The sequence below is a fragment of the Abrus precatorius genome, unplaced genomic scaffold (genome assembly GCF_003935025.1).
Source record: "Abrus precatorius isolate BTA unplaced genomic scaffold, Abrus_2018 Scaffold6, whole genome shotgun sequence".
Classification (NCBI taxonomy): domain Eukaryota; kingdom Viridiplantae; phylum Streptophyta; class Magnoliopsida; order Fabales; family Fabaceae; genus Abrus; species Abrus precatorius.
The window spans coordinates 8,557,793-8,629,881 of NW_020874406.1; the positions used below are offsets into that span (position 1 = coordinate 8,557,793).

Here is a 72,089-nt window from a genome sequence, read left to right on the forward strand (position 1 = left end):
ACCTAATCCCCCATTACCATCTCTAAAATAATCACCAGTACAAATGTCATTCACATCAAACTGATATTATTAACCACAATATCAAGCTTCTCGCTGTTGAAAAACCATCTTATGGACACAGAAAAATGCACATAAATGTTAAAAAAACAAAATACAGCTTTGGTACAACAAAGATGACCCAGAACTTCCTATTAAGCTTAAATGGCAACGGTATGACCGTGCATAACGGTACCCTTTCTTAAAGTCTAGAGTGGACCAAATCCTGGATGTGGCAAAGAAAGCCTCGCGCATTCAATAGTTACAAAAGCTATTCTGCAACGAGTACAACCTTTACCTGGTTCAGCCATCATTCCTGGACGTTTAATCAACCCATTCTAGGGGGATGCAATCATCCATGCCTGATAATGACTTATTCAAGTGCATATATGCGATCACAGACTGTTTCAGGCAACTAGACAAGCAGTAAGTGGTAGGCAATCTATCCTCAAACATCATGATCTAGAGTTGGCTTAGTAACCGGATTAACCAAGCAAGTCACTGAACAAGTTGGGATTCTGATTTGAGTGGTTCACGCCCATTTGCCTCACTAATGCATCCTTCTCCAAAGAATCTTTAGCATTTGGACCCTTCGTAGGTTGAGACAAAGTCGTCACAATTATTTCTTCACTAGTACCTCTTACAGCTGCATTTGACAACTCAGATAAAAGATTTACATTATCTCCACTCACAGGGATAGAATAAACACCACCACTGTCACTCTGCCCACTTGTAGTAGTATGCGCATAGAGTTCCATAATATCAGGCGCATTTGTAGCTACACCTACATTATGATTTGTTGCAGAATTAATGCCCGGGTCAAGAAGACCTTCCAATTGCTTGAATGGATCCACAAGGGGAGGAGCTGTAGTGACAACTGGTTCACCCAAGTCGAGCAAATCAGGAGGTGTTGGTTGATGGATTGTTTTCTCCACAGCTACTTCGCTGTGAACAACTGCAGCCTTTGATCCCTGAGATCCTTCTGCAGCACTTGCACTAGCTTTTGGAACCTTATGACTAGTGGATGATCTTTTCTCAGGTTTAGTTGAACCACCAAACAATGAAGCAGCAAGCTTCTGCTTTTCTGGAGAAATCTCAACCTGTGTCTTTCTTGAATCATAACTATCACGTACTTTTGAATTGACAGCTGAAGCACCATCCACCTGAGTTGCCCCATTTGTTGGTTTTTGGGAAGTAGAATACGAGGTAGAGGCAGATGTGCTTGGAGATGAATAATAAGTTGGTCTACCCCACTTCTTCTGAACACCGTCAAGCCGTAGCTTAAGCTCCAAAGATCCAGCCTCTGATACTGATCCCACTGATGAGATATGCTGGTTCTCCCTAGAAGACAATGCCTCAGGTACTGGAACAATGTCTACTCGGGATGCAGATGAAACTGGAGCAACTTTCGATTGCATTGGAGGCTTTGGAAGTTCATATGCCTCAAATTTCAGACCATGCTGCAGAGATTCGCGTTGATCTTGACTTCTGAAGTTGCTCATATTTCCCAATCCAGTGCGCTGATCCTCAAGAATGTAGGGTTGAGCACCCCTTTCTAGAGACTGCTGGACATAACCATTGAGGAAAGAAAGATTCTTATCGATCTGCATAATACAGTCAAATGTCAATAGTCTTGCAGCAGAAAAAGAAGAACAATATGCATTATTCCCAAGCACAAACAGTGCTTCCATTTAGGGAAATGAATGTGACAAATAGAAAACCAGATTACTATGCAGTGCGTACACAAAAAAAAAAAAAAAAATGGTTGTGTTTTAGACACAACCTAATCGAGATGCATTATTCCCAAGCACAAACAGTGCTTCCATTTAGGGAAATGAATGTGAAAAATAGAAAATCAGATTGCTATACAGTGCGTACACAAAAAAAAAATGGTTGAGTTTTAGACACAACAATGGAGAGACCAAGGTCCTAACACAACCCTTCTCCTTCACCCAGGCTTGGGACCAACTATTGGACCATAGGTAGTGTTGTAATGACCAACAAATAATAAATTAATAAAGATCTGGGAGAACCGATGCTAAAAGATGAGTTTTCGTTAGAAGGAAATAAAAATTGCAGTTTGTGTTTGTTGACGAGACAAACAACACTAAGCAAATGAAACAGCTATTAGAAATTTGCACAACAATGTATTTCACTCCCAACAACATGCATTCCATCTGCCCAAAATAAAATATTTTGGATAATCAAGTATGGGTTGTTTTAATTTAGTAAGCATTTTGATTTCCTATCAGTAATTATGCAAACATAAAGAGATCTAACCATCAATACCATACTTCTCCCTGAAAGAAAAAGGAAATTCTGTCATATTATGAGAATGAGATTAAAAAAAAGTATACAAATTACCTAAATAATTACATGGAAGAAAAAATATGTGATTGCAAGGCTGATTTCTAAAATTAAACTTCAGATCAGGCATTAATGATGTTATCTGTGTAAATTAGGATCTGTCCTACAGACATTGATTAATTAAGACAGATAAATGAGAACACATTGGAAATGACCAAGACATTAAGAAAATGAGAGCAATTCAGACACTCTTCCAGAAACTTAAGTGTTGGGTTGTAGGACTAGGAGCCTACCTTAGTTTAAACTAAAATTTGTATTAGAAACTTGATTGGCTTTTCTTAGGATGTTCCTAGATGGGCAGTGTGGTTCAATTATCGAGTTAAGAACAATCTAGGTGTTTTCAAATCTTATAGGAAGCTGCAACGCCTTTCAATTATAGAATAGTCATAAATTGTGGGAGTTGTTGCAGCTATTGAAAAACATGATTTGTAGAAAAATGCAAGAAAATCTTATCGAGCACTACACTGATGGATGCTGAAATTTGGTTAATATAAAAGGCTTTTCTTTCATGCACTAAACACCAAAAATATTATTATCTTAAAAATGAACACAGATAAAATGTTATTATCTTAAACGGATCTAAGTAGATTCTATATTAGCAATAACCTCAATGTCTTCACAACTCGCATCTCGTGGTATTATTATTTCAACTGCTCGTGCATCCAAACCTATAAGGGCTTGCAATTCATATGCACGTTGCTGCAAATCTGTAGAGTGGGATGCCAATAATTCTTCAATCAAAGATTGACACTGCAAGTAGACAAGAAAGAGTTACTCCTCTTGCCATTAAGGGTATCAGTCAAATTTCAGCATAAACTTGTAGCAAACTATAACAGAATTTTATTCTTTATAAACAGCCTACCCATATTAAAAATTATATTTGAAACTAAACTATCAATTACAACAATGAAAAATATTAGATTGAAATCGGGTGTAATAAGATGATACAAAATGCTGACTCAGTGGTCCTATTTATAATAATAATTTGGTCAAGTACTAGTGTATCATTACTACTACTAACCCAGAATAATTAAGGAAACAAACGACAAAATATAATAAATTAAGAAATAACTCTAAGATTGCTTCCCTAATTAGACAGTTACTTGATTCCACAATACACTTTAAACATATTCAAATAATTCAGAAGATATTCTAAAATATTTCAAGATACCCTGGGATATTCCAGCATTTTTAATAAGAGAGAGTTAAGCCCGAGCATCTCAATGTCACTGGCTATATTTATTATAGAAAAACATCCGGGGAATTCATAAACATATATAAATATAACTCAAGAAAAAAATGTTTACAGAGAATTAATAGAAAAGTAAATCTTAATCTCTAATATTCATGTTCCTCAGTGTCAACTTTACTATATTAGATTATCAACCAAAGAAATAAACTTCTGAATCAAATTAGATATGTAAACAGGAAAATCATTCATGCAATGAACAACACCATTAGCACAATTTGAAAACACCTAAAAAAGACTTCTAGAAGATTTTCATCATTGGGGTGAGATTCTTTTGTACGAGGACAAAGATGGGGAATTATAACATACTTATAAGGGATAGTAGTATATCCCTCAAAATTAAATCATATATTGCCATTATAAAAAGCCTGTGAAGTAGAAAAGATACATATTTTTGACCTAAAGTCTTTCAGCATATACCTCAGGCAGGATATTATCCACTTTCCTCCCAGTTGCTACTTCGAATGCATAAATTTTCATCAATGCTGAAATTCCATAAGCCTTCACAAGAGCAATAAATTAGACTCAATTCAAAATTGTGCAAGCAAACAGATTGAAATTAGGTCCAGACATACGATGGATGCAATAGAACTAACAAGATTAACAAAAATAGTTGAACGATATAACAAAGTTTATGCAGAAAACATATCATCATCAACATATACACTACTGCCAGAAACATAACAATAAAACACCTAGCATATATAATCCATGAAATTAAAATAATTCTCATGTAAGTGAGCATGCCCATGGCAAAATTTATCACATCCTCACCTAACGCATTCAATCAAGAATGTAATGTAATGGAACATAATACTTGTATATCTGTGTATTTTGAAATGTTAAATAATTAAGCCAAACATCGCACTATTTATTAACACAAAGCATATGTAGGTTTGGACAGGCAAGTATGTAAAGTATCAAAGAAGTACAGTAAAAGTGTACTTGATTATTGATAATGTAAATTAGTTGGAAGAGAGAGAGAGAAGATCTAGGGTTGAAGTAGGGCAAACAAAAGAGAAAAGGACTAACAACCTCAACATAATTAGGCAAATTTCTCAATTATTATTTTTTTAAATAGAAAATAAAGTTATATCAAGCCTTAAACAGAAATAGATTTATTATGCGTAATTTCATATTGATAACATGTTAATGATGTCAGTATTAAAAGCAATCATGAAATACCACAAAATAGAAAGAAGATATCCATTGATAATCAAAGTATCCCGAAATAAAATGTGTTTCAACTTTTTAACCCTTCCCCATAGCTAAGGGTTGGCTTTCAACAAATACCTTAACATTTTCATCATTAGAATATGCCTCTGCAATGTCACATAACTTCCCACTAATATAGGAAGCAGAATACTTTCCATCAGCTGTGCCATATTCCCCCAGAATCCAACAGATGAACTGCAATCAGAACTTAAAATTATGCTACAAACAGATTATATTTTTCACAAAGAAAAACAAGAGGGAAAATCCAAAACAAAGGTGGGATAGGAAGTACCTGAAGAAACACAGATGGAAGCTTTGGCTCTCCAATAATGCGCAAATATGATTCAACCTACATGAAGCAGCTTCCATTCAGCACCAAATTTATGCACACGTTCAATTCATGGTGGACATATCAAATAAACTAGTGTAATTATCAAAATAACATACAGCAGATGATCTCAACTGACTATCTGCAGCATCATCGTCCTCTCCAAATCCTTCAGCAATCAACCGCATCAAATTATGTGCAACCTTGATATTCACAAGATCTCCAGCATGCTCAAAAACTTTATTCATGGTCTGCATAATCAAAATACCAGATATTAGTAGTTATCATGAATGTATGCAAAAATAAAAAATGTAAAATCAATAATGTTGCGGCAACTATTTCAATTACCTGTATAAACCAATGATTACTTGGTGCAAATTGCTCGGCAAGTTCCACACATCGAGATGCTATATAAGTCTTATAATGATCATCACTAATGCTAATCATGTAATCAATCATACGGTCAACAATCACTTCTACATTGGAGGACTTGGTCATTTTGTATAGCAGTTCAAAAGTTTTTCGCTTCAGAGTATCATCAGGGTCCTGCATCACATTCATCATATTTTTATCAAAATTCCAAATCCAAGTATGACCATAAGAAACTATGAAAGAGAGAAATATAACTATGTGAACAAAAGGGAGCACTGTGATTTTGTGTGATAAACATGATCAGGGTGCTTATGCACAATTGTATGGAGAAAGAATATTAAATATTGTGTCTTTCCAACAAAATCTTAATCTTACAGAAATGAATAACTCACCAATATGTCCCATTCCAAATACCAATTGTAATAAATTACTGATTATCAAAATATCAGTTCTAACTGCAAGTTTATATAAACTGACACATCAAATTCTGGCTGGGTACGTACATTGGTGAGCCAAAAAATTTTGACGTCTGCCTTACACAAAATCACGGCTAATGACTAGTGAGTAAACAATGGGTGGAGCTATTCAACGGATTTGTAAGTGATATACCATTACACTACATCAACCAGCAATTGAACTTATAAAAATACCAACAGCTGTACATTGACAAAACAAAAATTTAGACTTTCTGAAAGAGGAAACTTTGATTGAAATTAAATTGTGAGACCATACTTTATACTCCATGTTACTGTACATATAACAACTTGTGTAAGAGTCATAATAGCCTTATGGGTTAATTTACTTTTCTTATGGACTGACAGACCCAATTCTATCCTGTTACTTTAATTTGTTGGCAACTCTTCACTAGAAATTTCTACAACGGTACTGAACACCAACATGAAAATAAGATAAATTCAGCAGCATTGATCATCATTTGATTTGCACTTGCAGACTAAATATGAAAATATGAAGTGAAACAAGCATTGAATGATCAACAGATTCAACACCAAACCTATTTATCAAACACTCATAAAAGGTTCTCATCTTAAATCATAAGCATTTACAAGGAATATCCCTCACCTCTAAGCAGTCAATGACAGCCAGTTGGTGTTGTTCTGCAACATGCGGACTTAACTTTATCAACCGACCAAGAGCATCAATTCCCATGTACTTGAGATTGTGACTATCACTCTGCCAACACAATAACAAAACACACAACAGCTGAATCCACGAACACGCATCACATTGCATAAACTCGAAACACACCACCAAAAAAAAAAAAAAAAACACCAAACCTTCAAAAATTTCGCAATAACATCGGCAGCAGCCTCTAATAGCTTAGGATTGGGATATATGGAAGCAACACAGCATATGCACTCATAGAGAACAGCATTCCCTATATTAGTCACCGAATCACTCTTCCTAATTATATCACCGAGCACAGTGTACATGTTCCCACTGGCTTGCTTGTCACCACTTCCCAACAATGCAAGCATTTTCAGTAACTTAATCTGCAAGCTCGAACACAACAAGTACTAAAATCTAAGCAAATGAACGATTAACAGAAGCGAAAAACAAAAAGCGAGATTAAATGGAACCTGAATGAACGGCGCAGGCATTTGATGATAATCATAGGTCTTAGGCAACCTGTGTTCTGCAATTTGCTTAAGAACGCTAACGAAGCCAGCGACGAGGTCCTTGTGAGAATCAGCCTCGTCGGAAATGAGATGAAAAAGAGGGCAAAGAGAAGCGTTCATTACCCCAGGGTCGTTATCACAGAGTCTCTTGCGGAAATTCGATAGCAAGTGAGAAACGGAAGATGGAGATTTCTGGTGAAAACGGTGAAGCGCCATAACGGCCTTTTTCCTAACGGTGTCCTTGGGGTGGTTGAGAAGGTCGACGACACGTGGAAGCACGGCGGGGATGGTTTCCTCGTTGATGAGTCTGCAAACGGCGTTAAGCGCGGCGCAGACGACGAGGTAGTTGTCGGAAGCGAGGTCTTTCTGGATGGTGTTAACGATGAGGATAATGAGGTCGTGGTCGTCGCTGAGGAAGAGCGTAACGGCGAGGTAACCGGTGCGTTTGAGGAGGAGATTGTCGTGGTGAGTCATCTTGACGGCGTGAATGTAACCGAAGGAAGCGTCGTGACCGAGCATCTCGACGTAGAGGAGGCGAATGATGTACTCCTTCATCTTGCGTTTGGGGATGTCGGCGTCGTTGATGCGGCGTTTTAGGGTTTCGATCTCGCGGATGACGATGCGGTCCTCTTCGGCTTTGGATCGGGCCTCGCCGATGGACTTGATGAAATCGAGAAACTCCTTGGATTGGCCCTGGGAGCCCATGGATAGCTCCCTACCGATCGTCTTCAACTGCTCCACCTTTGATTCTTCTTCTTCTGCTTCTGCTTTTGCGAAAAAATACAAATCCTCGTGAGAGAGAGAGTGAAGAGTGAACACTGACCAACACTACACACGCCGTGCTTAGGAGCTGCCGGGTGTCGGAGAAGGAGGGAGTAATTTACACGGTGTCAGTTATGGTGAATATTACCATGGGTCCCCACTGGTTTAAACGGGTCGGGTCAGATCGGGTCGTATCGAGCTTGCCTTCCTCACTCGCAAGAGTAAACTACTTCTAACCTTTTTAATTTTAATTCAATTAATTCAAAATTATTTTTTTTTATTTTTTTGGGTTTTTATTATATTGAAAACGCACTTTGTTATGACAATGTTAATGTTTCATTATGATAGTTTAAAACAACGATGGTAACCAGATAATTAAATTAAAACTCCACAATAGCGCTGATACTGTTTTGGTGTATTAGAACTCAGTTAATTAAATTAGTGCGGGCTTAAGTCAATTTATGTATATAAATTAATCACTTAGCATTTATAGTTTAGTAAAATAATTCTTTTAATAATCGTTTCTACAATATAAACTGAAAGAAAGATGACTGATAATTCAATTGATATGGGTAAATTCTTTTAAATTGATGTAGTAAAAAAAAATCTATTTTATACTTGGATGAAATAGAAAATGAGTAAAAATAAATAAATAATAATGATAATAATAAATTTCTAACGTCTTAGAAATCTACTTGTACTAGATAAAGACCAACTCGGTTCTACTTGTAGTGAAAGGAAACTGAATACCTATTTAACCTAGGTGGCCGGATACCCACTGTCAGGATTATAAGTTAATTACTCCAATTAGGGGTAATAATCAAGATATTATTTACTTTAAATAAACCTAAAATGAAGACTGGCTTGACAAGCCCACTGGCCCATTACAGTGCCTATATAAGGAAGGTAAAGGGTTGACTTTTCAATATTAAATAGTATTTATTGCTCAGAACCGAATCCTGACTTCAACATCGGAGTGTCTTTTGCAGGTACCCTCCCACATTAGCAACAGTTAGAGAAACGTCAGTACGTCAGAATAGAGACTTGAAGACCTATGTTATCTTAACAGGAACATTTTGGCGCCCACTGTGGGGCACGATTAGACTCATTTTTCAGAATTAAAAATGGTACTAACGAGAAGCCAGCAGGAAGGACATGTTCAACAGGGAGGAACCTCTCGGCAACAGTTGGAGAATGTTACACCAGATGAACCGACACCTGAAGTATTGATGCAAGGAGGGATCGATGAGAGCCTTTTAGCTGTACTAAGACAACTCAAAGCAGAAATGGCAGAGATGAAAAGGGAGAGAGAGAAGGATGCATTAGAGCTCTCGGCTCTGAGAAGAGAAAATGCTAGCTTGAGAGGAGAGATCAGAACACACATCCCTTCCAAAATACACCTATCATCCAGGATCAGGGGGAATCCTCGGCGCTGCAAGAGAAATCAAAGCAGGTTTATCAATCTGAAGCTAAAAATGACCGAGACGATCTCGTAAGCTGAAGCCCATTTGTTCACCATATACTGGAGGCTAAGCTGCTTGATAATTGGAGAGGCTTAACAATAGATAAATATGATGGCACATCGGACCCTGGGGAACATTTGGATGTCTTTACAACCCAAGTCGGTCTGTACATCGAGAATGATTCTTTATGGTGTAGGATTTTTCCCACCTCACTCCAAGGGCCTGCACTTAGTTGGTTCATCCGACTCCCCCCTTCATCCATCGACTCTTTTGCAACACTTGCAAGACGGTTCAACTTGCAGTTCGCCACAAGCCGACCTCATCCCTTAACATCCTTGGTGCTGGTCAACATTCGTCAAGAAAAGGGAGAGTCACTTAGAGCGTTCATTGAACACTTTGGCAAAGTGACCCTTTTGATCCATAATTTAGAGCCAGCAGTGGCCATGCACCACCTCACAACGGCCTTAAAGCCAGGACCTTTTGTTAATAGCATATGTAAAAAACCACATGTCGACCTAGACAAGTTAAGAAGTCGGGCCGCAAAGTATATGCAGATGAAAGAATTGTCCGAATACCGAAACCAGGTACGGATGGACCAAGGGTCCAATTCAAAAAATACAGACAGAAAAGAAGCTTTCAAGGCTAGGCAGGGAAATGAAAGAAGAAATGAACTTGAAAGGCTGCCCCAGGGACCTAAGTATCCTTCCTACACTACGTTCAACACTAATCGGTCCAGAGTACTTGATCAGGCATTGGCCACAGAAATATTGAGAATACCTAGACGCGCCAATACCCCTCCTCAGGCAGATAAAAGCAAGTTTTGCCGATATCATCAGAACAGGGGTTACACCACCAAGGAGTGCACAGCGCTGAAAGATAAAATTGAAGAATTAATCAAGGAAGGACATTTAAAAGATTTTGTACAGACAAATCCTATAGGGCAACCTAACAAAGGAAGAGACCGTTACCCTGAACCACCGAGGAGATCTGATGACAAAATATTTGAACGACATAGGAGTAGGTCCAGGGAACCCCCAACTAGAAGATATGATGAACGAGAGAAGTATCCCAAAAGGGTCATTAACACCATAGCTGGAGGGTTTGCCGGTGGAAGACCTACCCATTCTGCCAGAAAGAGGCATCTCAGGCATGTCCGTTCTATTAATAATGTTTCATTGGGCAGCAGAATTCGGATCTCACCTATTATGTTCACTAACGATGACTTTCAAGGAGTCGATCCAGTGCAGGATGATCACATGGTCATTAGTGTAGACATTCTTAATTGCACTGTTTGCAAAACACTAATTGACCAAGGGAGCTCGGCTGACATCCTGTATTGGAATACATTTAAGTAATTAGGCATCCCTGAAGAAGAGCTCAGAGAATATCACGAACCGTTGGTTGGTTTTTCTAGGGAACGAGTGGAGACTAGGGGTTGTATTGACTTGTATACCTTGTTTGGATCAAAGCATGAGGAAAAACGTATAAAAGTCAGTTATCTTGTGGTACATGCGAACACCTCCTATAATATACTACTCGGCAGACCATCCCTGAATAAATTGAAGGCCATAGTGTCTACTTCGCACTTGGCCATGAAGTTTCCATCTGAAAAGAGGCCGAATCGTTACAGTCTATGCTGACCAGAAAACAGTCAGGGAATGCTACTTTGCAAGCTTACGTCTTAGACCCTTTCATGGGAATAGCCGAGATGTCAATATTGTATCCCCTCGGTTGGGAGAGGAATTAAATGTTGAACTTGATCCTAGAATGGATGAGGGATATTGGGTTGAGCCTAATGAAAACAAGTAATCTTTCCAACTTGGATCAAAGCCAGAACAAGTTACTTATTTGGGGGTCGGTCTAAATGCACAAGAAAAGCAAATTTTTCAAGAAATGTTGCTGAATAACACCGATTTGTTTGCTTGGTCAGCCTTGGACATGCCTAGCATCGATCCGACATTTCTTTGTCACCACTTATCGGTTTATAAAGGGCCAAACCGATAACTCAGAAGAAGAGGAAAATTGGTGGCGATAGAGCAAAGGCAGTAGAAGAAGAAACCGATAAGCTACTACAGGCTGGCTTTATCCGAGAAGTAAGGTATTCAACGTGGTTAGCCAACGTCGTCATGGTTAAAAAAGCCAATGGTAAATGGCGAATGTGCACGGACTTCATGGACCTCAACAAAGCATGCCTAAAGGACGCGTACCCCCTACCAAACATTGATACCCTGGTCGATGGTGCAGCTAGTAACAGGATACTGAGCTTTTTGGATGCTTATTCTGGATATAATCAAATACGAATGTATCCCCCAGATAAGGAGAAAACGGCATTCATCACAAATTCAGCAAATTTTTGTTACCAAGTGATGCCATTCGATTTGAAGAATGCAGGGGTGACATACCAACGACTCATGAATAAAATTTTTGAGAAGCAAGTGGGTAAATGCTTGGAGGTGTATGTGGATGACATGGTGGTTAAGTCCACTGTATTGAAGCAACATCTTACTCATTTGGAAGAGGTATTCGAGGATGCTAGGAAGCATGGTATGAGGTTTAACCCCGAGAAGTGCACATTTGGGGTAGCCGGGGGCAAGTTTCTTGGATTTATGTTATCTGAAAGGGGAATCCAGGCTAACCCTGACAAATGCCAAGCCATCATCGAAATGGTTAGCCCTCGGAATGTTATGGAAGTTCAGAGACTGGCCGGTCGAATTGCAGCCCTCGCTCGATTTCTACCAATAATGGCAGAAAGGTCTCGGCCTTTCATCGAACTGCTCAAAAAATCTAAAAAATTTGCTTAGTCCAACGAGTGTGAGGCCGCCTTCGTTCAATTCAAGCATATGCTATCAACGCCGCCTGTGCTAACAAAACTGAATCTTGAACAAGAGATGATTGTCTATTTGGCCGTATCTGATAACGCCATCAGCTCGGTTCTACTGCAAGAAACACCTGAATTAACCCTTGTGTATTTCGTTAGTCGAACACTTCAAGGCCCTGAATCCCGCTACCAGTTGATGGAGAAGGTAGTACTAGCTTTACTTCATACAGCTCGTTGGTTAAGACACTATTTTCAAAGTCATCAGGTACTCGTACGTACAGATTGTCCAATGGCCAAAATTTTGAGGAAACCAGAGTTGGCTGGTCGACTGGTAGCATGGACAATTGAACTATCTCAATTCGACATTCATTTTGAGAACTGACGCCCCCTTAAAGCTCAGGTGTTAGCCGACTTCGTCAATGAATTCACTGTACAACGACAAACTACTTCAGACATGTGGAATCTGCACGTTGACGGATCATCAAACCGACTAGGTAGTGGAGCTGGGGTCATACTTGAAGGGCTGAACGCATTTGCTATTGAACAATCCATTCGGTTTGGATTCAAAGCATCCAACAATCAAGCCGAATATGAGGCTTTACTTGCTGGTCTCAGATTAGCAAAGGAGATGGGAGTTAAACGCATTACTGGTTGGAGTGATTCAAAAATTGTGGCCGAACAGGTTAATGATACATATCAGGTTAGGGACTCAGTTATGCTTAAATATTACCAAGAATTCAAGAAAATAAAAGATGAATTTGATGAGGTATGTGTTCGGCACACGCCAAGAAACATGAACGAGCGAGCCGACAGGCTTGCTAGGCTGGCTAGCCAAAGAAAACCGGGGCAATTGCAAAGCATGGTTCATCAAGAAATCCTCCAACCCAGCATCACCAAACAAGAATGCATGGATATAGAAAATTCATCTCATAATTGGATGACCCCAATCATCCGGTACCTCATCAATGACAGCTTACCAGAGGATCCAGCTTCAGCTAAGAAAATAAAAATGCATGCAGCTAAGTACCTTCTTCTCAGCAAAGACTTGTACAGAAGAGAAATTCCAACACTTATGCTTAAATGCCTAGACGACGACCAAGCTAGCTACGTCATAAAGAAAATCCATGAAGGTATTTGTGGTACCCATTCGGGCGGACGAACTATGGCAGCGAAAATACTCATAGCCGGACACTATTGACCGACACTCACTCAAGATTGCCACTTGTTTGTGAAGAAATGCATTCCCTGTCAACAACACGGTTCTCACCTCCACCAACATGCCGATACCCTTCGCCCTATTAGCTCTCCTTGGCCTTTTGCCATTTGGGGAATGGACCTCCTCGGTCCTTTTCCTTTAGCAAAAGGACAATGTAAATTTCTCCTTGTCGTTGTGGACTACTTCACCAAATGGATTGAAGCCGAACCCCTTGCCACTATCACGGCCAACAATGTACAAAAATTCACTTGGAAAAACATCATTACACGTTTCGGCCTCCCTCATGCATTAATTACAGATAATGGGTTTCAATTTACAGATCGGTGCACTCTTTTCCTCCCCCAGGTTTTGTCCTCTTAAAATAAAGTGAAAAGGGATTTTCCTGGGAAGGTTTTTAACGATGCACCTAATCAATAAAATACTTCTTCTTCACTATCCAATTTTTAATGCATCAGTATTTCTTTCAAGCACCTAGTTGAATTAATCAATCCCTCCCGAGTACCCCTACTCGGTTAAGGTTGAATCATTATTAAAATTCTCTCCGAAGTATTTTTACTTGGCTAAGGTCGAATTAATTTAATCCCTCCCGAGTACCCTTACTCGGCTAAGGTTGAATCATTATTAAAATTCCCTCCCAAGTATTTTTACTTGGCTAAGATCGAATTAATTTAATCCCTCATGAGTACCCTTACTCGGTTAAGGTTGAATCATTATTAAAATTCCCTCCCAGGTATTTTTACTTGGCTAAGGTCGAATTAATTTAATCCCTCCCGAGTATCCCTACTCGGCTAAGGTTGAATCATTATTAAAATTCCCTCCCAGGTATTTTTACTTGGCTAAGGTCGAATTAATTTAATCCCTCTCGAGTACCTCTACTCGGCCAAGGTTGAATCATTATTAAAATTTCCTCCCAAGTATTTCTACTTGACTAAGGTCGAATTAATTTAATCTCTCCCGAGTACCCCCACTCGGCCAAGGTTGAATCATTATTAAAATTTCCTCCCAGGTATTTTTACTTGGCTAAGGTCGAATTAATTTAATCTCTCCCGAGTACCCCCACTTGGCTAAGGTTGAATCATTATAAAAATTTTCTCCCAAGTATTTCTACTTGGCTAAGGTCGCATTAATTTAATTCCTCCCAAGTACCCCTACTCGGCCAAGGTTGAATCATTATTAAAATTTCCTTCCAAGTATTTCTACTTGGCCAAGGTCAAATTAATTAATTCCCTCCTGAGCACCCCTACTCGGTTAAGGTTGAATCGCTATTTAAATCACCTCCCGAGTACCCCTATTCGGTTAAGGTTGAATCACTATTAAAATTTACTCAAATATTTTTTTACTTCGCTAAAGATGAATTAGTTAAATTTCCTCCCGCGCACCCCTACTCGGTCAAGGTTAAATCGCTCATGACCAAGTTTTCAATACAAAGTACAAGAGAAGGAGAAAAAAGAGATTCTATTTCAAAATTAATGGCTACAAAATTTGAGCACTAATGGCTCATGAATACAAAGAAAAAAAAATCTAATTTTCTTCCCCTTCCTCGGCATCAGAACCGGCTACCTCAGGATTAGCAGCATTTTCACTATCGGCGATTCGTCTCGGCGTCAGGCTCCACATCATCATCAACCTCGTTGTAAGGAATAAACCTGCCGCCAAAGAAGTCATTCGTGATGTCAAAATGGAAATCGGCCAAAACCTGGCAGAATCCATGGCATTAGCGAATAGCATGGTTAAAACCGGACTCATGTTCATAAGCGACCTACTGAAAACACTTCTCGGCAAAGGCTTTCATCTCGATTTCAGCCCTTTGCTTTTCAAATGCCAAGGCTTCCTCCATCTCGGTAGATTTGGCCCGTAGGGCCTCCTCCATCTGACAAGACTTCACCCTTAACGCCTCCATTTCCTCCTCCTTGACCCTCAAAGTCTCCTCAGCCGCTTGAACTCGGTCTTTCACTATTCGAAAGTGCTCTTTATATTGATTAACCTGACCCTGTAGGGATTGAATGGTCTCGTTAAGACTGACTTGAATTTCCCTGCTCTCTTCCAAAGCTTCTTCAGAAGCCGAATAGGCAGTTTTTAACTTCTTAACTTCAAGAATTGGATCCACAACTAGCTTTCAGAGCATCGCTATTGATCGTACATGAAGTTCTGCATAGCAGCGCCAGAGCGATTCATATTCTATGTTGTCGACCAGTTCTTTCTCCGAATCAGACAACAAGTTGGGAGCAGCCAGCCGGCCGGTATGAGTTCCGGTTGCCAGGAAGCCCTCGGCAAGCATTTCCAGAGGAATTACAGGGTTGGAGGAACTGCTTCCCCCCTCGGTAGCCGTGACTCAGGTTTGCTTACGCGCCCCCTCTACACTGCTCAGCCCACCTGAATGGGCATGTTTTCTCTTTCTCTCCCTCTCGGGCTCTTTGCCTTTGCCCTTGTCCTTGCATTTCTTGGATTGGCCTTCAGCAAGAACAAGGTCTCGGGGAGGAGGGCGAGGCTCTGGTACTTCAAGAAGTTGATCAATTTGAGGATGACGATGTTCTTCAACTGGTGTCCTTTCTAGTATTTTCTACTTCGGAGTACGACGGAAGGTCGGTACATCAACACCGCTCTGAGCCATTAAGCCTGCATTAAAAATAACAAGTCAAATCAATACAACTTGATTCCAAATATAAGTTAAAAACGAGACGATACATACCCTCTATATCCCAACGAGGACGCGGGGACTTGAGCACGAGGATTACGTGTCGGGCAGGTAGTTCTCGGGGAAGGGACTTCAGAAATTATAAATCTGACAACTCCCTAGCCGATAACATGTCCTCGGGGCATATGTCGTATCGACGAGGCGCCCGAGTCCAGTGAAAAGGGAAGAGAAGATTATTCTCGCTATCAAAAAAATAATTTCTACCTACAGGGTCCACGGTCACCTTGAAGTAACCGGTCTTGAAACCCTTAAAAGACGAAGCATATGGTTTAAACAAAGGCAACTCGGGTTGCCTTATTAGAGACACCCACCTTGCTAAGTCAGATGGGCGTGTACAAAAGAGATGAAGAAATAGGCCTACACTAGGTTCTATATAATGGAATTTACAAAGTATCCTAAAGGCATGTATTGCCACTCACCCATTCGGGTGCAGTTGTGTCGGCGCTACATTCAAAACCCTCAAAACTCCCATTTGGAAGTCATCAAAGGGTAGCCTGATACCTAACTCTCTAAACATGTATTCGTACATATAGAAGGTGTCGGCCATTCCGACACCTCCTAGGAAAACAAACTTTGGGTTCTCGGTCTTGTCCCCTTTACAGGGGTTGAGGTGTATCGGATACGGGTCAGAGGCTTCCCACAAACAAATATCACAATTATCTACTAGAGACTTTTATTTCTTGTGAAACGAGAAAAGTATGCGACCATTTCACCGTGCACTCACTCGTATCCAGGTATTGTACAAGGAGGAAACATCTGCCTTTCCCTTGGGGGGGCTCAGAGGTGTCAGTATCACTAGAAGTAGACGATTCGGCCTTGTTGCCGCATTCCCTAACTTGTGCTTCTTCAGCCCTCTGGTTCGGTGTGGATAAAACCTCGCCACTCTCCTCTGTTTCGTTCATTATGTCCACTTCGACAGTACTCGGTCCCGAGACATCAGACAGAGAATCCTCCCACTCAATAGGGTCGGCCATGAAGAAAGAAAGAAAAGTGAGAAATTAAAACGCACCTTACAAGTAGTCGGTATGCAAGAAAAAGAGAAGATCTCTGAATACCCTTCGGTTTGGAGCAACAGTATGCACGTTTCGGTACAGAGCAAAAGAACAGAAAGTGGGTGCAGGGACCACCACATATTTATAGGAGATTTGGTTTCGGGCAAACGAAAGGTCACCCCCTTATGAACCGTCAGATCCCTTTCAGATCAATAGATGAGGTTGGACACCCTTTCGTTTCATACACTCGCTGAGGAAACCCTAAAAACCAACATTCTAGAATATTCCTTTGCAAATTATTTATTTTTTTATGATTTCCTATCTCCTATTTCGGTCTATATCGTTTTGTTACTAAACCGAATACCTCTTAGTGTAAACCCAATACACATCAATCAAGTTTAAATACTACCATCACTCCTCCACTCAATACCGAGACCTCCCCTCTAACCAAGTACTCCCTCCTCAGTCTTGTTCAAGTTTACTCTAACCGAGTAGTCCCCCTAGGTCTTGTTCAAGTTTACTCTAACCGAGTACTCCCTCCTCGACCTTGTTCAAATCCACGACCTAACACTAGTTAAAGCCCTCGCTTCGTACCTCTTCGGGCTTGGGAGCTAGTGTACTAGATAAAGACCAACTCGGTCCTACTTGTAGTGAAAGGAAACCGAGTACCTGTTTGGCCTAGGTGGCTGGATACCCATTGTCAGGATTATAAGTTAATTACTCCAATTAGAGGTAATAATCAAGATATTATTTACTTTAAATAAAGGGCTAAAATGAAGATTGGCTTGACAAGCCCACTGGCCCATTACAGTGCCTATATAAGGAAGGTAAAAGTACAGGTAAAGGGTTGACTTTTCATTATTAAATAGTATTTATTGCTCAGAACCGAATCTTGACTTCAGCATCGGAGTGCCTTTTGCAGGTACCCTCCCACGTCAGCAACGGTTAGAGAAACGTCAGCACGTCAGAGCAGAGACTTGAAAACCTGTGTTACCTTAACAGGAACACTACTTAAATTTGCGAGTAAACGATATCTCTTTCGTTTCCAAACAGCTATAAAATTGTATAAAAAAATATGGGATTTATAGTTCTCGGACAACAAAAAATTCCAGTTTCTGTACATTCTGCATAAATAATTACCATCTATTTTATTGTGGGGTAAAAAAAATTCACTTGCTATGCTTGAATAGGGCGTGTATTATTAACCTGAAAATAAAATAAAATAAAATAAAAATGCACGTGCTTCTCGAGGGATGCGAAGGCTTAAAGATTAAAATAATACAATTTTAAAAAATAATTATCAAAATAATGTAAAAAAAAAATAATTCCCTGTCTGGGGCGTTTTTAGGCCACGTCAGCTACAATTTCGTATAAAAGTCAGACGAATTGATTTTTGATTAATTTTTATTTAATCATTTCGTATTAAAGTTGGCAAAATACGGAGAGCAGAACACGTGGCAGCAGTTTCGTATAAGTATGAGACGAAAAGGGTTAAATTTTTTGAAATAAAGTTTCTCGCCAGAGGACACGTGGTCTAATCAAAGTGTTTCGTCTCTGCGTCAGATGAAAAGTGGCTTTCGTCTGACGCAGAGACGAAACACGTTGATTGGGCCACGTGTCCTATGGCAGGAGGTCACCGACGCTCCTCCTTCATTTCTCCTCTTCCGTTTCGAACACCTGCGAACTGCCATTAACAACGATCTAGAGCTTTGGTGAGGTTATTTTTTTATCATTTTAGACTGAGTTTTGAGTGCGATTCGTGATACATTGCACAAAACTGTCCAGATCGATTGGGTTTGAAGTGATTTGTGGTGTTGTTGTTCTGAAACTTAGAGAAAGTTGGGAGAACGGAGAATAGGAGGTCATTGCCGGAGAGAGGTTACAGTCTAGTGGAGTTGTTGCCGTCATTGAGAGGCCACCGTCGCCAGAGAAGGTGCTGTCCGCCCCTGCCGCCGTCCCCCACCCCCTCCCCATCCATCCAGGTTTTTCAATTTCTGAAATAATTTTAAATTTTATATTTATTAATAATATTAAAAGGTTGAATAATTTTTTTTTTACAGTAATATTAGATTAAAAATTAGAGTAATATTAGATTAAAAATTTGTAGATATATCAACATAATCAGAATTTGCATAATTAAATTTTGATAGTAATATTAAGAAAAAATTAGAGTTTACATTTAAAATAAATAGAATTTGAAGTAAAAATTTAAAAAATTGTAAAAAATAATTAAAAATCATAAATTTAAATAGTTAAATAAAATTAAAAATAGAAAAAATATAAAATAGTTCTATGGTTGATTAATTATATAAGAAATAATAAATAGAAAAAAGTGTAACAAAATTATAACATAAATTATGTTTTTTAGATTAAATAACATTTAAGAATATAAATTAAAAGATTGATTTATGATTAATGAATAGATAATAACAAAAATGTTAAGAAGGTAAAAATTGAGAGCATTAAAATTAAGCATATACATTTATATAAAAAGATTATAGTAGCAAAAATTTGAGTTAAATAAATAATTAAAAAAAGAAAATATATTTATTTATGGTTAATTATGGTTTATGGTTTAAATTATTGGAGTGATATTAAATAATTTAAAATAAATAATTAGAATTATATAAGTTTATTTATGATAAAATAATAAGAGTATATATTGAATTTAAATTTTAGAGTGATACTAATAAGATGAGATTAAGTTATTAATCATAAAAAATTATAATCTTGGTAGAAAAAAGAAATTTAGTAATGTAATTTAAGTTATTAGAGTGATATTAAATAATATAGAATAAATAATTATAATAATAATTATGTAATATTATTTATGATTAAATTTATTTATTGAATTTTTAATTTAGATCGATATTAATAAGATAAGATTAAGTAATTTTAATTAAATTATTTAATCTTTAATGAAATAAGAACTTTAGTTAGGTAATTTAAGTTATGGGGTCATATTTGTTTGTTGAGAAAAAAGAATTATAATTATGTAATATTATCTATGATGAAATTATAAATTTATTTATTAAAATCTTATTTTAGAGTGTTATTATATTTTCTTGAATATTAAGTTATTTTAATTAAATAATTTTTAATTAAATAAGAAGATTAGTTATGGAATATAAATTTTTGGAGTGATACAAATTAGCCGAAATCAATTATTAATCATATAATTTATAATTTATCATGACTAAAAAATAAACAAAATTTGTATTTAGTAAAATTTTTAAAAAGACATGTTAAATTTAATGAACAAATAACTAATTTATTTAGTAAAATTTTTTACAATTGTTTATGAATAATTGTATTTGATTTCATTTGTATTACAATGATTATACATATTATTTGAATTATGTGATGAAATAAGAACAGCTTGAGGTATTATACTTGATGCATGATATGAAAATATTTTGTATAATTTATATTAAAGTTTAAAATTTTGACGATGTTATATTTTATATTTTGTGAAGATGGCTTCATCTTCAGGATAGAATAGGGTCATTCATCTTGGACCAGATGATCCTTCATTGTTGCGTTTACAGAATATTCATGTGTCTGAACATATTTGGGATGGTCGGGATCATCCTATTTTGAAGGTTAGGAAGAGTCAATTTATCCCAGCTGGTTTGGATGGTGTTCCAGAGGAGATCCTTCCACATTTAGAGCTTGTGGGATTTACTGGGATTGCTCACATATGTCAGTTCTCAGTAGACCTCCCGTTGATCATTGAATTAGTAGAGAGATGGAGACCAGAGACACACACTTTTCACATGCCTCCAGGCGAGTGTACGATCACTTTGCAGGATATATCTGTGTTGTTAGGTTTACGAATTGATGGAAGACCTGTGATAGCACCTATTGGAGATAATTATGCTGATATTGTTGAGGAGAGCCTAGGGATTAGACCATCACGTGCAGATTTTGTTGGTAGCTTCTTGAAGACGAGTTGGCTAGACCAACATTTTACCCATGTGGCGATGCATGCACAAAATCCTTTACAGATCACCCAATTTGCTAAGGCTTATATGTTGCGGTTGATTAGGGGTTTTATGTTGAGTGATCACTCCAGCAGTAGAGTCTCAGTGAGGTACTTACCTTTACTTCAGGATTTTGTTGTCACTGGTGAATATAGTTGGGGGTCTGCAGTATTGAGATTTTTGTATAGAGAGCTGTGTATGTCCACCAATATTGATCGGCATGGTTTAGGTGGATTAGCTGCATTACTTGTGATGTGGGCATGGGATAGATTTCCATTTGTAGCTCCTGGAAACCCGCTTCACACACGACTCCATCTTCCATATGCTACTAGGTAATATTAAATATTGATGTCCTTAATATGTTTAACATACCTTCTGTATTAACAATATATGTATCTTTTTGTAGGTGGTTGGCCAATCAAAGGAATAGGAAAGGGAGGAAAGACATATCTTATTATAGATATAAATTTGACATGCTTAGTGGTGAAGAGGTAAACCTGGATTAACACCCACGCCATATGTTATAGTCCTATTTTAATTTAGTTATCATTATGAAAACTAATCTAAATATGATGTAAAATGTGTGCAGATAATTTGGCAACCATATTCTATTGATTTGATTAATTCGTTACCAACTATATGTCGTGAAGGGATGGAGTTGTGGAGGGCTGTTGTGCCTCTGATATGTTTTCAGGTGTGTGAGTGGCACCAACCAGATCGAGTAATGCGGCAATTTGGTATGGTTCAACATATACCTCGTGCCCCATATCAGCCAGATGCACTACATGACTTGACTCTGCGTGGGAAGGCAACAGAGAATTGGCAAGAGAAGCTGAGGGATGTATTAGACATTTGGGAGAGAAGGAGAGATTGGGTCATGACAAATGACCCCCAGATTGGTCAGCTAAGTTTCAACTCAGAGTATATGCGATGGTATAGAACTCACACTAGACATTGGATGACAAGAGACGCATCTGTCTCATCATTACTTGTAAGTGTAAACTATTTAATACATTTATTTATGTGTATTTGTAATGACATTGTTAACATACAATTTCTTTTGTTTTATAGGGCGATGGACTTGAGAGAGCCCACTACTTGATGACTGATGGCTATGATTCTTTCAGCTTTGATGAGATGCGAGACCTGTGTCAATCTATGCTAGTTTTGAATAATGATTTGAACCGTATTATAGAACCTATTTCTTCATCTGAGCCTCCAATACAGAGTGGCAATACTGAGGATCCAGTTGTAGATGTCCGTCAACCGAGGGACCGTAAGGAAGGCAGGGGATTACAGCGTAAACGCACAGAGGTACATGCGACAGACTGGTCTCTTCCACCTATACCTGAGCGTCCTGATGGAGTATTCTATGTTCCCTCACAGTTTCCTTTCCACACACAGCCTGTTAGTGCACCTACATATTTTCACTCATCTTAGGCCACCCAGCATTCACCACAGACTCCTCAATCACCATTCCTGACCACAGAGTGTTATATCCCATGTCCATCATCATTCTTGACGCCGCCTCCATTTGATGTACCTATTCTAACACCACCAGCACCAGCACCAGATGCAGTTATTGGGACATCATATGATACCTCATATAGTCATGGAATAGATTTGAATGCTGACTTCGAAGCAACCGTAGATGTTCCACCTGCAGAGGTTCGTCGTAACCCACATCGTGGAGCCAGAGATCAGCCTAGGGAGTGCATATTGACCCCACATCAGCCCGACCAGCCGCACGATGATAGAGCTTGAGTTTTTGTATAAACTAATTATACATATTTTGTGTACCTTTACTAGATGTTTTATGACATATGGTAGTTTGTTTCATATTAATCATCATTCCATGAACATTTACTTATGTTATTCATCGTACGATTTACATTTACTTATGTGATTTATGTTTCTTATAAAGAGAAATAAGGTGATATAAACTACAAGTATATAAATGCCAAGGATATAAACTACAAACCCACATGCTGATAGTTAACAAATGACTAGCTGTCTTATACATAAACTCCTCAATACTACTGATTAGGTGATATAGAAGTACATTGACGTACATTGTGACCAATTTGATGACAATTACTACATCGGGTTCTACTTTGTGACTCAACCCAATCCATTTCATTCCTAATGCGAGATGATTTTGGTCTTCCTTTACCTCTGATTCTTGTCTCATCAGGCACTAACTTCCACTCATTGCGTGTAAGAATATTACCATCATTTCCCAAGGGAAACCATTGTGATGAATATGCATGAACGACATTTTGCACAAAGTAAACATCATCAACATATTGCCAAAAGTTAATACTTACAGATGCACAGGCAGCAATCACATGTGAGCATGGAAATCGATATGCCTGAAATTTCCCACATTCACAGTATCTTCTACACAGAACAACAGTCCATTTGTTACCACCCCTTTGCATGATAGGATTAAAGGCTTCTTCAACCTCGAATGTTGTTCTTGCTATATCATATCGTCTCACTTGATGTGAAGATGCTTCCTCTTGATTTTTCTGCATTTTTAGCATTAGTTTTGAACAATACCACTTACCATGGTTCAAGTCATTCATTGTGTCATCTCCACGCTTCACAAAATATTCAACCATTCGTCCATAAGTGCATTTGACAAGAGCAGTTATAGGTAAGTTTCTTGCTCCCTTCAATACCTTGTTAACAGCTTCTGACAAATTTGTCGTCATATGTCCATAACGGCGTCCATCGACGTCATGACTCATAGCCCACTTTTCCTTCGATATGTTGTCGATCCACCTCTGTATTTCTGGTGATTCAGTGCAGAATCTTCTCAACTTCTCTTCAAATACAAGCTTCGAAGGTATATATGCTGCAATGTGCAAGCTCTACATGACTTCACAATTCAAATAAATATAAAGTAACAGAAAGCCAAATATGAATTAAATCATGTTACCTAATTGTATCAGTTGTTTTTTCAATTCAATATTCTTGAATCTATGGTTGAAATTGCTGGCAATATGACGAATGCAATAAAAATGATATGCATTAGGAGGTTGCCATCCAATATGTGGATTTGAAACAACACTTTTGATGCTTTGATGCTTATCAGATATTAAACATATTCTTGTCTTGGTTGTTACGTGAACACGAATCATTGCCAAAAATCATTCCCATGTTGATAGAGTCTCCCCTTCAACAATGGAAAATGCAAGTGGTAGGACACAATTATTCCCATCTTGTGTTGTTGCAATTAACAATGTGTGACGATACTTACCATACAAGAATGTTCCATCTACTTGAACAATAGGTTTGCAAAAGTTGAATGCTTCCTTACATTGATGAAAATACCAAAACAATCGCTCAAATACTCTAAATCTGTTGTCCTCCTAATGTCCAACAACAAATGGCTTCGTTTCAATCTTATAAATAGAACCTGGAACATGAAATTGCATGTACTCTAACCATCTTGGCAATGTAGCATATGATTCATTCCAGTCACCAAATATTCTTACAATCGCCTTTTGTTTTGCCTTCCAAGCTTTTTTGTATGAAATTTTATATCCAAATTGAGTTGTCATCCTTTCTTGAATTAGACTTATAGGCAATGATGGTTCAAGATTAACCATACCTACACAAAACAAAAATAAAATTTGGTAAGTATCTTTATATAGAAAATACATCACGAAATCAGAGATTATTCAAAACTTACCAATTATTCATGAAGAAATCAAATCTGAATCTAGTTTGGTATGGTCTTGAGATATTGTAGGGTTGAGACATGTATGCTTAGCCCCACACCTTGTTATTTTCCACTTCACTGAATTTTTTAGCAATGATGCTCTTATTCTCCATGGGCAACCATTGTTATGGTTTAAACACCTCATATGCAACTTTGTTGGTTTTGACTCAACAACAAAATAATTATGATGTGTTCTCATTGCATGTTGTTTTAAGGCATTTTTAACTTCATCTTTTGAGTTAAATAACAAACCCACATGTAACGAATCTCCAATAACCCATGAATTATCTTCACTAATTTCTTTTGCTTCAATTTCTTGGTCTGGGTGGTCCCAATTAATAGATTTATAGTGTGGACTTACATTCCAAAAAGGTATTTCACCTACAGCTACATTTAAACATACAATATTCAAGATTAAAATAAAATAAACAATTTAATTAATTTACTTTTTAAATCTTACCTCCAATATTTTCTTGTTGTAAATTTAAGTTTGAATCAAAATCACCATCAATGTCCGTATCTGACGAGGTGTTTAAAGGAATATGTCCTTCATCAATATCATCTGTCTCATCATCACTATTGACTTCATCATCTTCATCTTCATAACTGCATAAATCTCTACATCCTTCAAAATACAAACACTTATTCAATATATGTTGTTACTAAAAAAAATTAAAAAAAAAATTATAACAATATAATTTATACCTTCTGTAACATTTATATTGACCATTTCCATAAGGTTAGGTGGTGACATTGATAAGCTTAAGTCCAACATATTCGACCCACCTCTTGAACTTTCACCAAACGCAATATCCACATATAATTCAATAAACCTTGTAATACTTTGTTATTGATACGCACTAATCATACAATCAATATCTTCATCATCACATATATCCAATGCATTGTATTGTTTAGTACTTGAATCAACCATAAAACGAGAAATTATTCTAGATATAACATGATTATTACTAAGATTCAACTTGTCATGAATCTTTTTCTTTAAATTCATATAACTTATCCCTCTTCTTATCTTTATCATTTTTTTGTTACCTTCAAATGTCACACCTTCATTTCCAACAACAATTTTTCCATTCCAATATACAATAATAATAATCTCATTCATCCTGCATTTATAAAAAAAAAAACATATCAATAATTAATTACAATTATACTTATTTATATAAATAATATAAATAATTTATTTGTAACACACAAACATATTATTATTTTTCACATCATTTTTATATTATAAAAAATGTTATATCTTTACTACATATTCAACTTATATATAATAAAATATTCACAATAAATATAACATTATTTTTTTAATTAAACAAATTTATATTAAATATCTACTAAACTTTTATACTTTTTTTATAATTATCTAAAATATTAAATTTTAATTTTAATATACACAAAAATATATTTATTAATTATTCATAAATTTTAACTATTTCTATTTATAATAATTATAACTTTTTAATAACTAAAATATTAAATAAAGTTTTGAAATTTACTAACCTCAAAAATTGGCTTGCAAGAATCGCTTTCAAATAAGATATTCTTTTCAATTTCACGACCCACCTTTCAAATTTTTACGCTGATTTGGACCCGGATTTCAAACATTATATATAAGAAATTTTGGCTGGATAAAAGAGTGCAGCAAGGGTGGAGTGGCCGCAGGGTAAAAGGATTTCGTCTGGGAAGTAGGCGAAATAACTGCTTTTCGTCCTGACAGGAGGCGAAATCAGCCTATTTCGTCTTGTTTGTGGACGAATTTATAAGATTCAAACATGTGTTCAAATCTTATAATTTCATCTTGGATTAAGGCGAGTTTGTAGTATTAAGACACCTGTCCTTTGTTTCACCTCTAACAGATACGAATTGAGTGACACATGTCACTATATACCATATTTCGTCCCTCTTTTAGACGAAATTATTAAATTTAAAATATAAAAAAATATTTTCATCTGATTGGTATCGAAATACATGCTGACCTGGCCAAAAAACATTCCAGATAGGGAATAAGTTTTAATTTTGTTTTAATTTGATAATTATTTTTTAAAAAAGCTTTATTTTAATCATTAAGCTGGGATGCGAACAAATCAACAGTATAGATAATTAATGGACCACTTGATGACGATCAATTATGTATCTATAAAAGCACAAGTTTATAATAACATTATTTGATAGAGAAATGACATATATATATATATATATATATATATATATATATATATATATAAGCAAGTTGTATCTTTAATTGTAAAATTAATCTTAATTTTAACTTTAATTTTAATGTTTATTTTATTTACTTTTTCATACTTTTTCATACTATTCATTTATATATATTAATATGAAATTGTTATAATTACAATATTAAAAAAGAATACAAATATTAATTTATGGTATGATAATTAATTTTTAATACAGTCTACAAATATTTTATTAAATCAGTAATTAAAATAATTTATTATATACTACTTTAAATATACTATAAAATAATTTTTATTTGAATTTTTATGAAAAATTAATACAGTTCTTTAACTATTTTAAATATAATTTATATACAATTAGTGTATTATCATATCATAAAGCTAATTTCATAACTGTTTTAAAAAACCAAATATAAATTTGATGTGTTAGTAGCATGATTTTTTTTTATTAACAACCGATTAAAATATATAATAAGATACAACTTTTAAAGTGATTATAAGAGAATGATTTTCTTTAATACAATCATAATAATGTAAAAATATTTTATTAATAAAATTTATACCTTATTAGTTACAAATAAATTTTAAAAAATTAATTAACAATAGATTTTTATTTTAACAGTGATTTTTTATTATTAAACAATATAAATAAAAGTATTTTGATCAAGCCACTTTTATCTGGTATATATTTATAATGAGCTTATAATAAACTATTAGGGTGAGAATGAATTTGGCTTGTTAGATATGGACAAGTAAAAAAAAAAAAATTGGTACTGTAGTTTTTTAATTAGAGTTTTCGTTTTATTTTTACAATGTGTATTTTAATAATATTGATCTTTAATATTAGTGTTTTTTTTGTTCATTAATATTATTGTTTTTACTCTTAATGTTCATTTTTATTACATAAATTACTAAAATAAAAATTTAACTTTAATTAGATAACAGTATTGATAGTATTATATGAAGATTTATAAATCTTAATTATCTATGCTTTCAAAATTAAGAAATGTATACATTAATTTGGGAAGAGCTGTTGAATTTAAGTATTTGAAAACGCAGTGTCATTAATATTTTTGAACGAGAGCATTATTATGTATTTATATTTCAATAGTCATAGGCTAGAGATGGAGAGGATTTTGAAGTGGTTGCAAGTCTTTAATCGTTTGATTTTAAATAAAACATGTTTAAGTATATTTAATTTAAACTAAAATGTGTTTGAATATATAGTTTAATCAAACACATTTAATAAGCATTTAATAAAGGTTATCTCATAAATTTAATTATAAAATTTATTAAGATAAATTTAAAATAAATTTGAATCTAAAGAAATAATTTATTTTGTTGATTCATATTAATAATTTTATTAAAATATCTTAAAACAAAAATTAATGAGAATTATAAATTGTTTATATTTTAAAAAATATTAGCTCTTAGTTCTAAATTTAATTTAGAATCTTCATGCTCAAAGTTTTAAGCATAAATTATTTAATTTTTTAAAATTTATTAAAAAAATTTCATGCTATTTTATTAGTTGTTTAGTATGGTGCACCATGACTTAAAATAATATTTTATACTTTTTTTTAAATCGATGGTTGTAATTTTTTAATTATCTTAAAAAATAAATGATGAATATATATTTTATGATTATATATATTAAATGATGAAATAATTTAAAATATATATTTTTTTAATTTTCACGACATCATAAAAATTATTTTTGATTGTTTTATGTCACTACCATAATTTCTACAGTAGTTATTATTATTATTATTATTATTAATTTTGGTTTTAAGGATATTTTAACTTAAAAGTTACAAACATTACAAAGATATAGAACAACACAGAGAATGGAGAATCCTAATAATTTACAGGGCACTGATTTAAAATCAAAATAAACATATATTAATATATATTTTTTGTTTCTAAATTGCACATAACACTAACAAGTATTTATTTAATTCATATTTAACATGATTTTAGCACATTTTTATATTAATAATTAAAAATTGTATAAAATTCATTAAATTAGGTGAGTTTTATATATTCTAATAAAACTATTTTTTAAGCATTTAACATGACTGTAGCCTTAACTTAGGATTGAAACAATTTTACGCTTCTTCATTCACGTGCTCGATCGTATTAAAGTACCGATATCTTAATATCTTCCCACCACAATAACATTTGTCAAAAAAGTGTCCAACAGGGTCGCAATGTACGTTTTGGCTTGTAACGTAGAAAATGGAACGAGGAGGGACTCATAATTTATATTTGAAGGGGCAAATATAAGTGGGAAAGGCCGCTTTTTATCGGTTAGTTAGAGTTGTGTGTCCCTTGCTTTGGCCGTTTTAGTGAGTGTTTTAGAGGACATGGCGATCCATAATTCTTTTGCTCCTCTCAACTTTTCACAAACGCAACACCCGCGCGATCCAGAGAGAGGGAGAGAGAAACCCTAATGTTAGAATTAGAAGCGTAACACCTCCCTAAACTTTCTTCATTTTCCCTCCATCATTTTTTTCTCTCTTTCCAAAGTGCTTCCGTTTCCAATTTGATTTTCTAACCACCGCTTTCACGTTCTTTGCACAACACTATATGGCGAGTGAATCTGGCGCCAACGATTCTTCAACTCCGTCCTCGAGTTCCGCGGAATCTTACATTGGTTGTTTCATAAGCTTGATTTCTAAGTGCGAGATTCGCTACGAAGGCGTTCTCTATTTCCTTAACATTCAAGATTCCACCATTGGCTTGCAGAACGGTAAGTTCACCGCTACCTAACGTGCGTTTTTCTTAAACGTGCAACGCAACCGTTTTGCGATTTTCAGTGATGCTGCGTGCGGTGCTTTGTTTGAGTATTTTGAATGACTCTGGCTTTGATAGGATGAGAAATGTTTGATTGATGTCTAATGATGTGCGATGGTTTGGTTGGAGTAAGTTAATGGCTAATGATATTTGGATTATAAAAAAAATGAATAAATGATTTGAGCAATCGTGACTCTTCTGTTTGTTTGAAATACGATGTTTCACGAACCTATCCATGGATGAAGTACATTTTCTTGCTGAAAGTTTTAGGCAAGAGGAATATCGTTGAATTTGAGCGCGTTTGGGCGGATAGTGGAAATAGAACAAAATATAATACAGAATCTGCAGCTTCAAAATCCAGAGACTGAGCTTGCTGGTGATACTGTTTGGAATTTGAATAGGTTTTGCTTAAGTTATCAGTATTGGCTATGTGCCTGAAATGCTGATGATGGATAAAGAATGATGACGTTGTTTTACACTTTTTTAGTATATAATTTTGGAACGAGAGCATTTTTCATTGTCATAGCCTCCTAGGCCCTAGGACCAAAATGTACATAACAACCATGTTAACTAATAGTTCTGCCTTTTGACAATATGTCCTTAGTCTGAATTCTATATCATTTTAGACAGGTGATATTTATCAATTTGTTTTCTACACTCTGCACTTTCTTCTGTAGTGTATGCATGCTAGAATTTCGATCTTTTCGTTTTGTAAACCTGGAGACCTATGCTGCTTTCTTTACAATTATGGAAAACATGGTTTCTTTTCCTGATAAAATATGCTTATTCATTCCCCCGTCCATTTCTCTCTTTCTGATTGTGTTGATTAAATTTTCCTTGATCATAAAAAAAATACTGTTATAAATCATGATAAAAGATTATCATGGACTTTTGGGCAATTGTATACATCGGCAGAGTTTTCTAAATGAAACAAGTAGCAGAGTTATGGTCTATTGATACTTGATAGTATGTTTTAATTTAATAGGAATTAATCCAAATAAGCTATGGTATTTGTAAAGGTTGCATGAAGTCAGCTATGGTTTGTGACTTAAAGGTGGGTTTATTATGTGGCAATCCTGGTCATAGTTTCATTCTCATGAAATTTGTAATAATTGTTAATGTGAAAGTTTTTTTCTAACGTGAAAATCCTTGTGATATGGGATTACAGTTAGATCTTATGGAACAGAGGGGAGAAGAAAAGATGGTCCACAAGTTCCTCCAAGTGATAAGATTTATGAATATATTCTCTTCCGAAGCAATGACATTAAGGTAATTTAATATTATTATTTGACTGATTAACAATCTATTACTATTCAGAGAAATAAGCATATGGTGGAATATTTCTGATTGTTGCAGTGAAATATCTCATCCATCTAATGGAATAAGGATTGGTTGATGTTGTTGTATTGCTGTTATATATGGTTGGTCTTGGGGTCCTAAAATATCATTATAATCTCTGAATGATTTGTGATTGGGGTTTTTAATGTTTTTCCTTGTCTTATTTATTCATCAGCTAGGTTTTATTGATCATTTTCTTTTACACAATAGAAGACCTTTCAGTTGATGGGCATTGTTTTCATTTGCAATATTGCTCAAACTCAAAGTTCTTGGTGTGGTTTAGTTGATAGATTTTGAGGCCCTTCTATTTATGTGATCTTTCTTTTTATCTCTACAAATTCTCCACTTTATTGTCTTTTTGGTCAGTGATGACTGATGTGCCATATAATCTTCACCATCAAGTTTGTTTTGGTTTTCCTCTCATTTGTTCTCATTAAGTGTTCACTTGCCTGGTTTAAAAACTAATGGCTTACCTGGCATCTTTTTTATTCATTAGTTGTGTGTGGGGGGGGGGGGGCTGATAGCTAATCAAAAGTTTGTTGGAGAAATTATAATGAAATTTTACCAATGAATACTGGTGGACCGAAGGCTTGTGAGTTGATTGATTAAATTCAACCACAGTCGATGAAGCTCAAGTTCATGAAAGTTTTGAACAACTAAGAGTAAAAACCAAATGGACTGCACTGAATGAAAGTTGGAACTGGAATTTGAAGTTGCTGACTTATTTTGCCTCTAAAGAGTGTAATCTAAGGTGGATATGCATGTGTCAATCCCCCATCAATAGCTGTGGTGCAGCCATTTGATGATGAGAACTTGTGCTGTATGCGTGCCAAAAAATCTAAGATGTGCATGTTCTCATGAATTTTACAATTTCAGAATTTGCAGATCAAGTCCCCCTCCACCCCTGGCAAATCAGAAGACCAGTTTTTTAGTGATCCAGCTATTATTCAGGTACCAGTGTTTAAGGACAGGACAAAGAAAACTTGTATTTTTGAAATTTGAACACATCAACTCATCAATGAATTTTTTATTTCTTTTGAATCATTTGTCTTTTTTCCTTCCCAGTCGCAATATTCTGGTTTGCTAAGCTCTCCAGTGGCCCCTGTTGGTGGTAGAATTTTGACAGAATCCATTCAAAGGCAAGATAACCCTGCAATATCCAGTACAGCCTTTCCTGTTGGATTGTCTTCTCATCAGTCAGTACCTCAACTGGGCCCTTCAAATCAATCTGCTGCTATCGAAGTTGCTAGTCATCCATCTTTTTCTTCAGCAATGTATTGGCAAAGGCACGGCGGGAAATCAAATGATAGTTCTCATTCTCTGCTCCCATCTAGTTCTCTTCAACCCCCATCCATGGCAGCATCCTTAGCTATGCAGAGCCAGACACAAACTGCAGAAACCCAGGTTCCTACAAGAAGGGGATGGACATCTTTATCAGAGTGTGGTCAACCTGTATCTTCGCCTATGGCTAAGACTCTTGTAAATCCGACTCCTTTACCTTCTACCAATTTACAAATTCCTAACTCTTTTGATATTCCACCCCTTTTGTCTACTAAGACACCTATGCCATATTCTGGATCCATGACTTTTGATGGATCAAACATGCCTCAGTTTTCTTCATCTCTCCAGGACATAAATTTTACTGAAGGTCAAATATCTGGAAAAATTTGTCCTGACCCAAGGCCAATTCATCCTCAACATGCTGTCCATCATTCTGCTTCTGCATTTGTAGATTCTACTTCTGGTCCCTTGCCCACACCTCCATCTTTGTTAACTCCAGATCAATTTGTACATCCTAGAGAACAGTTATTTTCTTCAACACATAATTTGAACCCTAATCAGAAGGATATGTGTTCTCTGTCTCTAACCCCCTCTGGTTCCTCTGCATTAATTCCTTCTCCAGCATCTCAAGCACCACTACTTCCACTACCAAATTTGCTGCAAAAGGTTAGAATATTTACTCATGATCTTTAAGGGATGGTACAGGTGGGGTAGGGTGAGGCAGGATACTTTTGTAAGGTTTTGAATTGTTTGTTAATACTGACTGCCACTGGAGTATAAAGAATAGTTTATATTTTATCATGACAGCTCAACCTTGTATGCTTTTCTGTTCATATGTAATTTTAATGTTGTTTGGATTGAATTGAATCTTACAGGATGCGGATAGGAGCTGTAATAGATAAGAATAATGTTACCATTAAACCTGCAATCCAGCATGTACGAGGGATAGGGAAACAATGGATATTTTACGAAGAGATTGTTAAAATTTCATTTCTTAATCAAATGCCAAATTAACAGAATAACATAGCTTTGCCTACTGAATTGTGCTTGTAAAATTTTTTGAAATTTTATCATTGTTCACTGGTCATAAGTTAACAAGGAATTTGCTCAAAAACACCAATTGCAGTTGTGACAACTGACAAGTAAAGTGTTAAAATATAAGGAATCTACTTGATTTGTCAATACTGCTTCCTAGAATGTATAAAGGGATATCTCTTGTTTCCCAAAGCCCATCTGGAAGCTTCATTTTCCCCCAAATTAGGCATAAAATTAAGTGCTTTAGTTAATTTTTTCTTGGTTGCATGTATCTTACTCTGTTGTTGGGCTTTTGCATATGCTAATTACTTAACAAGACAAAAAATACAGCTTTGGTATTGACTACTATACATTTCACCATTTTTGGACATACATTTGTTTTATGTTTTACCATAGAGTTATGAAGTTGATGTTATTTTACCAATTTAAATAAATTTCATTAGTTGGATAACTAAAAAAGGAAGGCTCCATGCTTGAGGCTCCCACCATTGTGGTGTCTAAGCCTCAGGGTGGTCAAACAAATCTAATAGCCTCTTACCTTGTGAGCAGAGAGGCTGATTCCACAACTATAAACATGTGACCACGAGCCAGCAAACTGTTGCAGATAGCTAATATATTTAATATTACAGGATAAATATTTAAATTTAGTATAGTTATATATAATTAATTATATAATAAGGACGGGCCTTGGTGCAATAGTAAGATTGTTGGCTTGTGATTAGGAGGTCCTGGTTTCAAATTCTAGATACAGTCTCTCTGGTTGGGGGGATAAAATTGTGTAGCTAGCTATACCTCCCCAAACTCCATAAGCCTCGTGCATTGGGTTGCCCTCATTTTTTCTAGCATATCTATTTATTTATGCATATGTAAATATTCTAGAATTGGTGTGTTGATTTTTGCAGCCTCAATACCCAGCTTCACAGTTCACTGAAGAATTCAATTTTGAAGCCATGAATGAAAAATTCAAAAAGGATGAAGTATGGGGTTCTCTTGGAAAGGAAACTACAAAGATAGAGGGAGTGGAGGATAATACTTCTTTCAATGTTGGTGACAAAGAATGTCATGGAATGATGCCAGACCCTAAGGTAAGACTCAGAATGTTTCCATTTGATAAGAAATTCCTTTTTTTACTTGAAAGGTTGAGAGTAAAGACACAAGTTGCTGAGCATGTGGTTTTGGCACTGCATAGCAAATTTTGTTTGAACTTGAAAGAAAACTTAAGTTCTTACTTTTATTTGCAGTATGCATACAAGAAAGATGACTTTTTTGACACAATTTCTTGTAACTCTATGACTCGTGGATTGAGGAATGGACAAAATCGTTTATCTGAGAGAATGAAACTGGATACTGAGGTCTGCAAACACACTAAGAACTGAAATTGTTCTTAACTTACAATGGAATATTGATATTTATCTGTTTCTGTTTCTGTTTCTATTTCAGACATTTGGCAATTTCCAACAGAGACCTAATGTTGGTTATGGTGCTGGACGGGGTGGGAATTTCAGGGGCTCATATAATTGGGGAAGGGGTTATGGCTATCGTGGAAGAGGGCGTGGTCCAAATTTTCGATACTAGTGGTATTCAAATTGTGTCAACCAAAGCTCTCCGCAAATTTTGCCTATGTTTACCATGTGATCTTTGGCTTTTTTTCAATGACGTTAACATGTTTTTGAAACTTTCATGTATGGATGCTGAAACGTCAAACTTACAAATGCCCGCCATGTTCATTTTTTTTTGGTCTCATGAGCTGGGGTTTGACGTTTACTTCCAAGTAATTACTGTTCATAATTGTGTATGGCAATCAGTAGCCAGAGGAACCCTTACTAAATGATCGGTTTTCTCTACTCCCGTCATTAAAAAAGATGTAATCTTTTGAGACGTACATAGCCGTTGGTCGGCACTCACAAGCGACCTTGGTGACATGATTCGTACTATATGAATTTGTGCTGATGATTACGTTTATCTGAACTTCTATTCCTTTTATTTATTTTCTAGCATTTTGGAGCAGCACCATATACGTATGTTCCTCTTTTTCAATATCATTAGTAATTCTTTTGAGATGCGGTGTCATGGATTGTATTTATGGTAAGGCTATTTTAATAGCTAATTTACATCCCTCAATCACCTCCATTTGTGTTGGTGTTGATGGTGAAAAAGGAAGGGGACCAATGGAGGTGATTGGGGAAAATGATTTGTGACTTGTGAGATGTGTGGAAATGGGAATTTGAAATGAATATTGCCCTTCAATTTATTGGTATTATTTTGTCCGATCTAGGTTTACTTTGTAAGCGTCGAAGGTCAGGTTTCCTTGATACAACGCGTCAGCTTTAAGTACTAGATATTCTATTCGTTTTTTTTTTTTTAATGAAAAAGGGCAACAGAGTGAATGTAAGGCATGGAAACAGTGTAGACTTATCGTAATGGGATATTGGGGCCTCATATGACGATCCGCAGTCTGTCTCGGACTTGTCACGTTTTGTTGCACCTGATTTGAGTGTGTTAAAATTGTTGTATAGCAGCTGGCTGGAGAGTGTTAAAATTCCCTTTGTTCCAGTGTGAACTTTAAGCTAGTGGGAAGTGTGTTTTTAAGTTGGTAGTCGTTAGGTCGTGTGATCAATTGCTTTTTTCGATTAAACTCGGGTTTTTTTTGTTTATATTTTTTACAATTGTTGTGCAATAGTACCGGTTAGTAAACCCATGTGCCAGCGCACTTGAAATTGCTGTTTGTTCGTCCTTGGAAAAAAAAAGTAGCCAAAACTACTTTAAAATTGAGAATATAGTTATGAACTTATGAATCTTGAAAAAAGAAAAAGAAAAAGAAAAAGTTATGAACATATGAATATTTCTTTGAAATTATGAATATTAACTTTTTAATTCATTTAGAAAACCTTAAACATCTATTTTTACGCTATAATGGTGAATTTGTAATCTCATTATTAAGAACTGAATTTTGTTCTTGAAATGCTGTCTAGGAACAGGCATCCTGCAGGAAATAAGGAAGATCTGGCCTTGTTCCTAGAATCAGTTCTATTACGGAGGCAAAATTATCAATCGTTGCCTGGCCTGCGACTCGTAGAATTGTTTAAAATTAAATAAAACAACGCCTGCAGCTGAGCAGTTGAAAATTTTAAATACAATATAAAAATACTAGACAATTATTAATGTATGTAGGTGGGATCCAAAATGAGTTCCTATACGAGGCGGTCACTACCTCGGAGAGAATGTGTACAAATGAAGTGTCTCTTTCGTATCGTGTAAGTCGAAAAAATAAAGTTATTCCTCGGGACATTGGATAAGCAAGTTAATGAATTTTAGTTGGCTCTGGCACCTTCGCTAACTTGACAAACTCTTAGACTAGTATTCCTTTGGAAGCCTCTGGTTGGCATGAAATTGCAGGCCTTGGATCTTTTCTCCTGCAACTTCAGAGGCTTCTTTCTAGGTGCAGTTGATAGTCCTCAACCCATTAAATAGCTTATTGGTTTGCATCAAAACTCTGACTCTCTGCATCTTACTATACGGTTTCCAAGTATAAATTCTTTAATTTCAATAGTCACCCCGTTTGTGCGTGTATTTTGCGACCCTGGTCTGCTTGATTGGTCTTTATTGTTGACACAGCTGAACCAATTAACGTACCTACTGTAACTATAATCAATATGGCTGAACCAGTGTAAGTGCCCCCTTTGACAAGGTAGCACTCACCATTCAACCATCCTTCCCCATAGTGCTGCCTTCTGCTCATGCTTGTGGCTGCAATTAATAAAATAACAGCAATTCCGAAGCTAAGCCTGCCAAACATGACCGATACCAATTTTAGACTATTATTTAGTATGTTTCAAAGGCAAAAGTATAATTTCAAGATTTATTCTTGTTCTTTAAGGAAAAATGTTTCTGGGTGTTTGAAAGGACACCCCATTTCAAAAATTTTGGACAGACCAGCTGTCTCATGTTAGTCTAACCCCTCCCCTACTTTTCTAGCTATGCAGACTCCCTCATAAAGTTTTTCAACTTGCCGACTTGTGCCAATAATGGCAAGCCACTTGTAACACGATTTCATTTGTTTAATCGTCAAAACCAATAAAACCTGAAGAAAATTCGGTTTGACAACTAGATTGGATGGTGGAGTGTCCACTTTCTGAAATGTGGTTGCATGGTTCAACCTTGATTTTAGAGCAAAAGTGTCAATTCTAACAGGTAAATAATGATAATGTACGAGCCAATAATTAAGCAAGCGATCTGGTTTGTTTTCTCAATCTGTAATTGTTGAATGCGATGTACTAACAACTAACAACAGATAATGCAAAAGATTGTTAACCTACCAAGAGATCAAAAGCAGAATCCTTGCAACCACCGGTATCTTATACTGTGCGTTTCTTTTCCCTTCCGAACAATAATTCTTGAATAATATAGAATTCCCAATGATCTGGGCCAAAAAGAGACTAACTATGGATGCCATACCCAATCTAAATGCTGGACTTGATGGCAAATAACATAGTTTTCCATTCCATCTGAGATCCTCCTTCTGCAGAACCAAAATACATCATAATTCAGAGCCGGTTTGAGAAAAAACGCAAATGCTCCTAACTGCAAAGAGTAAATAAACTGAAGCGAAGAACTCACTATGCATTACCTTGTTCCTCTTAATCTCTGACACTATACACAAGGCGAAGGAAACTAAGCCAATTGAGAGGGAGACAATGATGAAGAAAATCAGCGTGAATTTGCATCTAGGAGGACTTTCCATGGTGAGGTGGTTGTTTCTTTGAAGACAGTTGAGGAGAGAGAATAGGGAATAACTCTTGGAAGCCAATCAAGAAATAGAAAGATGAGTTGGTGCCTTGAAGGTGTTGGCCATTCCTCTCTTCTTTGAGTTCTTTCCTTTCTGGTAGTTGTGACTTCCTTCCCAATATGTCTATCATTGTTTTGAAGGAGATACCATTCCTAATTGCATGTATCCTGGTATAGAGAAAAACCAGCTAAACCTTTTCCATTTGATTAGAGCAGGTCAACCGCTTGCTGCAAATGGCTTATAACAGGATAGAGATAGACACCAAGAATAAGAATCTCCCCAAATCGGTGACAAAAAATACACAAAATATTTTATATATATATATAACATACACTTATCTGTCTAGAATGGTCAATTTCTTACAATGACGATGCTAGAGACTAAGAAGGAGGTTTCCTATTTTTCTCACCTATATCTATATGAATAATTATATATAATTGCCCCCCAAAAAATAAGTGTATACAATTACTTGCCAGTTTTATAGGTAGGCTTCTCTTCTATTCTATCGGTTTATGCGGTGAAGGTTCTCTTTATGCCACTTCTCATGACAAAAGAAAAGTCTATATTCCCATGTTTCAACCCAATTGACAGATAGTAGTCTCTTATCTCTACGTGGAGTTGGGTGGGGCCACATTGACATGAATTGCAAAACTTATTAAAATCAATGTACCAAAAGAGTAACCTTTGGTAACTGTATTGGCATTGATTACCCTCTTCTGATTTGAGGTTATTTCTCTGGCGTTTCCTCAAAGATTCACTCTTTTAATGGCTCAGATTCGATTCCTGTGAAAACATGTGGGTTTGGGAGAGAAAGAATCATCAATCAACGGTGTCTTTATGGTCTCCACATCGTGAGTTCCATTTTAATTTGACTAAGATTTGTTTAATTGTTGAAACCCTATTCCCAATTCGAAGTGTGTGTGGATTCGCAGTGTTAAAAAAAAATGTGGCTTTCTTCGCTTTTGACAATTTCCCATTTAAATATTCAACAAGCCTTGCAAATGGGTGATAGAAGAATATTAATTTATGCTTTTCCCCTTCTTCTTCCCGGTTCATTTGGGTCTCGCTGTGCTTTTCTTCTTCCTGCACCTTCCTAGAAAGGAAGAAAGAAAACGAATTCAAAATGTGTTCTTGTTGGATAATGAATTTTGGGGTATCAAGTCATTAACCGGTACTACTTCTATTCTATTTGTAAGAGCCTTATCATTTTTCAATGATGGTGGCCCCTCACCAATCTCCAATCACATCACTCACCAAAAACAGATAGGAATACTTTTTCCGAGTGCTACCCTGTTAGGATTGCTTCCCTTAGTTGTTTATTGTAATTTCGAAGGTAAAAAAAAAAAAGCAGTTCCACATTGCAACTGGTTGGTAGTTAACGACCTTTTTTGTTTTTTATTTTCTTTTATTTATGCAAAAGTGCTGACATTGAAGATTATTAATTTGCATTTTAGAGAGTGTATTTAGCACTTTATAAAAAAAATTATTATGGTTTTGGGGGTTTAGCTGTTACAACATGAGAAGAATATCTTATCCTAGTGAGGTGCTGATTCATATCACTTGACAGCAACATTTGTTTGTGAATTTTGCCCTGTTTGATCTAGAGTGCTTTTAGTGATACCAGTCCCTCTTTTTGATAAGGTGTCCGTCTCATTGTGGAGGGAACTGCCACCCAAGGGACAATGAAATAGTGATAAATTACCTTGAAAGTCTCAATACATTCTAATGAAAAACACTCATTCCAATAAAAATATATAATTCAAATTAATTTATGTACGTATCTCAAATTCTCAATCATGTTTAATGACTTAAAATAAATTTTATTTTTTCAAAATCAATTCCGCTTAACTTTAAATTAAATGAGCTTAATTCAATCCAAAGGACAATTATCTAAATGCAACTTAGATATGGGCTACTAAATAGTCTAACTGGGGAGGAATATTGTCTATGCATTATACGTTAATTAAATGTTGAAGTAATATTGCTTTCTTTTGATTTAATTCCCTCAGCTACACCAAGGAGCAGTGATTCCATTATTTTGGGAAAGGAGGTGCAATTGTTAATTGTGATGTAGTTGCTTTATGATGAGAGTGGAAACTTGATTATCACGCTGCTCTAGTTTTTCTGGCTGTTTTTGTTTCAGGGTTTAGGTCTGACTGGATATGAATGAAAATTAAGTATGGATCTGAAAGACCTTTCCTGGATGTTAAGGAATGTAGGATAAATTTTGGAAAAATGAATATATATCCTGATGATGCCAGCTCCTACCCTCCTGCTAATGTCTGCAGATTGAGTAATTCTTGAATACTCCAAATATATAATCCCTCACAATCTAAATTTTACCTTTTGAGGTTATGATGACACATATTCACTTTCTGTGGCACTGGTCATATTTTTCACTGGCTCATAAATAACTCTTGAGATTTTGTAAATTTCATGCAGATTAAAGTGGCATTGTTGGGAAGGATTTGTTTTCTCTACAAATAGATGAAAATTTGTTTTCAAGTTTTTAACAAACTTTAAACAAAAGCAATAGGCCTTGTTATAAATGAATGATATGATTGATCAAGTGGTTATTAGTGTGATAAAATCCGATTCCCCCTTTGTGTGTTAAATTTTTATCTAATATGCAGGGGCCAAAAATCGATCCAGAGTGTTATCTGAGGACACCTAGGTCGTCTGGGTCACCTTTCCATTCTTGGGGAGGATGTACTAGCTGTACTCAAGGTTTCTGTTAAAGCCTTAAAAGTGTCAAACAGAATACTGCAATGGCTATGAAAAAAAACTAGAATACTGCTACTCTTTATGAGTTAATAGAGAAGCTCTTTTAAAGGACATGACACCCTCTTTAGAGGATAAATCACAATAGTAACCATTGATTTAAACTCAAACAGTTGAGATTATGATAAATTATATTCGTAACATATAAAATAAATTATGAAGTTAAAATCTCAACCGAGAATTTTCTAGTCAATGTTATTATTCCACAATTTATCCTCTAAAGTGCAGGAGCCAAATCCCTATCTTAAGATCATTGCAATTTCAGTTTTTTGGGAATAATATTTTATTTGAACAAGGTTTTCTGCCCAAGGCCATGACATGAATACTCAATACCATTGGAGCTACAAAAGCAGCAAGAGATTTTTTCCCCTCTCATTTACTTCTTTTCCTTCTAAGAGCTTCAAGAACAGATTGTGCTGTGCAATAAGCAATAGCTTGAACAGTGACCATTGGATTCACACCTAAAGCTGTGGGGAAGACACTTGAATCAGCCACATAAAGGCCCTCCATTTCCCATGTCTCCCCTGTCTGACTCACCACTGATTGCTTTGGATTAGAACCCATTCTGCAACTCCCCATCTGGTGTGCTGAGCACAATGGTGTTGAAAGGTCTGTCAATGGCCTTGAACTTTCCTCTTTAACAAATTTCTCAAATTCATGATAGCTCACCTGCTTTACATTTAAGGTCCTTCCCTTATTGTGATGGGTTCCAATTTCTTCAGCTCCTGCTGCTGCCAGAATTCTTAGTACCTTATCGATTCCCTTCTTTAAATTCTCTTCATCTACATCTTCCATCTGATAACTGATTCGGTGAGGTGAATTCACGGCCCCTGATCCTTGGTCCCTTGCCAGTGCAAATATATGAGCTGTTCTTGAAAACTTTCTCATTCGGTCTCTTATATCGGTTCCAGAAGTCCATGGTGTGACGACTGAGAACATACCAGGATGCAATGCAGGTGTTTGGATAACTGCACCATATCCAGATTGTTCAAACTCGGCAACAACTGGAGACATTGCTGTCATTAACCCTCCTTCATAGCTCTTTTTATGTGCCTGTGGCCACACCTCAGATGCTGGCGCATCTGGGAAGTATCCCCAAGCCATTGTCACTGGATGAAGATGCAAGTGTTTCCCTATGTTCTTATTCTTTAAGCCACTTCTTTTAAGCAGTACTGGAGTACGTAGTGCCCCACATGCTACAATTGTGACCTTAGACTCCACCACACAAATGTCTTTAGTTCCTTTATATTCAAACTCAAAAGCCACTCCACGTGCTATCTTTCTATCTCTTCCTTCCTTTTTCATGTGCAACACTTTTATTGCTTCACAACCTGGAAGAATTGCTCCATTCCCAGATTTCACCAAGTCCACCAACCATGTTTCTGAGGTACCCTTCTTCCTCCCATCCTTACAACCCATACAACACCAACCACAATAGTGATCTGGTGGAGAATTCCTTGGAATATTACTCACAGGATACCCCATTTCTTGACACCCTTTTCTAAGGATTGCATTGTTGAATCCTTCATCTTCAATCTCAGATTGAACTCCCATCTTGTCACACACAGCATCCATAGCTTCTCTATACAACTCACTTTCAAATAGCTCTAGCCCTTGCTTATTACTCCACTCCTTGCACACATGCTGAGGGGTCTTAATGCATGCAGACCAGTTGATTGCAGATCCTCCACCAACAGTGGATCCTGACAGTATGAACACACCCATATCATCAGTTGCAACCAGACCCCCAGATAGGTACATTTGATCCATGGTGGGTCCTTCAAGAAGGGAAAGGTTGTTCCTAGCAGAATATCCTCCTTTCTCCAAGACCAACACTTTGTAACCAGCTTTTGCCAAAACACCAGCTACCAAACCACCTCCTGAGCCGGAACCAACAACCACTGCATCACATTGTATAACTAAAGAAGGAGATGACAAGTTAGCAGCAACTTTAGGCTTTCTACGAATGACTGAGACAGGGAATCCAAATCTTCTAAGAGCATCTGCAGTGATGTCTCGTGGGTAGTTCAAATGGACTAGACCTTCGTAAAGGGGTCCTATGACTTCCTCAGTATCATCCTCTTCCTTATCCTCTTGTCCTCCTTTTGATGTTCCGTGCAAAAAGTGGTTCTTTAGCTGTGCTTTGAATTCTGGATCAGGTCCACAGTATCCAATTGCTTTCCATGAAACATTCTCTTCTGATTCATCTATCTGAAAGTAAGTGTCTGTCATGGTGAGTACAGGTTCGAAGCAACCACAAAATCATGTACATTTAATGTGTCCCGTTTGTGCTCTTCTAAATAAGCAGCTATGGGGGTTAATAATGAGATTTTAGGCTCGATGTCAACCTGGATCAGACTAATCATTGGGCTGGGACTAGATCAACACAATATTAGAATAAATTTACAAATTTAGATATTATATACATAATTAAGTCATAAAACTAGAACAAATTGAAACTAAGGAATGTTTTACGATATAAATTTTGAAGTAAAATATACTGATACAAAGGTGACTATTGTATCCATGTCTTTTTGTTTTTGTTTTTTGTCAACATACTGTATCCATGTCTACAGTCCTAGGATTCTCTGTTATTTTAGTCCAAAGAGCAAAGCATCAAACAGAAGGGCCCAACAACAAAGGCCTAAAGAAAGCCAGAGTTTTTGTGCTATTTTGGTCCATAAAAGAAAGGCTTTTGAAATGGATTTAATTTCCATAAGGAATGATTTGGGCCAACAGCCCAAAAGAATGGTTTATTTTGGCAAAAACCCTTTGACCAGAATAGGAAAAACAAAAAACCATTACCAAAGCCTCTTTTTATTTTTTCCTTCGGTCAAAACCAAAGCCTACTTTATAACCGGCAAATATATGCGTCATGCGTGTATGTGTTTGGGCTTACAGGAGCGCAAGGATTCTCTTCCGCGGTAACTTGTTTTTTCGCAGATACTTTTGTTTTTAACTACACCACTTTTTTTTTTTAAATAAAATTTTAGAATTATTAATTATTTATGAATTTCTGAAATTTGATTTCTGGAAGGATGGTACAAAAAGAACCACCTTCTCTTCCTTTCAGTAAATAGTTGATGGTGGTTATCGGCTTTGAGGGGATGATCATTGTATCATGGGCTGAAAGTGTGCCTTTTGCTTTCTGAGCTACTAAACAACCTTGACAAAAAAAAAAGACCCCTTAACAACAAATTGGTATACAAATTTATGGGCGTACTGTGGAAACGAATTCCTTTTTGAACATAAACAGCTAAGCCCAACCTCACAAGAAAACCAGGAAGCATATTAAATAAGAGATATGGGAGGCCCAAGCTAACCATAGGAGAAGGTAGGCAATTTTGTTAATGGAATTGCTTAAAAAAATGAAAGCCCTTCTTATCAGAAACACTAGTTCCAATTCTTAATCCCCTCTTCAATGGCAATATTATATATATATATAAACTTCTTAAGTACTGTGCAATTTGTCCATAAATTTGTGTGGCTGACTTTTGTAAAATTGCGTTGTTTTCTCAATTATTTGGCACAAAAAGATGTAAACTAAAAAGGCAAATGCTAACCAATATCACAAAGGAATTGGTTAAAAAAATTTAAAATATAAGATTTTTTTATTGAAATGTATAATGCTGCACTTCTCACATGATTTATTATTATTGTTTAATCGATATGTTAAGAAAACTGGTTAATAAAACAATGAAAAATCTTATGTATAATATGGTTTTTTGGGGGACAGTTTCTGTTCTAACTTGAGTGATGCTAGTTACAGTATTGTTGTAAAGACCAGGGTATAACAAGGAACGTACGTGGGTCTGTATGATTTTAAATGAGGAAAGAATTAGGTAGAAACTTAAACCAACCACATGAAAGGGATCCCAACTTCCCGATGTTTAATTGTGTACACTATCCAGTTAGAAGCTTAATGATGGTGGGAGTGGCAGTCTCTTTTTCTTTTTTAAAAGTTTGTTCAAAGACATATGGTAAAAAATTATGTATATTAAACTTTTATTTAAAATCACATGACATTATTAAATTTAATATATTGATAATATTAAATATTAAAAAAATATTATTTTTAAGTAGGATGGAGAGAGTCCCCTACCCATGTAGGGTAAAATGGGAGTGAATAAATGTAGTTGGGATGTGGATGTGGTAGTACCGTGATCTTAGCCACCAGAGTGAAAACTGTGGATCCAAATCTTAGTTTAATTTCGTACCACTTTTTATGTGGGACACAATGCTCTTTAACTATTGTTAATGTAACATCCCCAGTTCTATCCTTTCCGTACATGGTCCACTTTTTCAGTGACTTCCAAAGATGATCCTAGTTGCCTGGTTCTTCTTACCTTATTATGAACCGACACTCAACCACACACAAACACAATCACATAAATATGCTGATCCAAAAAAGAAGAAATTAAAAACAATCACATAAATACAACCTGTTGCTGCGTCTTTTCCCCTCTCCTGAGTTTTATATAAATATTTATATTTCCATATTTATTCAAACATGATTATGATATCAAAATTACTTGAATATAGTAATTTGAGACAGCAGAAAAACTCACTCTATCATTTGTTTAATGGTACAAGAAAAATTGACCGACACAAATTTTCTTTAATCAAATTCTGATAACAAAACTTCATGATTCTCACTTAATTAACCCAAACATAACCAAAGTCGTGAGACACGCTAAGTGGTTTGTTAATTTACTTTCATAGGATTGTTTATTTATCTACACACGCACGTGGATTCGTTTAATATGTGTGCGTGTTCCTTGACGCAGCTAGGAATCAGTTTTTAAGAAAATGCATGCAAAAGTAAAAATTACAAATTTCAGTATTAAAAAATATTTAATAAAAAACACTTTTTCGTTTTAAAAATATAAGTGAACTAGAGTGTCATAATTAAAAATAAGGAGTTCAGTTATTATTTGGAACAAAATCTCTTTTACTATCATTCTATAATAAAATCAAATATCTATATATATATATATATATATATATATATCTGTGTAAAACTCCATTAACTTTAGTTGGATTGGTCGTCTAGTAGGGTAGCATTGGCTTTAAAGAAGGGATACGTGAGCCTGGGTAGATGAAGTTAAGTATAGCCCGTGATTTGGTAGAAAATCTGTCACGTGCGATTGGTTCCCCAGAATAAGAGTACCCTTGATGTTAACACAAAACGCTCATAGCAAATGGATCAGTAGATAGATAGGATCGTCATCCCCACCAACCTTTCTCCAACTACATGCAATCGATAATCGCTTTCAAGTTTCAACCATTCTAACTTTTAACTGGCATTATGACAAACTGTTTCAATAGCTTCTGCTTTTAATGTACGGCACAAAGTCAACCAGAAATATTAATATTTGTTTTCATGCAATTCTAAAAGGGAAAAGTTTAAATAAATTTCTTTAATCGTTTGTTATATATATTACTCTAAATAAAATCATGAGAAATATAATATTTATTCATCTCAATAGTAAAAATTTTATAAATGCTATGCTTTTGTTAATTAAGAAATAAAACCACAAAACCTTTTTGAAATTTTATCTTTTCCGAAAATATCTCCAAGGAAAATGTTGGCCAGAAAAGAAAAGGTGGGAAAAGTAAGCACCGGAGATAATTATAAAGGTTGGTGAAATATCAATACCCACAGATTTTTGGAAAAACTGGTGCCACCAAATTAAGTAGACCCTTGTAAAAAGGCCCAGACGTACGTGTATACTTCTACCATCTTAGGAGTTACAATATATAAATTATTGTCTTAAATATTATATTATTTATTATGCATGCTTAATTTATATATATGTGTGTGTTCTAAGAGAGAGAGAGAGAGAGAGAAAACTCTGAAGCTTTCATTTATTCCTTTAAAATGAGATAAATACAATTTTTTTATAAATATTTTCTGAGCTTAAAGGCTATTTTAGACTGGGAGAGTATTTCTTGGCTCTATAAGTTTTAATAAAAAAAGGGTATAAGATGACATAGCGATAAACAACTATCTTTGTTTGAGGAACCATGCATGATTTTGAACAAATATATTGAGCTTTATAGAAGTATATTAAAGCCCATAAAGATACACTAGGCGTCGCCCATTTATATACTAACCAAAATGAATAAAAAATATATATTTGGAGATACCTTTAGAATAGTTAGCTAGCAAGTTAATATTAGAAAAGTGGCAAATGAGAAAGAAGCAACTGAAAGCACTTACATTTAAACGAAAAAAGTAAAGGAAAAAAAATAGCAGCAGGAGACATTAAATGCTTTGTATGTGTTAATTTATGCATGGTGTGCTCCAGGTTGGTAGAGTTTGAAATATGAGCATATATTAAATATTAAGTACCTGAGTGAAGAAGATTAAGAGAGTGAGAAGTTTGATGGTCCTGAACAACATCTTGAAGTGACGAAGGTAACTTAGAGACCATGATTGCATAATCTGTTGGCGTTTCTGAAAAGACAATTCAGGATAGCTGTGGATGAAGGGGAATTGGGTTGAAAGACACGCCATGCCACAGAAAATGATTGTCCCAAACCATGTAGACAATAGCCATAACACCAACTTCAATAACTCTGTCATTGGGTGCTTCAATTGCTCACATATCACACCACCAAGCTGCACATGACAAATCAACCAAAACATATCTATTTATTAATATATTCGCGTTTGCACAATAATTAAAAGCAACATAGCAATGGAAAATAAATACATGAATTTTAATTCAACAAAGTAATTTTCAATACCTAAAAATTATATTCTTCCCTCTAGCATGCCATTTATTTTTAAGAAACTTTATAAATAAATATTTTACAGTAGCATATAATAAAATATCATGAAATAAATTCTACTCTTCCATACTGCTGCAATTGTGATGATTAATCACGCGAGAAAATTGTATCCATCATCGTTTTGACACAAGAAGTACATATGCAGGTACATATGCAGCCCTTATAATTGCAGATGGCAAATTATTATTAACATAAAAAAAGTGACTTAGTGAGAAAGTAAACGTTCGTTATCAGTGAATTTTACATTAAGCGAATAATAATAATAATAAATCATATGCATGAAAAATGAAAAAAATACATATTATATATACGTGTGTTGTTAAAATTATAACTAAACAACTAAAAATAATATCGATTATCCATGTATGAGATTAAAACTAACTATGTTTACTTTTTACATGTTCTTTGTGTATATAATGAAATAAAAATAATGAAGAAAAACAGGAGTTCAGGATATATTATAAAGAAATTCGAAGGGAGAAAAATAAAAAAATAGGAAAAATAGAGAGATGGTAGCTAGCAAGGAAGCTAGCGTACACGTTGAGGTGTTCCAGCGAGGGAAGCTGAAATTCGGTAGAAGTTGGCGACAGATTCATCGGAGGTATGAACAAAGTGGTCGAGTGAGGGTAAAATGGTGTCACAGAGAGCAGAGAGGGATTTCATTTGTCTGGGAGAGAGAGTGTTTGTAAGAGGTCGCTGTTTTTCTCTCTCTCCACCAGCACCAGCTAGGAGAAGTCTATGTGTGTCAATGCTACCAAGCTCAATCACTGTGTGATCTTTTGCTCCATTCAATCCCAAACCCAACCTAAAGCTACCCTTTCTAGAGCTTCCATTTCTCATCATTTGGTTTCCCACACTGTCCTCCATAGTTTCTTTTTGTTTCCAAATATCAAAGCAAGACTGCTTCCAAACGTTTCGTGTTGGAGTTTATATAATACCCGTTTCAGGGATAACCCTTCCCACTTGTTTTTCTTTTTTCCTAAGGAAAATAAAGAACAAAAGGGGATAATTAATTCACCACTTCATTTCCGTGGAGTAGCAAAATAGACAATTCTAAAGGTACGTTTCATAATTTGCTAAAAACAAGGATAGGTTTATATAAAATGACTTGTATCGTATTTAATTTTAAAAATAATCATTAACCGGGTTAAAATATAATTAGAATAACTTTTACTTCAATAGAATTTTTTAATGATATATATCTCTTATAGAAAGAAACTTTGTTTTAACTCAGAAGAATTGTTATAAGTGATAATTTTTTTACTATGCAATTAATGCAACTGCATATATATGGATTTGGGTTTAAAATGATTAATTAAGCTAAATTAACTTCATCCGTCCGTATGCTTGATAGTTAATCTTTTCTTCTTCTTCTTCTTGATATTTTATTTAAATAAAAAAGAAATAAGAGAAAAAATATATTATTTGAATAGATAAAAATCAAAAATTTTAAAAACCTTTCTATTTAATTGAATGAATAAAAAATAAAATACTATTTTATCTAAATGGAGAAAATGATTTAAAAAATTGGAAAAAGTAATAATGATAAAAGAGTAAATTTACGATGATCTCACTGTCAAAATCACACCCTGAGCAGCAAAGTAATACACGTGTCTTTCTCCCTTAAATCACTTTTAAGCATTTCTTTCCACTTTTTTTTCAAGCCAACTGCCAGTGAGATTTTTTCCCCCATCCTTCCTTTCCCTCTCTTTCTCTAAATTGCTACAAGCTTGTAGCATGGATTGATTACCAAATCTAGAAAATAAAAACGATGATTATGTTTTAAATTTTTATAAATATTACAATCTTTTAGTTAGTACTGTGTCATTTTTAAAAATTTATAATTTAACCTTCATAAAAAAATTTCTTTTTCTTATACTCCTTTTGTTAGTATTCTATTTATTTTGTTCATTAACTATTTAAGTAATTAAAGATTAAATAAAACTCATGATAGTTTAGAAGAATTAAATGAAAATTTTATGATATTTAAAGGATTTCAATAAAAAAATTGGTAAAAAAATTTGAGATTCTAGAGAGACAAAATAGGTAATAAAAAAAATCATATTTAGGGCAAATTGACATTAAAAAAAAAAGAAAGAAAGAAAGTACTAATAAAAATACAATATAAGAAAAATTTTGTTTTTTTTAACGAAAACTACTTATGAATGGCCAAATAAAAAACTTGTACTATTTTAAAAAAATATAAGTTAAAAACAAAAGATTTTTGTCGAGAGGTGAATAGAAATATTTATAATTTTGTTTGTTAGTCTAGGATTACAAATTTCAAAATCAATACTATATTATGAAAAAATATATATATCTATCACATAAATCAATCACACTTGAGTTATACCACATATAATTTGTGTTATCTTTAACATGTTTTAGATAAAATTTCCAAGTAGTTTTACTAATTACTAATTAAGAATAGGTACATATTTATAGTTTTAATATATTTTTTTAATGTTTTTAATTAACAAGTACCTACAACTTCAATCTTGCAATTGTTTTTTAGTTTTACAACTATATACATTGCGCCCATTTTCTCAAAATGAACAATTTTACAGTGCTAACATGTGTCCAAGATTCATTTTAAAGGGAGTTGCTTAAGTTTATTGTTAAGTAACTATATCTCTACCTATTCCACAGCTAGAGATGATTTATCAGGAATTAAAATCTAAGCAAGAATTTCTTAAAAAAGTAACAATTGCTTGTTAAGAAAAATCACACTACATAAACAAAGAACCAATTAAGATAAGTTGCGAGACTAAATTGTTGGGCACTTGTTAAAATATTAAAAAAAAAAGTATTGTTAAGTAATATTTTAAAAAACATTCATTAAAAATTAAGTAATGAAAAAATATTAAAAAGCACTTTAATAAAAAGTATTTTTAATTTCTTAATTAAAGTTTTAAGAGTACTGCTGTTAACATTTTAAAGAATAAAACTGTATGTTGTAAACATTTAGAGAAACATAAGTTGGTGAGCTTTTATTTTCAATTATTAATATATATTGAAAAATATTATTTAAAGATGGGAGAGAAAGGAACCCGTGGTGATGACGATACCGAAACAAATTCATGATAAAAGAAAAAAAGATGGAAAATACAAAAGAAATAAGGATTTGAAATAAATGCAACGAATAACGGTACGTATTTACTCTCTCATCTGCCACCATTTAATTTGGGCAATTCGATTTTGATTCGACGTTTCTAAAATAATGATAATAGTAATAATAATAATATTGCCAAATTGCTGTGTGAATCACTTGACGAATATGGAGCTGGCCCAAGGCCAACTTTATAAATGGTTATATAATAATTGAATTAGTTGATTTATAACATTTTATATTATACCATACACTGCAAATTGGAGGTCCATTATAAATTATACCCCAGCTGATATACTTAATACATCAATCTTTTTCATGATTATCACTTACTTATGCTCGCATTCATGATCCAACCATTAACCAAATTGCGTGGAGGCTTCAAATATCAATTATTCGATTCTATTTAACTTTTCCAATTTTTTCTTTGCATTATACTCTTTCTCTCTCTGGACCTTATAAAATCTGACAATAATAGTTACGAATCGAAGTTCATTCATCTCGTAAGAATTAACAAACAATTATTAAGTGTTATGTTAAGTAATTGTTAAAACTAATGACAGATGCTTGCAATGGATTAAGTTTACATAAAGTACAATGAAATCAATGCCGTCAGAAATTTACAGCATATTCATTTGCTAGAAATTAAAATCGTGGAAAAACTGGTGTTTAGAAATTGACCAGCGCAAATATGATTTTGACTGCAATTGCTAGAAATTATGAACGTGGTTTTCAGGATTATATGATGATTTGATCTTAATTGCTTTAAATAATAACGTGCTTTTCTGGATTTAACTTGCCATTATTATACGATTTGGCGGCAATGGCCTAACATTTAGACTCTCTCTCTCTCTGTAGTTGCTTCTTGGTCTCGATTGCTCCCATCTCTTTCAGGAACCACTCAAACCATCTAAATTTAATTATAATTGATCAGTGATTATGCCTGCTAATTAAGCTTAGAATGTGAACCCTTACATATATTCATATATGATATGATGGGTTTTAAATGCTAACGACGCTTTTGCATGACAACTTAGCTTTATGGATTGATTGTTTCCTTGTCAATTGATTGCCTTAAAGATATGTAAATTGATTAATCAAGGGTGATTTAAGTTTCTCTATGTATTTATTATTAGTATTTAGTCAAAAAGACAGAAATCTCGCCTTCAAATAGTTATCACATTTAAGATAATTTTGATAAATAATAGAAAACAACCTACTAAAGCGTATGTAAGGCAAAAAAACTTTTGGAAAAAAAATTAACCGGAGGGGATACTTTGAGGAGGAGTAGAGAAGTGTAATAAGATATTTGGGGTGAGATGGGGAAAAATGTACAAAAAGAAATGAAGGTTTAGTAAATAAAAGAATTAAATTAGAAAAGTTTTGAATTTATGTTTGTTGAAAAGGTGGAAATAGGATGTTATAAGAAATGAACTTTGGTGCAGTGTTAAAAGCTTATAAATAAGAATTGTGCTAAAAGCTAAATATAAGAAATAAAGAGATGGTAAAATATATTCAACCTTGAAATATTATTTTGTTAACAAGTTTTTTGTATTATGAGTTGTGATAGAATAAGGAGAAATTTTGTACAAAAGAATTTATATATTTATCCTTTATTTGGTTCTACGGAAAGGAAATAAATGAAAAAAAAAATTAAATTAAAAAAAAACAACACCTTAGAAATTCAAAGCTTAAAGATGACACTTAAGAAACTAATACATAAATATAACAAAGAGTTAGAACTTAAAAGTGATTCTCGACTTTGCAAGCTTGGAAATGTTGGCGTGAGTTGTGGAAATTGATTTCTACGATATATTAGTAGAAAGTTTTAAAATATGTTTTTAATTATAATAATTATCTAATTATAATAATTGTCTTAATTTGTATATAGCCAGAAATAGTTATGTTTTTTGCATGTATATATTTCCCTGTATCTCACATAAAGATTATTAAGGAAATTTGATTATTACTATGTCAGTTTGACATAGTATTAGAGCTTACAATCCATACTCCTATTTCTTAAATCAATTGTTTCCTCTCTATGGTTGATACAAACTTCCTACTCCTACCTCCATTGATACAGAATCTCCTACTCTTACCCCTAACTGAGTTAGCTATAAAAATGTCAGAAGTTTTGAACCAAGTTTCAATCCCGCCTTAGATCAATACTGATCATTCTTTTGCACCGATTGACATCAAACTAGATGGCAGTAACTATGCTCTTTGGTCCCAGATGATCAAGATGTTCGGACAAAGACAAATTGAGATATATCAATGGCGATTTACCACAACCCTTTCAAGTAGACCCTAACTTTTGACGTTGGCAGACTGACAACACGATTGTTAAAGGATGGCTCATTAACTCCATGAATTTTTCTCTTATTGGCAATTTTATTCGATTTCCCACAGCCAAGATGGTGTGGGATGCAATCATAACCACATATTTTGATATAGTGACACGTCTCAAGTTTATGACCTTCGACGGTCGTGACCCTCTTGAAAAATACTACAATGATCTTCAAGGACTTTGGTGTGAAATTGATTTTCACAGTCCAAATTGAATGGAATGCCCTATTGTCATTCAACACTATAATGATCTTGTCTAAGAAGATCGGGTCTACGTATTTTTGGATGGACTTGAAGATCGTTTGGATAATATCATGAGTGATATCTTGTAGATGAAGTCATTCCCAGCAGTGGAGCAAGCTTATGCATATGTTTAGAGGGAAGCCCTTCGTCAAGTAATGATGATAGATAACCCCAACGAAATAACTGGGGCTATTCTCACTTCTAAGGGTCTCAAGTTACAGACCAGGTTGGTGAATACCTAGCCCAAAGGCAAAGATTCATCCAGCGACACCAAATGTTCTCATTGCGGAGGTACTAAATATACTCACGAAACTTACTTCAAACTCCATGACTATCTAGATTGGTGGTTCGAGTTCCAAGCTCGAAAGCGTCGCGATCTTAGTGGCACCAATAACAACTAAGGAAAAGTTGTTGTAGCTATTGCAGAACCACAACTTTTCCTTATTCTAGTAACAAGTATTGACCATACCTAAGGTAATACTCTAATTTGCTCTCACCATGACTTTGACCATGATGTGTGGATACTTGACTCTGAAGCTACCAATCATATGACATTTGATACAACTGATTTCTCTAAACACTCAACTCCTCGATGCATAAGTATTGTTAATGCTAATGGTGGTCTATCATTGGTAACCGGGGCTGAGACTGTGATGTTATCACCGACTCTTTCACTATCTAATACACTACTTGTTCCCTCTCTCTCTCATAAGTTACTATCTATGAGTCAAGTTACTAAAGACTTGAATTTACATGGACATCCCTCCAGGATATGAGGCAAATCTTGATACTAAGGTTGTTTGCAAGCTGCAATGAGCTTTGTATGGTTTGAAGCAATCTTTGAGAGAATGGTTCGGGCGTTTAAACGTGGCAATAAAAAAATATGACTTTCAGCAAAGCAATGTAGACCACACATTATTCTTGAAACATCGTTAAGGTAAGATAATGATATTGATAGTTTATGTAGATGATATGATCATCACAAGAGATGACTCAGAAGAAATAACAAAACTTCAAAAGCAATTGAAAACTGAATTTGAAATGAAAAATCTAGGAGGACTCAAATATTTTTTAGGGATTAAGGTTGCTAGATCGAAACGAGGCATCTTTTTATCTCAAAGAAAATATATCCTAGATCTTTTATTAGAAGTTGGGCTCCTAGATTGCAAGCCTGTAGATACTCTAATTGTTCAAAATCACTAACTTGGAGATCATCTAGACCAAGTGTCAACAAAAAAAGGGGAAGATACCAGGGGATAGTTGGCAAACTTATTTATCTATCACATACATGGCCTGACATAGCCTATGCAGTAAGCGTGGTGAGCCAGTTCATGCACAACCTAAGTATAGATCACATGAAGGCTGTAACCCAGATCCTTTAATACTTGAAGTCCTCACCTGGAAAAGGCTTAATGTTCACAAAAAAAACGATCATCTACATGTTGAAGGTTATACATATGCTGACTAGGCTGGAGATACTAGTAGCAAAAAATCAACCTCAAGTTATTTCACCTTTGTCGAAAGGAATCTGGTCACATGGAGAAGTAAGAAATAAAATGTTATGTCCTTATCAAGTGCTGAAGCTGAGTTTCGTGGGATGGCTAAGAGTTTTTGTGGATTCAGAGACTACTGAAATTGGCTTTGCCCTAGGTTGTGCAATGAAACTATTTTGTGACAACAAGGCTGCTATTGTTATTGCTCATAATCTAGTTCAACATGATTAGACTAAACATGTGAAAGTGGACTAACACTTTATCAAACAAAATCTAGAGACCTAGATAATTCAATTCCCATTCATTAAATTTGAAGAGCAGTTAACATATATACTTACGAAAACTATATGTAGTAAGAACTTTTATAACTCACTCGACAAGTTGGGCATTCAAGATCTCTATGCACCAATGTGAGGAGGGGTGTTGGCGTGAGTTGTGGTGGAAATTGATTTCTACGAGATTTTAGTAGAAATTTTTGGGATATGTTTTTAATTATAGTAATTATCTAATTATGATAATCGCCTTAATTTCTGTATAGCTAGAAATAATTATATTTCCTGCATGTATATATCATCCTATATCTCACGTAAAGATTATTAAGGAAAATTAATTCTTAGTATGTCAATTTGATAGAAAATAGATTTTTACTTTAAAAGGCATGTCATGTCTCAAAAAAAAAAAAAAGTAATTATCTCGAGGAACATTAGGTTAATCTTAAACTGTCTGTATCTATGTTACTCAATTAGATTTGCACCTTCTACCAAAATAGGCCTTACTTGTTCCCTAAACAAGTATGCTTTTTACTCTAGCCTACCTTTTAAAGTTTAATGTTTTCGTTCGCAGTTGTTGAAATTTTTTAAGAAAAAAATATTGTATAGTAATAAATGTTTTCGTCTTAGAAGTAATTTTTTAAGTAGATATTTGATATAATATTTTTTTTTTTAAGTTTCGTCCAATTTTACAACTAAACTCGTACGGTCAACAGCAATAGAACCTCACAAAAAATTCAAAATAAGAAGAAAAAAAAAGGATTTTGTGTGCATTGTGGTAGATGGGGTTGCATATCCCTTTATTAGTTGTAGGGTACGAAAATTTGATTTTTATAAATTAATTAACTTTAATGTGAATCAATGTATTAGTGAGTTGAGTATTTTTTTTTTTATTATAGGTATTTATATTTTCAAAATGTGTAGATAAAATCAAAAGAAGAATATTTTTGTTGTTATTATTGAATATCATTACTAATAATTGTCCAACAAAATAGTTAATATGATTCTTCTAGAAAATGAAGTTTGTTAAAATAAAATATTTTAAAATAGTCTCTCATATTGTTTAATTTTGTAAAAGAAAAAGTGGCCAATATTACATATTAATTTTAAGTCTTTTATTTTAAATTGCACGAAGTAAAAATATTTCAAATTTGTATTTAATTTTTTTTCTATTTTTGTTTTAGAATGTTGTAAAGTATTTAAATATTTGCTTTAGAGAGTATGAGAATGAAATTATGAAGTGATTAAGAGAAAAGTCAATGTGTTACCAAAAATTTTACTTAGAAATAATTTTTAATTATCCTTAAACAGTTTTCATATATCTTTCTCCAATTTTAAAATTTTTATAATAATTCTTACATTATAATTGTTTGTCTAAGGAAAATTCTTAAAGAAAATCTACATTTTTTTTTTCTAACAAAGTGTGCTACACAACAACTCAAAAAGATTGTCACTCATCTCAAATACTGGGGACAAGATGGAAATTGAATGAAGGTCAAAATGGAGTGTGAATCATTAAAATGTGAGAAGAATTTGTACGAAGAGTTAAGACCACTTATAACAATATATCCACATATCATACAGTTGTCAGTGAAGGATGCATGCATATAAAATATAAAATATAAAATATAAAATATAAAATAGTGGACCAAACTCAACTTTCTAATGGAAATAACATGTTGAAGTGCATATGGAATAAATTAGTCCCCTTGAAGGTCTCGTTTATGGATTCACGCAGGATAAAATCACAAATAGTTATGAATTTTCACGGTCTTTAATTACTTTTTCATCATCATTACTCTCTCCATTTCTAAAAAAAAATATAGTTAAAATTGTGGTAAAAAATAAATATATATATTTAATTATCTTGTTATTAACCGTATTATTAAATTTTATACTGTACTTGTTTAAAATTTGTTTATACAATAAATCAATACGGAGAAGAAAGAAATTAAGTTTTAAGATAATATTTATTATAAGGATAAAATTAAAAAAATATACTTTAAAATTACAAAACGACTATATTATATTTTAAAAAATTGTCTAAAGAAACTATTTTTCAGAGACAAGGAGTATTATTATTTTAAATTCTTCATTTTTATCTTAATGTTTAAGTATTTCTATATTTATGATAAATAAATAAAATATAATGGCAAATATCAAATTAAAAATTTAAAAATAATTTTAATATAAAAACATGATCTATATTTTTAAATTTATATTGAATTTTTAAAAATTGACAGATAAAAAAGATTATTATTTTTTTACATTATTTTCTCAAGACCTCGATTTTTTGTTTGGGTTTTTTCTAAGTTGTTTTGCTTAAGTCTTAGCTTTGTTCAATGACTTAAATGTTATTATTGTATAAAGTCTTAACTTTAGTGACCGTGAGACAGGACTTCAGATTCTCAATTTCTCTTTGCTATTTCTTCTTATTACCATATTCCTCTGCTTTACTCTCATACAATTATCTGAGTGAAGTTCTAAATCATTTGTCCACACATTTGACCACTTTTATTGTAAATTTTCAGTAGAATAAAATGTATTTATAATATGAAATTTTTCGGTAGTTCATTTGTTTCTGATGTTGGTGGTTTTTTATTTTTTGAATATGATAACCTATAAATCTCGAAGTCTTTTGATCACGGACTTTGTTATCACGGAAAATAATCATTTGTATGGTGATATAAAATACGGGTAATATAATTTTGAAACAATGTAAGTGAATTTAGTGAAATGAAAATGAGATAGATTAAATAATCACCCTGAAATATCCAATTTTTAAAAAATCTTCCCAAAAGTCATAGTAGCGTTTTTGCATGGGAGCTAAACTTTGAGACCAAAGCAGTATTATTTACTTCTCAAGACACCTATCATGCAAAAAGCTTTTCGAATGGAAATTTAGGAAATCTGTATAAATTAAATAATCTTGTCACATAAAATACTTTAAACCTAGCAAAGAAGAATATTAATTTGTACAATTTAGGAATTCTTTTATGAAAATATGAAAAGATAAGTTTTTTTATTATAATTAAGTGGAAAATAGAAAGAGAAAAGAAAATGCATGATAGGAATGATTAGTCAATACAAGTATTTAAAATTTAAGGATGATGCATTAAACAAATTGCTCTTATTTTAAAAACTATATATATATATATATTCTTTTTTGTTTATTTATGATTTAATCATTTGTTGTTTATTCATTTAGTAATTGGTATAAATACGCATTCATGTTTCAAAATAAAGAAAAATAATAATAAGACAATTTTATATTTATTATATTAAAAATAAAATATTTAATAATAAAATGATAAATGATTTTTAAGAAAGTTCATGATCATGAATTTAAAACGTGACATTTAAAATCAAAATTAGTTAAATAATATTATATAAAATAAAAAAAAAATAATCAATTAGGTGGATTAATTGATAGGAAATTGTTAATTATTGATATTAAACTTATGAAACTCAAATTTAATTTATTTAAATAATTGAGTTTAAATTTATATAAATAAATAAATTTGATTTAACATTATTAAGTTAAACTTGAGTAATTTACAAATAATTCAAGTTAATTTATATTAACAATTATAGTTTGAAGCGTGATGACCATGAGGCAAGAGAAGAAAAAACACGAGAGGAAGAAAGGGAGTAGATAATGTGGATCAATAGGCAATTGAATGCCATGCGGCAAAAATATCCAAAAGTATATTTCTCTTCCTACCTCTCACAATGAAATCACTTAGATATCTTTTTGGAATGGTGGGACCTTGGCTGCTCATGATGAAGCACTTGAGGGTAGACATGAGTAGACAAAAATGAAGATTTTATAAGGATCTACACATCTCTCATGTGAAATAAATAGATGAACTCATTGATTTTTTTTTTCTTTTTGATTTTACAAGCAAAATAAATTTTAATAATTGAAAAATGATATTAATCATGCATCATGAAGAAAGATATATATATATATAAAAATACGATGAAAATGTAATGTGGTAAAAGTAATGTATGATATAAGAAGGTATAAAAATGGTTGTTCACAAAATTGAGTACAAGAGGTACAGAAAACAAAAGAAACACGCCCCAGCCCAAAAGCCTTGTCACAACCAGATCGAGCACTTTGTTCTAAGTTCTAACCAAACAGAAGCAAATCACAGCACCAACATTGTTTTAGCATTTGTTCTAAAACATGCTCCAGCAATGTGAACACTAGGGAGAATCTTGAATAATAGAGAATGTGGTCACAGCAAGAGGCTTCAAAGATATTTTTGCAGAACAGCGAATAGCTATTGATATTTACAAATGGGACCAGCCTCAGATATTTTATTAGCATTATGCAATACCAGAATGTCCCCAAACGGCAACATACCAATTGGTAACACCCTGATGAATTTAATTAGATGCCAACTTGAGATTCATGTGGATGTTCGATCTTGCTATTTTGAGTTGTTTTTGGGATCCTCAGAACTCAGATCCATTCAAGAAAATAAGGAATAGTCCCCACAAAACAGTGAATATATGGTTTGAATTTTGGTTTCATTTAATACTTGATTGTTGAGGAGTGTTATTGCTTCCAAGGAAGATATTTGCATGGGGGAAAAAATCCCATATACCTCCATATCTTGGGTATGAACTATTGTCAAATTCTTTGATTTTTCTTTGTGGGTTATTCGTAGTTACTAACTGTGTTGGAACTTGAACGAGAGATACTCAGAGAGAAATCAAAAATGCTAAACGTTACCTAATGCCATCAGAGTCATTAGGACCACAGTAGTTAATGTTTTAATGTAATTTTATCATAATTTTTAATATATTTATAGTAAAATGTTAACTAGGGTCATTATGGCTAGAGCATAAATGATCAACTATTTGTAATTATTTGAATAGTTAAATGTCGGCTAAATTTGTTTTTTAAATTAAATAAATAAATTCGTTTTTAAATTTAAATTTTATTATTTAAATAAGTCATTATTAAAATTTATAAAATTGACATTAATAACTTGTAAATAATTTATATATATACATATTTAAATAATTATGGTTTTATTTATTATATTTAATTAGTTGAAAAAAATTTATATTAAAATTGTGTGTATTAGTTGCCTAATTTAATTCTCAAATATTGAATTTTAAACAATTGAGTATAATTTTCTTAAAGAATTATAACATAAAAATATTTATTACATATTAAATTAATAAAAAATTATTTAAGTTTTGTTAAAAAATATATAAATAAGTTAATAAATCAATTCTAAATTTCAAAATTTTTAATTATCATTTAAATAAATGAGTGAAGTCTTAAGTAAGTCAAATTAAGTATTCGAATGAACTCATTTACACCTTCTGCTTACAATATCGGTTAATAAATTTAAAATAGACATATTTAAAAACATAAAAATGCATTTATCTCTATGTAATTTTTAATATATTTTCTAAAAAATTACTATTTAGACACTTAGTTAGCAAGACGTACATTTTTAAAGTGATTTTAAGTAAGGCCTATAAATATTTACAGGACTTATAAAAAAATATTAATATCCAGTTTTTAGATTAATGTTAAATATTTAAAATATGTCATAATTTTATTAAAAAATAAGTATTTATTTTATTTTTAATAAATAAATTTTTCTTTTTTTTATATGTTTAAAATAAATTATAAGAAAATATGTTTGTTGAGTGTAAATCACATTAAGTGTACTAATCATTACCGTATGAATAAGTTGAATATTGTTAATATAACTGTAATATAATTATTAACTTTTTATTATTTGATTTACAAGAATGGTAGGATTAATTTTTTTTAAAATAAGTATAAAATATACAATAAATTTTATCATAAAATTTAAAATAAATTAATAGTTTTTTATTATTGCAATTATTAAACAACATTTACAATGAAAAATTAATATATTAAAAGCGTTAATGAACGAGTTAGTAAATCTTCACCTATATAACCTAAACATTCCCTTTAACTCAATTCTTAGAAGTATAATTGAACTGTAAGTCGAAATCTCATGATGTGATAAGGTACTCCTATAAATGTTATTATGATGAACACTTTGTTTTTTCAATTGAAAACATTCTATGAATAGAAAAACATTGAAAAGTGAGTTCCTTTCAAAATCAGTCCTTAATTTATTTTCAAAAGTATATTTGTACTTATACGCGTGTCTAACCTGACATTTGCCTATATATATATATACTGATAATATTTTCTCACATGCACTAAAAATTTTTATATTTAATAATAAATTATAACTCATTAAATGTGAGTTAAATAAAAACTTTAAATATTTTTAAACTTATACTAATATAACTTTTTTTTTTTATAAAATTAGTAAAAACTTTCATAACTTATAGAATATAATTAATAAGTTAATTGAAAGTTTAAAAATTTATAACTTTTATTATTTTTTATTGAATTAGAGATGGTTTGTAGAATTAGCTTAAATGTATTAAATAACTAAAAAGAAAATATTAAGGTTATTTATATGAATATAAATTATTTAAAAATTAAAAATTAAAATAAATATGGAATTTATTTAAGATAAGACAAAATTATTAAAAACTATCTTTTAATAAGCTAAAGGATATTTAAAGTAATTTTTAAAAACTAATTTTCAAAAGTTATAAAGTATACCATGAAAAGCAATAAGCTGTTTTGTATTTTTGGTTATCAAACAATTTTACTAACTTATTAATAAAATTATAAATTTTTAAATAAGTTGTAAACTTATCTTACCAAACACAACCTTAAATATGTCAATTATTTTAACAAATTTAAAAGATTTTATTTGTTTTAAACTCATAGAATAAGTTTGTATACTTTATATATATATATATATATATATATATATATATTAATAAAATATTTAAATAAAATTAATTTTAAAATATATTCATTTTAATTATATTTAATAATTCAAAATGAATTGTATTCAGTTTTCAACTTAAAAAAAAAAATTAAGTAAAAATACTTTTGATTAAAAAATTAAAAATAAAATTTTAAAATTTTGCTTTCTTTCTACTAGAGCAAAGACAAGCACAAGATAAGTCAATCAAACACTTAGCACAATCTCTTTTAAATGCAAGATACTACTATCTTTAAAGCATATTAATTTTACCATAAATAAATACTCCTATGAGAAAATATTCAAATGTTATAAAACACTTAATTGTGCAATTTTTTTCAAGGTGATATTTATAGGTTCAAAACATCTAAGATTATTTTTTACGCTTATTCAAGAAAATTTTGTATATGATGATGTTTAAATAAAACCTTGCCTTACGTAAATTGACATGAAATAAAAAGCAAATATTGTGAGAAAATAAATCTACAAAGTGAGAGATAAACACTTAAGTAGATCATTATTTATGGTTGAAGATTATAAATATTAATAAATATATCTCTTGTTGATTTAATGAATAGACAGATTTATAGAAAAAATAAAGTTATAATTGTAGTTAATAAAATTATAATATATATAAAACAATATTTTTTAATCACTAAAAAAAGTTTAAATATGTTTAATTTTTTCATGAATAAAAAAATTAATTGTTAGAAAAGTAACATAAATATCAATTAACAAAATTTTAAATTGATATATAAAAATTAATCATTTATATCATAATAAAAAATTATAAATACATTCATATAATAAAATTGATAATCTAAAATGATGAATAACACTGTAAATTTATATCTCAAATGTAACAATTTTTTATATATAAAATATAAAAGCAATTTTCAAATATTTTACAAAAATGTATATATCATATAATAAAATGTAATATATGTAAATCAAAATAGTTATATATTAAAAAATTATAATAAAAATATTAATGTTGATAATTTATTCATTTATTTGAAGGTAAGATAAAAGATAAAAATATGAAATAAAAACAAAATTTAATTATAATATAAGTCTATTTTTAACAAAATTGAATGTTTTATATTTTAAAAAATAACTATTATAAAGAATTAAAATACACATTTAATTTCTATAATTAACATTTATATATAAATTAATCGTTATATTGATTTGAAATTTTATAGAAATATTTGGTTGTTGATCTAGGCTTTGAAAGATGACATGAAAGCAAAAGTTGTAGGTGTGTGCTTGTAGCTACTAACTACTTGCCAATACAAGACAGCACCACAGACAATAAATTGGCAGGGCGGGGAACCACAAATTGTGTACGAGATTGTTGAAGCCAACATATCATGTCCCTATTTGGACATAAATGATCCACAGAAATTCCCAAACAGCCACGAAATACAAGCCCTTTTGATTTAATGGCAACGAAAGCGTCTTAAACCAATTCAATTTTCCTTCTTTAATGTGCTAATGCTTCTCACCATTTCCTACTCAATTGTATGGACCTCGTTCAAGACTTATGGACAAGGGGCTCAACGGTTGTTAATAAATTCTGATTATCTGCATGCATTTATGGTTTTCTTTTTCAAAAGTTTCCTATCATTTTAGTTTTCCTGCAAATATTTAAAATTAATAATGTCCATGACACGCTTATATGATTCTATTTACATTTTAATGAATAAAGACAAACTCTTAAAACTTGTAAAGAAAGAAACAGTAATAAATCCAATGTACTAATAAATAAGGCCCTTATAAGGATCGGAATCTTCTACCCCTTTTCTTTGTGAGCGTATAAGATTTCAGCCTTAAATTATTTTATTTTATAAATAAAATATATAAATAGTGCTAAATTTAGTTATTTTTTTAAGTTTTTTCTGTTTTACATCTAAAAATAATAATTTTTAAAAATATTTTTAATATGACTTTGTGATGTAATTATGTCATGTCAAAAATTATTTTAAAATACTAAGTGAGATGATATATTTAAATTAATCTCATATCTTCACAAATATTTTAAAAAGTTTTAAAATTTATGAATTGAAATCAATAAAAAATTTGAAAACTAAAACTTAAATTATATTTATAAGGACTACGAGTATATTTGATATTTCACAACATCAAATATGAAAATGGTCCATATATAGAAGATTTGTCAACACGATAATCATATATTGAAGATTTGGCTGCTTTAATTAATTTGTTCGTACTTTTTAGAGGGATAACCTTAACTTCGTATCATTTTCTGTTCGTTCCACAGAAAGAAGAAATTAAATACTAAATGTTTGGCAGTTTAATATTAATTCATGATTCGTCTAAAGCTTGTTTGTAATTTCTTTATATTTATATTTCTATGTTTTTTTTTAACCCCCAACGTCTAAAATAAATAATTTTTTTATTAAAAATAATATTTTATTGTATTAAAGTTATAAAAGTAAAATATATTTTTATTAAAATTTTATTATTTATAGTTGCTTAAATTCAGACTTAAGAGTTGAAATTGATAATTTTTTATTGTATTTTTATTTATTCTCTTAATTCAATGTTCATAAGTAAAAAATAATAATAAGCAAGAAAAAAATTATTAGCTTTGTTATAAACTTCTTCAACCGATTTCTAATAAATAGGTATCTACATTTTCTCTAATTTTTTTATGATTAAAATGTTATGCAGAATAAAAAATTAATATTTAAAGTTTTAAAAAATATTATTTAATTTCTTATTATATCCTTCGTATATATTAATTAGCACGTCACTTCTTTATTTTTTTTTACAAAACAAGCATTGATTGTCAAGGATAACGTCATAAGAAAAACATTATTTTTTTGGGTAATATTTTTTTTATAGACAAAATATATATTATAAAAGAGTTTAAGGAAAACTTAAAACCTATATATACAGAGAAAAAATTAATATTTAGGAAAATAAAAAATAAATAATTAACACTCTTCCATAAAAAATTTCACCCAAGAGATTTTAGATTCATCATTAACACTCTTCCATAAAAAATTTTGCTGAATAGTGACAATCTTTTTTATTACCGACTTTGGCGCCTTAAAATGGATAATAAGTGCAATGACATAGAATTAAGAACGACATTAATCAAAGTCACTCTGCCTCCAATCAATAAATACTTATGCTTTCATGACGCCAACCTTTTTTTAAGAGCTTCCAACACACCCTTCCATGCGCTAGACTTTCTCTAGTTAATACCTAATTGTAACCCGAGATACTTTAATGGGAAACTACCAATCTTACAATGTAGGAACTCTGCAACCAAATTTTCAAAGTCATCGCCACTTTTATGGAAGTTAATTTTCATACCTATATTAACTTAAAGCTACGCAATACTGCTTTCAAAGTTCACAAGTTTTGATATAAAGTCTCTCTTATAATCAATGTGCCATCCGCAAATTGTAGCAAAGAAATATCCAGTCCCCCAACCCCAATCTTCACACCAGAGAACAACCCACAAGCCATTGTCTCTCGCATAAGAACTCGTAATCCCTCTGCTGCCACAAGAAAAAGAAAAGGAGCAACCCCTCCCCACACACAAGCTTCCATCTAATTGACCCATTTTTCTGAAAATCCAAAGCTACGTAACATTAACAAAAGATATCTCCACTCCACTGAATCATAAGCCTTCTCATAATCAAGTTTTAACATAAAACACCTCTTGTTATGCCTTCACACACAATCAATTGCTTCATTAGTCACAAACACTATCTAACATGTTCTTTCCTTGCATAAAGGCTTATTGTTGTTCTGAAATTATTGAATCTAAAATTCCTTTCAACCTATTTGCCAAAAGCTTGAAAACAATCTTATAAAGGCAACCTAGCAATGAGATAGACCAAAAATCAGAGATCTGTTGTGGGCAAGACACTTTTGGCACAAGTGCTATAAAGTAGGATAACAAAGACCTAGGTAGTTTCCTATTTCTAAAAAATTCAACAAGCTGATCACTCTCAAAACCTCTTAAGGAACACAAAATTAAAGCCATCACACCTCGGGCTTTTATTCCCCTCACACTCTAAAATCATCCTCCTCACTTCCTCCTAAAAAAAAATAAAAACAAGCCCTTCATTCTGTAGAACAGAGTTAACATCAATAGTAGGTCGAAACTAATCTCTACTACTAAAATGATCCGCAAAATAAGATACCATACCTAGTTTAATTTCATCAACCTCTTCGACACATCTTTCTCCAATTTGAAGCGCATGTATATTATTTCGTCGTCTCCTCACTTTGTTTTTAAATCACCCTCCTTCCCCCATCACACCCAAGCTTTTTGAGTTATGAAACTATCCCTATTCTTCCTAGCCTTCCAAATATCACCCACCAATATCTGTTGACTCTCCTTCTCCACATCGGAAAGTTTCATCATATAATGTTTATCAGCAATCAAGCTCAACTCAATTGTCAAATTAGAAATTACCTTATCAACATTTCCAAACACCTCAATATTCTATTTTTTCAATGTAATCTTAACATTCCTCAACCTCTGGCTAGCTTTCTGGGCAGTCCATGAAAGAGTAATATCTCTTTTCCACACTTCTTCCACCACTTCCATAACTCCCTTATGAGTCAGCCAATAATTGTTAAATTGAAACGGCTTTGAACCCCAGTTAATCACTTTGTGCTTTAGAATAATAGAACAATGATCAGATACATCTCTTCTCAGAACCTGAATAAAACCATCTCCCCAATAATCAAGCCAGAAACAAAAAACAAAGACTTTATCCAGCCTGCTCATCATAGAAGCAATCCCCTTATCCATGTAAATTTTTTACTCACAAGTGGAAGATTCACAAGCTCTATTTCTTAAATGAAAGAATTGAAGCCATCCATTTTAGAGATACCATGGTCTGCCTGACAACCCTTCCTCTCCTTTACCTGTCTCACAGCATTGAAGTTACCCAATATACACTACATAAATTTGCCAAAACTCTTTCTTGTCATGAGCAAATCATCCATAACTTTCTCTTCTCACTTACTCTACACAATGCATAGATATTCACCATTACACATAGGTTCCTGTCGCAAACGAGTGGTTGCAACAGTACGGCGAAAAACATTTAAAAAAAAAAATCAGTAGAGTCGCCATCGAGGTTTATCAAAGAAAAACTTAGGAAAAAAACTTAAAATTTTGATCTTTGAAACCAAAAATGGATTCGAGAGTCATTTACGTTTAGGGAAGGTGTTAGCACATTACAACGTCCATTTAAATAACGGTTACCTTAAATTAATTGTGCAAATTTATTATAATTTTGAAAAGCATTTGTTTAACCCTTACAAAATAAATGTTCCTATTTTGTATTTTTAAAGAAAGAAGATTTATTCATTAAAATGTTAAGTTATATCTTAGAAAGAAAAAAAATATTTTTTAAAAATTATTTTGACTCGATGGATATGATTCCGCTCCTGCGTATCTCCGGGTGCAATAGAGAATTCAAAGTCACATAGTTCTGTATAAAAATTACGAAATTGGTTGATTAAAATTAAGTTCTGTAAAAAGAAAATTTATTTTAAAATTAAAATTAGTTTTATAAAATTATAATGTTTAGAATACAAGATAACGTGGTTATACATGTAATCTACGAGAAATAATACGAAAGGCAAAGGGAAATCACACATCCATTGTAAGTCGTTGTAAAAACTGTGATATTTAAAATCTAATATTTTAATTTGCGAAAAAGTATTTTTAATATATAATTTAATTAAAAAAATTAATATTTGAAGAAATTTAAGATAGTGTAAACTATACATAAATATTTCACGATTTATTTGTTGATTGAAGGCAATGTAAATTGCACATCTATATCGCAGATCATTTCGTTAAAATTTAGTAAAAATATTTTCTTCAAGTTGGAAACATGATTTAAAATTTTTAAATATGAAGTCAATTTTAAAAATATTTAAAGAGAACAAATTAATATATTTAAATTGATTAATAAAGATAGATGTTTATTTGAGAGAACTTAATATATTTCTAATAATTTTATATTGAGTAAGACCAAGATAACGTTGGTATACAAAAGTCTCAACAATTTAGAACGTAAAAAGGTAGAAATGCTACACATTAACATTCTAGATCATTGCATTAATTAAATAAATCAATTTTAATTTTATAAAAATATGATATATTTTGATTAACGAATAAGTGAGATAAATAAATAAATAAAAGTTATGTACTCCAATTGATTGACAAATTATATAATTAAACAGAGGTGCGCATTATTTTATTTTCAGAATAAATTTTATATTATTTGATAACATGAGTGAAGAAGAGTTTTAGACATATATAAAATAAAATAAATATATAATTTATTAATTTTAGAAGTAAGATTTTTAGACGCATTAATAGTGCATACGACCTAAGATAACGTAAGTATATATAGGTCTTGACAGTTTATAACATTTAAAGGTAGAGTTACTACACAATAACGTTATTAACTAATGCATTAATAAACTAATTTAAAAATAATAATAATATTTAAATAGAAAAATATTTTAAATTAATTAAGAAAATAATTATCTAGTTAATTAGAGTTGAAATATGATAAATTTATATTGTGAAAGACCAATGGTAAGGTAAGTACACACAGGTCTTACCAATTTATAATATAGAACAATAGAGGAGCTATACGTCAATGTTATAAATTGATATAAATATTTTATTGTTCATTTAGTCATCTGTCTATCATATATAAAGAAAATTACTAAACGGGAAATACAAGAAAGTAAAACATAAACATAGAAATCAAAATATACGAACAATTTATAAAGACAATGATGCTGTGACAAATAATTAAGATAAAATAAAATAACTAAATACAAACAATGCGATAACACAAGAATGAAAGTCCTAATTTAATTTCAACATTACTGCATATTTTAATGAAAGAAGAAAAAATTTTGTAAATAAAGATTAAAAGGCAAATATAACTCAATTAAAAATAAACAACAACTAATATTAAGTTCTAATCAATTTTAATTCCCTATTAAAGAAACAAATCTGAAAATATTAACTAGATAATGTTTGAAAAGAATAAAAATAATAAAAATAACAAATAAATAAGTAACTAAAAGTGAAAACAAATGAGAATATAAAAAAATAATGTGAAAGTAAGTACATCATTTTAATTTTAGTGGATTAATAAAGTTAATTTATTTAAAATTCGTATTATTATTATTATATATAAAAAACCATAGTTTAACTAGATTCAAAATAAATATTCTTATTATTGTTGTCATTATATTTATATATATAATTTTTATTAACAAAAAAAAATGAATAAATTTAAATATATGGATAAAATAAAAAACACATATTTTTTTTAATATACGTATATTTTAAATAAACTAGAAATAAAAGAAAAATAAAAGATAAATTGAACAAAAAATACACTTTATTATTATTATTATTATTATTGGACAAAATGGTATTAGCCCAAAAATTAAATTCTTTTTCCTATTTTTTATGTGTATTTTGCAGATTGGGCTCAGGAGCCCAATATTACTTCAAATTATGAAGAAACCTGATCCAACTATCTAAAAAGGGAAGCAATAAATAGATACACTAAAGATAAAGGAAACCTAGCTGTCCAACTTGCCAAAACGCAGATTAGGGATTTCAAAAACATCTAGGGTTTCTCCAACTATGAAAGAAAGAGGGGGGCGACGGTGGTTTAGGAGCAGGGTTAGGGCTTGAGACAAAGGGAGTGCGATGATGACAAATCACCATGGGTGCAGAGGTCGTGGCGGCAGTTTGGGGTTGCAAAAGGAGAAAATGAGGGGAGGAAGAGAGGAAGAAAGAGGCGTGATATGGGAGCAAGAGAAATCAAGATGATTTGAAGCAAAAAATGAAAAAAGACTGAGAAGAGATACCTGCGGCAACAGTGGAGACGACAAAGAACTTAAGAAGATTCGCAGCTTCAATTTTTTCTGTATTCAAACTCTGGTTTTTTCATTTGTATCTTCTCCCCTTTTATTACAATGTCGCTCATCACCTCCCTTTCTCTGTTTTTTTTCTTATTTTTTAGTTTTTCTAATCTTTTTTCTTTTGTTCCTCCCTCTCTTCTTATTACCGATCTCTGTTATTTGATATCCCTCCTCCCCTTTTCTTTTCGTTTGCCTTCCTTTTATTCTGTCATATGCTATTTTTGCTTTCTGAATTACCTCTTTTTTCTTTGATCAAACACTCTATTCCATTTCTTTGCAATTTCGAATCTGAGCCTGTGTTTGCAGGCAGTGGGGCAGTTTGCGTGTTCACTGTTTTATGGGTTCTTGCCTGTTCACTGTTTTACGGGTTCTCCGTTCTATTTAATTAAAATAAGAAAAAGGAAAGAAAAGAAAAAAAATGTATTCACAGTTCCCAGTAGCCAATACCTACAAGCAAACATCTAGGAATCCAGTACTATAAAAGAAGAAAAGTATTTTACCTTTGGAAGAATCTCAAAGTGAAAACATACTCCCACTTTTGCCAATAGAGGGCAAGGCAATCCAATCAAAATCCACAGAATCTCACAGACGCGCACATAAGTTGCGATTACATGTCTTAAGTTTTGTTTCCTGAATTGTCAAAAACTCTAGACCTTCAAAACGAACAATCTCACACATCTTCTTTTGCTTCACCTCGCTTCCCAGTCCTCGACAATTAAATGAGTCAATCTTCATTTATAACCAAAGCAAACCCCATGTTCATTCGCAATCGTTCTGTCGCGTACCTCCATCTCAATCAATTTCTCTTGAACCTGCTCATCGTTCCCATGTACGACCATACCAACCTTCTTTCCAATGTCTAGTAACCTCGATGCTACTACCTCATCATCACAATCTGCAACAGTCATTTGCTCCCCCACCTCCATTGAAGGATCGAAAGGATGCGATTTGTAAGAACTCTCGAAAGTATTAGCTGAAATTTCATCAGCTAGAGATACCTTTCTTCTAAGTTACAATGGCATTGACGCTTCTCTATTGTGATCCCTAAGATTTTTATAACAAGGTCTATGAAAATTGCGCTCTTATGTTTCTTCTCTCCTTCATCATCTCGACTACCTTTCATAGAGCATGCCTTCCAAAAGAATTCACGCACATTCACCCTCTTTTTCTCAATACAAGCTTTGGATTGAAAGTGGTCCACTTGCATTGTCCCAATTGTTTTCTTATCTCTTTATTCTGAATTTTTTCAAATCAATGTGTCTAATCCAAAATTTTTAAAATCTTATTAATTTTATTTTACTGTGTTATTGATGAATGAAATATTTTATATTGATAAAATTTTATTTATTTAATATAAAAGATTCTTCACAGAATAAAAAAATTAAATAAAAATAAGTACATTTAATATCTACAAATATTTTAAATAAATCACTGCTTTCTTTATTAATAATTAGGAGCATATCAAGAGAGCAAGTTGTCGGCTCAGAATTCGGAAATGTTCATAATTTAGTAATAATGATAATGATAAAATAAATGTTAATAGTTGTCAACATTTAATTTGAAAGAGAATGAAAGAGAAAGATGGGGGAAAAGTGATTCCACAACACTTCTAACTTGATGATAAGAAGATTTTCATCCTTAATTGCATAAAGATGATAATAATGGCTTCAAGTCTAATTCATGCTGACTTTTTTCTTAAGAAATAAAGTGGTGGGAATTTTATTTTAAGCATGTGATTATTAATTGAGTTCAGTAAAAGAGACTATTAATCTACAACGTGACGAATTTTAAGCTATTCAGATACAGAGATTCAAATCTAAATAACTAAATTTAATGGAATTTAAGAAGGATATTTTCCATTCGATTTAGTTTGATTTTTATTAAAAATATCATTTAAACTAAACATAATT

The 72,089-nt window shown here is 32.9% G+C and overlaps 5 protein-coding genes across 5 annotated transcripts in view; 2 read left to right on the forward strand and 3 right to left on the reverse strand.

Moving 5' to 3' along the window:
* Positions 1 to 8,235, reverse strand: part of LOC113868505 (AP-4 complex subunit epsilon-like) — an 8,484-nt gene extending 249 nt beyond the window's left edge. Inside the window, exons 1-10 of the mRNA XM_027504145.1 lie at positions 7,166 to 8,235; positions 6,863 to 7,078; positions 6,648 to 6,758; positions 5,544 to 5,741; positions 5,315 to 5,446; positions 5,160 to 5,216; positions 4,946 to 5,062; positions 4,073 to 4,153; positions 3,010 to 3,153; positions 1 to 1,640 (exon numbers count right to left, since the gene is read on the reverse strand). The exon at positions 1 to 1,640 is cut by the window's left edge and continues 249 nt beyond it. Coding sequence (XP_027359946.1) covers positions 522 to 1,640; positions 3,010 to 3,153; positions 4,073 to 4,153; positions 4,946 to 5,062; positions 5,160 to 5,216; positions 5,315 to 5,446; positions 5,544 to 5,741; positions 6,648 to 6,758; positions 6,863 to 7,078; positions 7,166 to 7,909 — 2,919 coding nt within the window. The 5' untranslated portion in view covers positions 7,910 to 8,235 and the 3' untranslated portion in view covers positions 1 to 521. The remainder of the gene's footprint in view (positions 1,641 to 3,009; positions 3,154 to 4,072; positions 4,154 to 4,945; positions 5,063 to 5,159; positions 5,217 to 5,314; positions 5,447 to 5,543; positions 5,742 to 6,647; positions 6,759 to 6,862; positions 7,079 to 7,165) is intronic.
* A 4,034-nt stretch (positions 8,236 to 12,269) lies between these two features.
* LOC113870106 lies at positions 12,270 to 13,445 on the forward strand. The gene is made up of 2 exons (XM_027506706.1): positions 12,270 to 12,578; positions 12,648 to 13,445. The coding sequence occupies exons 1-2, from the start codon at positions 12,270 to 12,272 to the stop codon at positions 13,443 to 13,445; spliced, it is 1,107 nt and encodes a 368-aa protein (XP_027362507.1).
* A 15,805-nt stretch (positions 13,446 to 29,250) lies between these two features.
* Positions 29,251 to 35,512, forward strand: LOC113869704 (decapping 5-like protein). Its single transcript, XM_027506158.1, has 7 exons — positions 29,251 to 29,834; positions 31,047 to 31,147; positions 32,093 to 32,167; positions 32,282 to 33,163; positions 34,435 to 34,617; positions 34,774 to 34,884; positions 34,973 to 35,512. Exons 1-7 carry the CDS (start codon positions 29,672 to 29,674, stop codon positions 35,105 to 35,107), a joined length of 1,650 nt encoding a protein of 549 aa, XP_027361959.1. The 5' UTR covers positions 29,251 to 29,671; the 3' UTR covers positions 35,108 to 35,512.
* A 1,130-nt stretch (positions 35,513 to 36,642) lies between these two features.
* LOC113868443 lies at positions 36,643 to 39,741 on the reverse strand. Its single transcript, XM_027504027.1, has 3 exons — positions 38,160 to 39,741; positions 37,849 to 38,051; positions 36,643 to 37,317 (listed from the first exon to the last, which is right to left on the reverse strand). Exons 1-3 carry the CDS (start codon positions 38,271 to 38,273, stop codon positions 37,083 to 37,085), a joined length of 552 nt encoding a protein of 183 aa, XP_027359828.1. The 5' UTR covers positions 38,274 to 39,741; the 3' UTR covers positions 36,643 to 37,082.
* Positions 39,740 to 48,793, reverse strand: LOC113868442 (long-chain-alcohol oxidase FAO4A-like). Its single transcript, XM_027504026.1, has 3 exons — positions 48,435 to 48,793; positions 47,455 to 47,724; positions 39,740 to 43,310 (listed from the first exon to the last, which is right to left on the reverse strand). The coding sequence occupies exons 1-3, from the start codon at positions 48,762 to 48,764 to the stop codon at positions 41,472 to 41,474; spliced, it is 2,439 nt and encodes an 812-aa protein (XP_027359827.1). The 5' UTR covers positions 48,765 to 48,793; the 3' UTR covers positions 39,740 to 41,471.
* Positions 48,794 to 72,089: the final 23,296 nt, after the last annotated feature.

Bases quoted from the DNA above. Each gene is read 5' to 3' on its own strand.
- LOC113870106 (XM_027506706.1), top strand. From the start codon at position 12,270: ATGCTATCAACGCCGCCTGTGCTAACAAAACTGAATCTTGAACAAGAG. The intron at 12,579-12,647 runs GTAGCATGGACA...CTTAAAGCTCAG, and splicing joins CAGAGTTGGCTGGTCGACTG to GTGTTAGCCGACTTCGTCAA.
- LOC113869704 (XM_027506158.1), top strand. From the start codon at position 29,672: ATGGCGAGTGAATCTGGCGCCAACGATTCTTCAACTCCGTCCTCGAGT. The intron at 31,148-32,092 runs GTAATTTAATAT...TTACAATTTCAG, and splicing joins TCCGAAGCAATGACATTAAG to AATTTGCAGATCAAGTCCCC. The intron at 33,164-34,434 runs GTTAGAATATTT...TGATTTTTGCAG, and splicing joins TACCAAATTTGCTGCAAAAG to CCTCAATACCCAGCTTCACA.
- LOC113868443 (XM_027504027.1), bottom strand. From the start codon at position 38,273: ATGGAAAGTCCTCCTAGATGCAAATTCACGCTGATTTTCTTCATCATT. The intron at 38,052-38,159 runs GTAATGCATAGT...TTGGTTCTGCAG, and splicing joins CAGAGATTAAGAGGAACAAG to AAGGAGGATCTCAGATGGAA. The intron at 37,318-37,848 runs GTAGGTTAACAA...CATGTTTGGCAG, and splicing joins ATTCTGCTTTTGATCTCTTG to GCTTAGCTTCGGAATTGCTG.
- LOC113868442 (XM_027504026.1), bottom strand. From the start codon at position 48,764: ATGGAGGACAGTGTGGGAAACCAAATGATGAGAAATGGAAGCTCTAGA. The intron at 47,725-48,434 runs GTACGCTAGCTT...TGTCATGTGCAG, and splicing joins TCGCTGGAACACCTCAACGT to CTTGGTGGTGTGATATGTGA. The intron at 43,311-47,454 runs GTACTTAATATT...ACTTACTTTCAG, and splicing joins TCTTAATCTTCTTCACTCAG to ATAGATGAATCAGAAGAGAA.